At 43.2% G+C, this 71,856-nt stretch overlaps 2 protein-coding genes across 2 annotated transcripts; both read right to left on the bottom strand.

Annotated features, from left to right (window-relative positions):
- Window positions 1-30,611: 30,611 nt before the first annotated feature.
- Window positions 30,612-36,469, bottom strand: LOC144248327 (serine/threonine-protein kinase PAK 3-like). Its single transcript, XM_077790410.1, has 9 exons — window positions 36,448-36,469; window positions 36,169-36,281; window positions 33,102-33,149; window positions 32,824-32,936; window positions 32,517-32,634; window positions 31,671-31,770; window positions 31,190-31,386; window positions 30,956-31,093; window positions 30,612-30,713 (listed from the first exon to the last, which is right to left on the bottom strand). The coding sequence occupies exons 1-9, from the start codon at window positions 36,467-36,469 to the stop codon at window positions 30,612-30,614; spliced, it is 951 nt and encodes a 316-aa protein (XP_077646536.1).
- Window positions 36,470-38,857: 2,388 nt separating this feature from the next.
- LOC144248279 (3'-5' RNA helicase YTHDC2-like) lies at window positions 38,858-69,010 on the bottom strand. Its single transcript, XM_077790279.1, has 26 exons — window positions 68,836-69,010; window positions 68,117-68,207; window positions 67,550-67,743; window positions 65,751-65,950; window positions 64,978-65,144; window positions 56,074-56,176; window positions 54,747-54,903; window positions 52,465-52,572; window positions 51,233-51,381; window positions 50,708-50,843; window positions 50,227-50,353; window positions 49,202-49,267; window positions 48,231-48,415; window positions 47,984-48,080; window positions 47,820-47,907; window positions 47,640-47,720; window positions 47,115-47,197; window positions 46,076-46,181; window positions 45,819-45,938; window positions 45,193-45,465; window positions 44,573-44,699; window positions 43,924-44,129; window positions 42,494-42,689; window positions 41,277-41,386; window positions 39,555-39,844; window positions 38,858-39,156 (listed from the first exon to the last, which is right to left on the bottom strand). Exons 1-26 carry the CDS (start codon window positions 69,008-69,010, stop codon window positions 38,886-38,888), a joined length of 3,906 nt encoding a protein of 1,301 aa, XP_077646405.1. The 3' UTR covers window positions 38,858-38,885.
- Window positions 69,011-71,856: the final 2,846 nt, after the last annotated feature.

Here is a 71,856-nt window from a genome sequence, read left to right as displayed (position 1 = left end):
GTGTTCTTGGAGGTCTTTGGAGGCTGCCTGGTGAGATATCAACACATGCACCTCAAGTCAAACAGAATATAGCAGTCAGAGACAACAGCTTATCCCTCTCAGACAAGAGCAACTGACTGTGAGGAAAGGGAAAGAACAGATTAACAAGGAATACAGACAGCTTGGTAAAGAATGGGGCCTCACAGATTCCTGGAAAACACAATCACCTTCTTCCAGCTTAGCAAAAGCCAAAAGACACTGTACAAGTGAAGAAGTGCTCCAGAAAACTGCAGAACACTTCCACAAACCAAACGCACCTTTCCACAAAGGGAAAACAGACAAAAAAAGCCCTGCCATCTGCAGCACTGCCACGTGTGCCCTTGTCCACGACGCTGCAGAAGCCCAGAGATCGACCTTCCCTGAGCCGAGCAGCCAGAAGCTCAGCCAGAGTCCCCAGAACTTCAGTGCCTCAAAGTGACAGGTCAAAGGCCAATTTCTAGCTGGAGGCCACTGCCTGCAGGAAATGGCTACGTCCCACAGGATTGCAGCACTTGGCATCCTCAGCAAGCAACATGCAAGTGCTGGCTGGTCAGAAACTTGCAGCTCTGCCTTGCACTAAAGACAGCACCACCCACAACTGGCACTTACTGGCTCAGAAGATTCAGGCTCTGCTCTGACCACTGATGGAGACTCACAGTCATACTGCTCAATTTGCTCCCCTTCATCTTCTCCAGGAGCAGAGGGAGCTGGGGCAGATACCGATGCTGGTTTTGTGCTCTGGGACAAGAGAGAAGCATGTGCGACAAGCTATTACCTATCACGTATAACGTCCTTCCTTCTCACATCTACGACCGTATCTTCCAAGGAGAAATCATAAAATTCCAGAGTAAAAGGATAGTAAAAGCATTCTAAAGGTGCATTTAATCCCACTGTCCATATAACTCTTGGCATAGCTCAGTGCTTGAGCTTACAAAATGGAGAAATCATATGAAAACCACTGTGCATATAAAGAGTTTTTCATAAATACCTCCCTTCCAGTATCACTCCTTTACATGGTCTTTTTAATGACTGTTTCTTCCCAATGCTTTACTATCTTGATTTGTAATGATCTATAAATTCTGAAGAAAGAGCGTTTCAACAGTGTTGGTACATCCTTTTGAATCAACTGCCTTGCTTCCTCCCGCTCCCCATTTGACAATTTGTTTTCTGTTTTTTCTTTACTGAAGTGAAAATACCAGAGCTCAGGAGAGCACCACACAGCTCTCCAGATCTTGTGCCTGAGAGGAAGAGAACGATGCCCATGAACCCTGCAAAATACATCCGGAGACTTTTCAGTACTGTTTCTCAGCGACCCATCAGAGACAGGGTGGTTCATTTACTGGCTCTGAAGAATTACAAGAAGTCAGAGCTACTTGCCTGCTTAGAGAGAGAGGGAGTTGTGGAAAAGGACAAGGAATCCCTTGGAAAGATCCTTCATGAGGTGAGATCCTGGAGCTGCTGCCAGCAATGCTAACTCTTAGCAGCCTTACTTTAGGGTTTCAATTAGAAACCAATGACAGGCTTAGGAAATGCTCCTTGTTTATATTTTCCCATCAACTTTACCCAGTTTCCACTCAACTGCAAGTCCATGTGACAAAAAGAAAGAAATCTTCAAAACTTTGGAGGCCTTGTTGTTGTTTTTCTAGAATAGCTGGCAATGATAAATTCTTTGTAATGTTGTTGCTTCTCATGCCTTATTTTAATCCTCCCTCTTTTCCTTGCACTGTTACATTGCTTCATAAAGTAACTTCACAGGGTGAAACTCTCAGCTAGGCAAAACACTTAGCTGAGGTCCTTAAAATACCTGGGGCAAGTTTCAGAGGAGAGAATTTTGGTAGCTGTATAGGGCGGTATATCATTTGAACGGATTTGGTGGTCTCTCAATGGTATTTCCTTCTACTTGGATCTGTGGGGATTGCCTTCAAGGGAATGGTGTTCCAGGCAAATCCTACATGATAAAGGTGGTGGCCTAACTTTGAGCACAGAGTTTCTTTGCTGTTGTGTGGATTGAGTCTTCAGCTTCCTTGGCACCTGTTATTTCTCATAATATTCCATTTGTCATTTTAGTGCCTCTGGTATTTCTTTATTACAGCCATTCATATGATTGACTTGGACTGAAGGATGCACGGGCTGTTTCCTTCCTTTTTCAATATTCCCCTTTTTCAATATTCTCAATGTAGGCTGTTGCTGAATTATGCAAGCATTAATATATCAAGTAGCAATATTTCCTTGTTAGCTATGAAAAAAGTGTTGATAACATTTCAAAGCTCAGCTCCTTAGAGGGTAAGAGATGAAAAAAAATTCTCCTTTCTGTTTATTCTTGTTCATGTTTAAGGAGATTTTGAAGGAGTAGTTTCTTGTTTGCAGTGTGAACTGCCTGAAGATACTGGTTTGCATTCCGAAAGGGCTGTGTGAACAGCACTACATCCTGAAGAACTGTTATTGATGTTTTTCTTAGCTTCACAGGGAGGTGGTGTTGTTTTTTTCTATACATGAAAAACCAGTAGGGAGAACTTGCTGAGCTCTTATACTCACAGCCTTCCTTCTCTTCCAACACAGCCTTAGTTCTGCTTTTAAAAAGTGAATTCCTGATTCTGGGTATCTTTGTTACTGTTAAGCTGTTGAAGTGTAGCTCTAGGGTAGGTTATCTCCTATAAGCGTTCCATAGGAAGCTGTAGTTTCCTCTGAGCAGACACTTGAGGAAGAAAAGCAGTTCTGTTTGCAGAGACAAATGCCAACATCCTGTGGTGCTTCACAGGATGATGAAATCATGCCCCTTACAGGTCCAGGCTGTGTTCTGCCATGGCAATGTAGCTGGGTGAAAGAAGAGGGCAGCAGGTGTCCTCCTGAGGGTGGAAAAATATGGACTTGCTCATGGAGATGACGTTCCTCAGGTCCTACTCAAAAAAAGAAAATGAAAACAGAAAGGAAAAACCTGGTCTCTCCATGTATTTCAAATGGTGAAGACTGAGAGTTCTGGCATAGTGTACCTTGGTTCCCAAAGCTGTGTAAAAACCAAAAAACCTGGATCCCTGGTGCAGGGAGAGGTTTTCATAGCGTCCATTTCCTCCGTGCTTGCAGCAGTTTGGCATTTACTTACATCCAAATTTCTACAGCCCAAATGGACCACGTGTGTTTAATATTGTTCCTTCTTACATGACAGCTGCTTTGTTCTTAACGTCAAACAAAAATCCTGGAAAACCGGTGCATGATTTTCTTTTCAGCTTTGCTTTAGCTTTGTACTACCAGTTTTACATCTGTAGTCTGCCTTCAGGTGTAATGAATATTGATGTTTTAAATGTCTGCCTGTAGGTAGCCAACCTGGATGCAAATGAGAATTCTTTCAGTCTGAAGGAACGTTTCTTCAAAGAGATTCAGGTTGATTGGCCTGGCTACAGTGAAGGAGATAGAAAGACATTGGAGGTGACTCTTTTTCAGTAAGTTCAGTCAGGACAACAACCATTTCAAAAAAGCCCTCTGGGAAATGAAGGTCTGTTTTCGCTGTGAGGTAAAAATGATGACTGTTATTTTTGCCTTGTAACCTGAAATGTTGGACCATCCTTACAGAAAAACAGCTCCAGCTCCAAATGTCACCAGCACCAGCCAGTCACTGTCTCTGGGACCTTCTGAAAGAAATACTCCACCTAGAACTGCTCAGGTATTTTGTGAAGTTTTAAGCATTCTCTACCATAGATGATGTTTTCTCCCGCTTGCTCTTGGTGTCCAAGCAGTAGTGCTGTCTCTATAGTATATAAACTTTGAAGTGTATACTTCTACTGGGATTCCTGTATACTCTTCCTGATGGTTACAATGTCAAAGCCTGCAACAAGCTGCACACATGACTTGTTTGTCACAGTGGGTAGGAAACTCTGCTAAGGACAAGATGTGGACATATTTTTTGGTACCTAGCTGTGTCTGTGCAGGGTTGTTGATGATATGGCAGCTCTAGTACCTAAATCATGCACGGTAATGCCAGTGCTACTGTTTGAAGAGAAATCTTATTGAAGTCTAGCATAAAGACAAATTCCAGTACTGAGGCATTTGTAGGAAACTTGTTTTTCTGTCCTAAGCAGCATTTAGGCTCCCATTTTGGTTCAGGCTATCCCATGTGTGAGGAGGGGACTCTGAATCATCAGGGAATACCTTGGACTTGTCAGGCTTAAAATCAATACAAGAGGGCAAGGAAAAAGTTCAGAAAGAATCTTGGAAAACACTGAATGAAAGGTATATTTTCTATACCTTAAAGAATTGTCTTTAAACAGCTCTGGTTTTCCCTAGCTCTTTTCCCAGCCAGAGCAGGAAATACTGCAGGGCCCAGCATCCTCTTATGTCCTACCTCCATGCCTACAGAATTTCTGTCAGCAGGTGGGCACAGAGCTGTGTCTGGCAATGCTGCTCTGAGCTGCTGCTGTGCACAGGTGGGAGCAGCATGTGCTCGGTAGGGAAGAGGCTGTGATCCAGGGTTTCCTCTGGAGAACAGCAGGAATGGGACCTGCAGTCAGACTGGGGCTTCTCTCTGTTGTTATCATCTCTGCACTGAACACGCTGTGATCAGCACGGTACCGGCGGCTTCTTGGGGTTGCTTTGTGAATTGTGTGGGTGTGTGACAGCAGGAGTTGAGTGTGTTCCTGGGGTGTCTAAGCAGAAACAGGGAATGAGATTGATAGAGGTGCTGAAGGGAATGTCTCTCTCCCAAAGCCATTTAGCTACAGAGCTGGGGGATGACTTGCTGAATACTCAGGTGAGAAAGTAGGAATGAAATAGAGAACATATTTAGCTGCAGCACCTCCTTGTATGACAGGCCATTTTAGGTAAGAAAGGTGTGTGTTCAACCATTGCCAGGTCAGAAATGCTGCTTTTTCAGAGCAAAACTAATTGGGATCATCTTTGCAGAAACGGCCTCTGGCTTCTGCCTTTATCAATCCTGTGAGGACCAAGAAGCAGAGGATTGACCAAGAGCCCTGTGATATCGAGCCAGCAGCTGGTGGCCGCTGTCCTTCTTCCTTGGACCTGCCTTCCACATCCTGCTCAACTTTGAACCTCCCCCCAAGTGTCAGCTCCATTTCCACCTCCACGCATGAGCTACAAGAGAAAGATAAATTTCGGACACCATCTGGAATCCCAGTGCCTGTCAGGGTGCAGAGGAAGATTTCTAGCTCCAAAGGTGAGAAAACAGAGTTAGACAGGGTGAAAAAAATCCCATCCTTTGATTTTGATAAAATGCTTGCCATGAGCAAAGCCAAAGAGATGAGCAGAGAGTGCAGGAGCCAAGAACAGAAGGAGCCACACGATCCCAGCATGAAGGGTATTAAACTGATGGACCACTTTTAGATATGCTTCCATTACATTTTTTACTGGATATCTGTATGGTTTTTTAGTCATATCTAGCCTCCCATCTACCAGCACCTCCAAGTCCTCCCCACCTTCATCTCTAAGCCTCTCTTGGTGCCAGGGAATGTCCCAAACCCAAAGATGCAGCACTTTGCACTTGGCTTTGTTGAATCTGATGAGGTTCCAAAGGCCCCACTTCCTGGTCCTTCCAGATGGCATCCCATGCCTTTGGTTTTTGCAAACTTGCTGAGAGTGCACTTAATCCCACTGTCCATGTCATTCTAGACATAGCTCAATGCTTGAGCTTACGAACAGGGGAAATCACATAAAAGCTTCATGCATGAAATATTTTTCATAAAAACTTCCCATTCAGTATCACTCCTTTACCAGCTTTTAATGACTGTTTCTGTTTAATGCTTCACTGTGTAGATTCTTGGAGATCTGTAAATACTGAACAGAGGCTCAAAAGTCTTGGTACATCCTTTTGAATCAACTTCCTTTCCTTCTCCAAACCTCCAATTTGAACTATTTGTTTCTGGTTTTCCCTCACTTTAGGAGAAAAAGCAGAGGTTAGAGGAGCCCAACAAAGCAATTCAGCTCCTGTGCCTGAGAAGAGGAGGATGATGACTGTGAGACTTGCAGACATTGACTGGAGCGGTTGCACTGCTGTTTACGGCCGGCCCTACAGGGACAGGGTGATTCATTTACTTGCTCTGAGGGATTACAAGGAGTCAGAGTTACTTGCTCGGCTGCAGAGAGATGGAGTCCGGCAAAAGGACAAGGATTCCCTTGGAAAAATCCTTCAGGAGGTGAGATGGTGGAACTTGTGCCAGTGCTTCTTCCATCATGCTATTCTACTATTCATAATTTACTACTTCCTCACCGGTTGAAATTAGAATTAGAGACTTTGCCAATAGTCCTTCGAGTAAAGTTCCACTGGGATTTCTTTCTCATAGGCTTTCATAAAATGCACACCCATTGAAAGATGCAGGAGATCCTTCCTTCCTTCCTTCCTTTTTAAATATTCCCCATCTGCATAGCATTTTCCTGAATAATGCAAGCATTATTATATCAGATAGGAATATTTCCACTTTAGCTAGGAAAAAGCATTTTGGAACCTAGTCAAAGGACTCAAATTCAACATGGACACACTTTTAGTTGATCCTACAGTGACTTTAAGGAACTGATTCCCTGAAGCTGTGACGTTTGTTGCTGTGTTTGCCCAGGGCAGTGGCAGGGATTTTTCACCCTGAGGACATTCACAATACCAAGAGAGCCATGTCTTGCCATCCCAACTGAAGTAGCCCTTTTAGATTTCTGTAGTTTGCACATAGATGTAATGAACATTTGTTTTCTGAAATGTGTGCCTGTAGGTTGCTGAGCTGAATGCAAAGGATAATTCCTTCAGTCTGAAGGAACATCTGTTTCAAACCCTTCAGACTGATTGGGCTGGCTACAGTAAAAACGATAGAGCGAAGTTGAAGTTAATACTTTCTACGTAAGTTCAGTCTATTGGGGAAGGAAAAGAGCCTTTTTAGAAGAAAGCCCTGGGAAATGAAGCCTAGGTTCTTAGAATATGCTGAGGTAGCAGGGACCTGCCAGGATCCTGGCCCTGCACAGAATCACACCAGGTGCCCAAGAGTGCTGTCCAAACCCTTCCTGAAGCCTTGCTGCAGTGACCACTGGCCTGGGGAGCCTGCTGCAGTGCTCAAGCACCCTCTGGGGCACGCATGTTTTCCTGATATCCTGCCTAAAGCTCCTTCAACTCATCTTCATGCTGTTTCCTTGAGTCCTGGCACTGAAGCTCTGCAAGGAAAGGACTATGACAGTTGATATTTAGGCCTTGTAACTTGAAATATTGGACCATCCTTACAGAAAAACAGCTCCATCTCAGAGCCCCACCAGCAGCAGCCAAGCAACATCTCCAGGGCCTTCGGAGAGAAACGCTCCAGCAAGACCTGCTCAGGTATTTTGTGCATTTTTAATATTCTGTAGGCTGTGTAAAGTTTCAGCAGACTTGCTGGTGGTATAAAAGCTGTGATGTGAATGTGCAGGAGCAGGCCTAAGCATGTTTTGCCTCAGACATTCCAAGTGCTGTGACAGAAAGGCTGTGGTGAGAAGAGAGGATCCTGCAGGGGTGGAGCAGCACTGTCCTGAGCCAAATTTCTCCTCTGCCTGAAGACTTGAGCTCAGTCCCCACCTCAACTCATTCCCTGGAGGAGGCCTCAAAAGGCTGGCTCTGCAGGAAAAATCTCCTGTACATAAGAGGCTGCCCCAGGGCCGGGCAGATGGGGTCCTCTCGCCCTCTTGTCTCTCTGTCTCTCTGTCACCCTCATTGCTGACTCCAGCCCTGCATTATCCACATGGCTGCACCAACACAGGATCTACAGAATGGTGATATTCCCTCAGTCCCTCCTCTGTCTCTGTTTCGCTCCTCCCTCACTCTGCCTGGGCACACACGGCTGTCCTGTTCTACTCCATGCTCAGTTCAGAAGTTTGCAGTGGGTGTGGGGAGCTTGTGGCCATGTGCTGTGGCTTGTGGGTCAGCAGCTTTGAGAAGGTCCTTGGGAGGAGCTGAGAGATGATTGAAGGGCACTGAGCAGCAGTGAGGGCTTATTGGTAAGCACTTGTGAAACTCTCTTGTGCAAATTTAAGGGTTTGTTCGCCAACAGCTTTTGAGTCTGCGCAGCAGGTAGCCTGCTGGACTTTAGACTACTGTACCTAAAAGCACAAGAGTTTCCTGACATGTGGCTGCTGTCTTTGTTCATCCTGATGAGAATTCACAACCAGCCATAACACCCTGCACTCCTGTATTCTAATAGCGAAGCACTAATCTCATTTTTAACACATAAAACTCTATAACAGCCAGGTGCCTCTTCAATAAATCATGTGGGAGTTTGACAGCAAAAGCTGAGTATTTTCCTGGTGTGTGCAAGCAGAAATTGGGACCTAGATAAAACTTACAGGACATCCTCTTTGGGGGAGGCTTTGCTGGAGATGCTGAAGGGAGTGGGAGCTACCTCCCAAAGCCTTTTAAAAGTAGACCTGGAGAAGGACTTGCTAAGTCCTAAGATGAGAAACTAGGAATGCAATAGAGCAGATATTTACCTGGAGGTCTTCCAATATTTGACAACTATTTTTATTTAAAAAAAAAACAAACATGTGTTTTCAACCATTGCTAGTTCACAAATCCTGCTTTTTTAGAATGGAGCAAAACCTGATCTGGGTCAGAGAGTAATAAATTGTTTTGTTCTTGTTGTAGAAACGGGGTTCTGTCTTGACCAGACCTGTGATGAGCAAGAAGCAGAGGATTGAGCAGTAGCTCAGTTACCTCCAGCCAGCACCTGGTGGCCGCTCTTCTTCCTGGCTGCTGGCTTTGACATCCCATTCTACTTCTTACCTGTCTCCTAATGTCGTCTCCATTTCCCCTGCAGCTTTTGGGTTTAAGAAGTTCTACAATGACAGCAATCATGTGCTGAAGACTACCATGTGAAAAAAGATGTGAAGAGAATTTGGGAGGCTGAAGCAGTAGTGTCCCTTGGATCTCAGTGAAGGTATCAGTGTGCAGCTTTTCCTAACTCCAGTGTGGATAATGATGGAATAAAGATTTGATGATTAAGAGAAGCCTCTGCATGAATTAAGGTGCAAGAAAGACCCTATTCCAGAGTCACTAGTACAGACATTATTTAATAGTAAATGTGAACTAGAGGGATAGAAAGCTAAAGGAGGAGATGGGCCAGGCAGGGAGAAGTGCTGAGATGAACACCGAGGTGGGTTAGGCCCGCATAGGCCCTCCCTTCCTGCAGTGCAGTTGCACAGGCTCAGCTGCAGCAGTGGTGCTGCATCCCCTCATTGCATTTGCAGTGCAGGAGGGGAGGGAGAACTGTGTGTGTGTCTGTGTGTGTGTGTGTGTGTGTGTGTGTGTGTGTGTGTGTGTGTGGTATAAAACACTGGAAATTGCGCCCAGCTTGTCTCAGAGCAGTGATGTTGGCAAGGGCAGTCAGGCCCCTGCAGCTCTGGGGCTGTGGGGCAGCTGTGGCCTTTGGAGCAGGCAGGGCTCTGGCTCGCACTGGATGCAGCCAGGGATGCTCTGTGGAAGGCTGAGGGCAAGCCTGGCCCTGCAGGGGAGCAGTGCAGTGAGGCCCGTGCTAGAGCTCTTGCTAGCTAATGTCAATGGGCAGAGGCCAGTAGTCCAAGCTACTGCTTCTCAGGAACCTCTCAAAATGTTGAAAGGCATCTGTAGTTTTCTCTTCTAACATGTCCTGCCCACCAGTCAGGTGCATCTGGCCTGGGATGCATCCCTGGCATTTGTTGTTGTCTCTTCTTATACTGAATTTTAACCTGGTAAAGATTTATTGCTTGTAAATATTTATCTCAGGATGGTTTGAAGTGTTTATTCCCATGTGGAATGAGTTTTTGTCATTCCAAAGAGAACCAGATCTTCAGGCCCAGAAGAGCAGAAGCTTTGGTGTGACAGTATTATTCTCATTGCCACTTCATCTTGGATTTCTATCATGAGCTTGACCTCACACCTGTTGATTTGAGGGAGAAGGTTTGGATCCCTTCAGTGGCTTTAAGCATGAATGAGTTTTGCCCTCTTTAGCAGCTGCTGGGCTTTGGGTTGTTGTTGTGGTTTCAGACTTGTCTAGAGTTTGTTGTAAAAGAACAGCCTCAGTTTGCAAACTTCCCAGAAGGCTCCAAAGTCAGTCTGAGAGTGTTTTTACTGCTTTACATGAATAAAACCAGACTGGCCTGGCTTGGTAACCTCTGAGTCTGCCTCAAGGCTATTTTAAAGAAAAGGTCAGGAAATTCTAAACTCTGCAGAAATGTTGACATGCCTGAATCTTTTTTTTTTTTTTTATTTCTTCTTCCTAGGGTAGCCCCAGCTACTCTGAGATGAAGAGCAGATGCCAGTACCTCCACAAAAAGCTGTCCCACATTTAGCAATGAGTATCTGAATTTGGCAGGCAGCAAGTGGAGTCCTGGCACCAGTCGTCTGCTTCAGCAAGGAAACATCTATGAACTCAAGCTGTTTTATTTTAAAAGAAGATTACGTTTTTAGGATTCTTCAAGTTAGGATTGAGTAGATGATTATTTGTTAAAAACATAGGATTAGTTAGTCTAAGATTACAGAATTTAGTATTGAACTTTAACAATAAAGAAGTTGCACTATTGTTAACAAGAGTACTGAAGTCTGTCCAAGATGTATTTGGTTTATAGTTTCTTCATCCTACCCTAGGTCCCAGTTCCAGTAGCATGTTTTGGGGGTTTATTAGAAATGACACCCAGTTGATTAGAGGAAAAACAAGGGATGAAGCTTTCCAGCCTTTCCTTTCCTTCTCCTCTGAATCTGTTATGTCTCTTTTTGAAATTGGTCAGTTTTCCCTGAATGTTAAAGAAACCACTTTCCTCATATTTAATCTAGTAAGCTTCCTCTATACAGTCTACAGCTTCTCTAAACTGAGGGCTAAGATGTCCAGAGGAGCTGATGAGACTCCTAGTTCAGAAGTAGACCCAAATGGGGAGAATTCCGAGTAATGTAGAAAATAAGAGAGAATGAGCCAAAGCCCGAAAGAATTTTCTGATCCCCTGTGAGAAGCCCGGGTTTGGTTTGGGGTCTCGTGTTGTGGTAAAGTCTCTCCTCCAACCTGTGCTTCCAAAGAAAAATTCCGCAGGCTCTTGTTGTTCAGTCTCAAGGCAGTTTATTGCGAGTTATCTAACAGATTGTGCTCGCGGGCTGCGGCTGTTTGATCAGCGGCCCCGGCAGAGACACACACACACACTGACACCCTCACTGTCCAGTGTCTTCTTCTTCTCTCTCTCCCCCACCCAAGGCTGCTTCTATCTTTTATATTATGTATAACATGTTTACAATTATTCCCCAATACCTACTACCAATATTACCAAGTGCTTTTCTACTCTAAACCAATCTGTGAATGCCAACATCACCATGAACATGGAGGCAAGGAAGAAGAAGGAGGAAGGACAGGATGAGCCCACTTTCCTCCATCTTAGAATTTCTGACTCCCATGTACAAAGTAAAAACCCCCCTGGACAGGTGCTAAAACCACCTTGTACAATACTAAACAATTTTCCCCTCTGTTTTGTAACTACTTTTACTATACTATCTAACCCTTTGTGACTGCTTGTTCCACCTTCAAAGCTGGTAATTCATTCCATGGCTCAAACATGAAATCATAGTTGTTTCCAGCTGCCTGCTGGGGTCTGGAATGCTTCTGACCAAGGCCAGGAACCTCTAAAAATGTCTGAGAGACATTTTAAGTTCCCACAACAGAGATGTGAGTGTGAAACCACAAAAAGTTGTGTGACCTCATAGGGTCCAAGTTACATCACAGAGATGTCTGTGTGATATCACAGAGATGTCAGTGTGACCTCAAAGAGATGTCTATGTGACATCACAGACAGCTGTGTGACATCACAGTGATGTCATTGTGACATCCCAGAGATGTCTGTGTGACATCACAGAGAGCTGTGTGACGTCACAGAGATGTCATTGTGACATCACAGAGAGCTGTGTGATGTTAGAGAGATGTCTGTGTGATGTCAGAGAGATGTAAGCGTGACATCACAGAGATGTCCATGTGACACCACAAAAAGCTGTGTGACCTCATGGGGTCAAAGTGACATCAAAGAGATGTCTCTGAGACATCAGAGAGATGGCTGTGTGACATCACGGAGATGTCACTGTGACATCAGAGAGAGATGTGTGGCATCACACAGACGTCTGTGTGACATCGCAGGAGGTTGTGTGATGTCACATAGATATCCAGGTGACATCATGGAGAGTTCTGTGTCATTGCAGAGATATCAGTGTGAAATCACAGACAGCTGTATGCTATCACAGAGATGTAAGGGTGACATCAGGGAGATGTCTGTGTGACCTCACAGACAGCAGTGTGGCATCACACCGATGTCATTGTGACATCACAAAAATCTGTGTGACATCAGACAGATGTTAGTGTGACATCACAGACAGCTGTGTGACATCACAGAGATGTTATTGTGACACCACAGAGAGCTGTGTGATGTCAGAGAAATGTAAGCGTGACATCACAGAGATGTCCGTGTGACACCACAAAAAGCTGTGTGACCTCATGCGGTCGAAGTGACATCAGAGAGATGTCTATGAGACATCACAGAGATGTCTGTGTGACATCACAGAGATGTAAGGGTGACATCAGGGAGATGTCTGTGTGACCTCACAGACAGCAGTGTGATGCCACAGTGATGTCATTGTGACATCACAAAAATCTGTGTGACATCAGACAGATGTCAGTGTGACATCACAGACAGCTGTGTGACATCACAGGGATGTCATTGTGACATCACAAAAAGCTGGGTGGCCTCATGGGGTGGAAATGACATCACAATGATGTATGTGCGACATCACATGCAGCTGTGTGCCATCACAGTGATGTCATTGTGATGTCACAAAAATCGGTGTGACATCAGACATATGTCATTGTGACATCAAAGAGAGCTGTGTGACATCACAGAGATGTCAGTGTCACATCACAGAGAGCTGTGTGATGTCCCAGAAATGTCAGTACGTCATCACAGACAGCTGTGTGACATCAAAGTGTTGTCATTGTGACATGCCAGAGAGCTGCGTGGCATCACAGACAGCTGTGTGACATCACAGAGATGTCAGGGTGACTTCACAGAGAGCTGTGTGATGTCACAGAGATGTCAGGGTTACATCACAGACTGCTGTCTGACATCACAGATATGTCATCCTGACGTCACAGAAATGTGGATGTGACAGCGCTGAGAGCTGTGTGACATCACCAAGAGGTCAGTGTGACATCAGCTGTGTGAAATCACAGAGAAGTCAGTATGACATCAGAGGGATGTCCATGCAACATCGCAGGCAGCTCTGTGGCATCACAGTGATGTCATTGTGACATCACAAAAAGCTGTATGAGCTCATAGGACTGAAGTGACATCACAGAGATGTCTGTGACTGCACCACTTCTGCTTTGGTTCTGCCTGCATCTAGAAGTGCCACAGATGCGCCAAGTGGGACCAGTGGCCCATATGCCAAGGGCAGTGTAGTCTGGAGGGCATGAATGAAGAAGAACCATCCCCACTTTCAAACCGTACCAAAGACACCAAGAAATGTCACTTTGTAGCTTTAAGAGACAGCTGACAACTCAGAAGGAAATGCTGAGTGTATTCACAGGGTGAAAAAAAGGGACTCTTCCAGGCAAGTTAGTTTCAGAAGCTTTATTTTCAATCCTAAACTATAATCCTACTCTACAATCCTACTCTACAAAACTACTCTTCAGTCCTGTTCTTAGCTGGTTATGGAGTAAATGGTCCTGATGTGATTATCGCAGTTGGTAGATAGTTCTTGTTGGTAAGTAATGGAGGGAGGGAACAGCTTTGTGTGTCCTTTTGGGGGATTGCCCCAATTTTCTGGTGTCCTCCGTCCATTTTGGGATACCACACCTCCTTTTTGGGCATCTCCACCCAGCGATTTTGGCTTCCACTCCTTCCACTTTGGGGTCCCCCTTTAACTTTGTGCACCCCATCCCCATGTCCCACACATGCCCAGCGTCCCCAGTGTGCACTGAATGGCCAGCAAGGGACTGGGGAATGCTGGGACCCACAGTGATGTCAGTCTTCCCTCCTGGTTACACATAGGACTCCTCGGCCCTTTCTGGGGTGCCCTGGAGTGCCAGAGCCATGGTGAGGAAGTTTCTTTGCTGCCATCCTGTGCAGGATCATGCCTGGCCCATTATGGCCTCATGTCCCCATCTCTCATTGTCCTCTGACATTCCCTGTGTCCCTGCACCCCTCTCAAGAGCAGGACTTTGGTGCCAAGCCCAGCGCTCCAAATCCATGCGTTTCCTCTGTCCTTGTGGTACTTTATGGACAAGAATAGCCCTTAGTTAATCTAAGAATTGATACCTGGGTAACAAGATAGTGACCAATCACTCTCACTGGTTTGCCCCCTCCTCCCTACCTTCTTTTAGGTGCCGAGGCAATGAGATAATGCTTGAGCTAGGCTAAAAGCTGTGCAGAAAGAAGTAGTTACTTTGTACCCGGGGATGGGAATGAAGCACTTTCTAGAAATCAGCAAATTTAGCAGAAGCAGCTAACTGCAAAAGTCTCACCAGTGTCTATTTGAGCAGACAATCTTGTAGAGCATGTGCAGAAACAGAGGTAAAACAGCTGAAGCCCGAGGAAGCCTTCTGAGCCTTCAACCAAAACGACCACCAGAGACTGACGACGACCTCCTGTAGAAATTGCACATGGTCTACAAGGGCTTACAGAATCATGTAATTAGAAAATATGTTGCAATATGAAGGTTAGGAATGTATCATGTTCACATTAAGTTAAAAACGTTTAAAAGATTGTTCTGTACAAAGAATGGACAAGTGGTGATTACGCGGGCAGAGGGAAGACAAGCACAGTCAGTATGATTGATAAGCAAGCTTCTTTTATTCAAAAATCCTGTCAGTTTATATAGAGTTTGCTACAAGCAAAGTCAGCAACAGCTCTCATTGGTCAAGTTTACAAAGGTCTTTGTTTTACTTCTCCTACGGGTGGTTACAGCTGTAGCTAAGTTCTCCAAGCCAAGTTCTCATTGCTAAGTCATGCCTTCCAAGGACAGAGCATATCTTTGAGGCTATGCCTGTCCTTATTATCTCATTCCGAACTTGCTCTATTTCCCAGGCCTAGAGAGACCTTGTACAGTTTCCCAGGCCTAGACACAGAGCCTGTTTCCCAAGCTTTGTTCCCAGGCCAGACACAGGCTGATTCTGATTCTGGGGTCTTAAACAGTGGTATCAATGAATAACTGTTCCATTAATCCATGACCCCTCTCCTGCAACCATTCTCCAGCAAAAATTGCTAAGTTTCTCTATCAGTCTATTTGCAAAGTAACTGGTTATCCTAATAAATTTAGATACATTTTCCCTTTTGTGAGAACCCCGGGTTTGGCTGGGGTTCTCGTGTGGTGGTAGAGCTTCTCCTCCAACCCGTGTTCCCAAAGGAAAACTCCGCAGTCTCTTCTTGTTCTGTCTCAAGATGTTTTATTGCTAGTTATCTAACAGATTAAGTTCTCGGGCTGCAGCCCTTTGGTCAGCGGCCCAGGCAGAGAGGCACACACTCCTGACACCCTGACTGTCTGGTGTCTTCTTCTCCTCTCCCCCCGCCCAGGGCTGCTGCTATCTTTTATAAGATATATTACGTATAGCATGTTTACAATTATTCCCCAATACCTATTACCTACGTTGCCAAGTGTTTCTCTATTCTAAACCAATCTGTGATTGCCAACATCACCAAGAACATGGAGGTAAGGAAGAAGAAAGAAGAAGGATGTGTTCAGCCCACTTTCCTCCATCTTAGAACTTCTGACCCCCATGTACAAAGTAAAAACCCCCCTGTACATGCACTAAAACCCCCCTGTACACTACCAAAAAATATTTCCCTCTACTTTGTCACTACATTTACTATACTATCTAGCACTTTGTGACTGCTTGTTCCACCTTCAAAGTTCGTAATTCATTCCATGGTTCAAACTCGAAATCACAGCTAAATCCAGCTGCCTGCTGGGGTCCAGACTGTGTCTGACCACGGCCTGGAACCTCTAAAAATGTTTGAGAGACATTTTGAGTTCCCACATCTCCCCTCCCTGTTTGAACCAAAAACACCTGCTTTGCCACTTTGTTCAAGGCCCTTCAAATACACATGAAAATGCATGGCATGACAAGCAGAAGAACTACAAGCCCTATAAGAATATAAGATATTACTTTCAAAATTTCTTTCCACACTGGTGAGAGATCAAAAGTGAAGAGAGCCTGACAGAGGAATGGTTGAACAACAAGGGACATGATACTGTAAAATTAATCCGAATAGGGAGGGCTACGTGACTGCTGCAAAGTTCGCATGGCCCTGAAGAATAGATGATGTGCAGAAAGCAGGATATTGAAATTGCTTAGTATGTAGAAGTAGATAGAGAAGAACAAAGGGGGTACTAAGCTGTTCTAACTGCAAGGCCAGCTGGACAGGCATGTATCGATCATAAAGATACTTTTAAGATAATAGTACAAGTCACATAGCAACCAATCATGAGCTTGGCTTTTGCAATATGTATGAGCTAATTAACGAACATATATAAACTATGTAATCTGTTACAATAAACTGAGACTTGATGATCATGATATCATGAGTCTTGTCTCCCGCGGCATTTTCCTCTAACAACTGGCGCCCGAAAGCAGGGACCTGATCCGAGCCTAAGGCGAGAGGGGTGCTGCGTTGGAGTGCGGGTCCTGCAGCTGGAAGGACGGCGAAAATAAAGAGAAGAGGCGAAACGCTCTTCTCCGCGCCCTGAGTGACCGTAGAAGCGGGCTCAGCCGATACGTGCTGCCGAAGCCTGAAGGAGCCAGCAACGGTACCGACTTAACCATGGAAAGGCAAGCAGCATATGATTTATTTAGTGCTTCTCTTAGAAAAAGGCAGATTAGGGGGATTGACTTAGATAAGGATCTCCCTTCGCTATTGCATCATGCTGAGTCTTACGGCTTTTTCGTTAACCCTCATAGTGTTCATGAACTTTCCGAATGGAGGAAATATGGGGATAAGTTGGTGGAGTTAGTGTTAGATGAGGATAAAACGGGTAAGAAGATGGGTAAGCTTTGGCGGGTAGTTCATAGTGAATTGTTAATGTGTCAGGCAGAAAAGAGGGCGGTGGAAGTGATACGGACAGCTCTGGAGAAAAATAAGGAATGTAAACCCTCGCTTCTCTCCAGTGAGCCAAACCCTCCGGTTCTCACAAATTTTCCCATTCCCATCTCTGCTTCTGAAATGCCTGTACCTCCCATAGACACTAGTAGCATTGAGGTGCTGGAAATTGAGATCCAAATTGCTTTATGCAACGGGACTGGGATCCCAAATTCACTTTGTGTGAACGGGAATCAGGTAGAACGGAGCGGGCGCGGAGCCAGACAGAGCGGGGCCGGCCAGCACCGAGCCGGAGGCGAGCCCGGGGCGGAGCGGACATCAGCCGAGAAACGGAAGGCTCCTTGCTGCCGAGCAGCAGCGCAAGGGGGGAGAGGGGCGTTCCTGGGGCTCAGCCGCGCTGGAGCCGGAGCAGGCGGGGCGCGGCCGTGGCGGGGGTGTCTCTTCTCCCATCCACAAGGTGACACAACAAGGACGGGAGCGAGGCGGCGCCGCCCCTCATCGCCCCGCAGCGCCCAGCAATGGCGGCGGAGATGGCGGCACAGTCCTGGTTGCCATGGCAGCGACAACGCCGAGAGCAGCAGCGCCACCGGTGGCGGGATCGCAACACTACAGCAAAAATTTCAACAGCATCTTCCCAATTTCTTACAAGAGTCAGAGACGTAATGAAAAAGTACAGCAGGACCGAGTGTTTTCCAAGATAACAAGAAGGATGAACATTATGTGAATCAATATTATTTCAAATATGATATAGATAAAAATCACTGTATAAAGATAGAAATGTTAGTAATGATTTAATTACCAAAAATGTCTCTGCAAACAAAGAGTTGAGAAAATGTCACCTGATGGAATTTTAGTATTGAGTTTGTAATCTCTGTCTTTGGGTTTTTATAGATAATAATATAAGTAATAGTGATTTTTAAGTTTTATAGATAATACGATAAATAGTGATTGTTAAGTTTTTGTAAGTAATGATAAGTAGTGATTGTTACTAATGTTATATGAGTGCTTTAAAAGGATTTGCTTGAACTATTTTAAACATTTCTTATTAATAAGTTAATCATAAAATGTGAGTTGTCTGATTTTTGTGATAAGAATTATTATTAAGGTATTAAGGTATTAAGGTGTTGTTATAGTATTTACAGTCAGTTTTCATATGTTTTATTGTCTCTTTAGGTGATTGATTACAAAATGTTTTTTCAGGATCCTGTGTTTTTGATTTTTTAACTGCTCATGTGTTTTCTTTATCCAATCTTTTATGCAGCTGCAATTCATCTTCCTTTAAAAATTCATTATCCAAATTTTAGTTCAAGATTTCAGACTTCAAATTTTCAGATTTCTGAAGAAAGAGTTTGTTATATTTAGAGAATTTTTGTCTTGAAAGAGATTTTAAACAGGTTCAATTATTTAATAGTTTGATAAATTTTTAATAATAAGGTTTTTTACTTATAACTGTTATTTCTAAGACTTTTGTTTTATAATGTGTTAAAACATATCCTCCAATTAGAGTTTGAGCTCTGGCCAAGCTCTGGCTCTACGTGGATGGTGTGATTGACCCAGGTGTTTTCTGCATCAAAAAGTATTCAAGTCCTTTTGGCTTGACAATTTGACCATGTAAGGCAGCTGAGCCTCAAAGGGAGTTTTGGAGAGACATGATCCGGACATGTTTTATCCAAATCTCTGATGTTTTAAGGTTTATCAGCTGCTGCAGACTCTGGGATGACAATTTGATAGTGTAGCACTTGGTAACTGTGATTTTATATGTAATATTAATTGTGTATTATCTGATTGATTTTTATTTGTTATTAGTTTCTTTACTATATGCATTGTTTTATTCTTGATGTTTTTTCATGTTTATTATAAAGATGTTGATATTTCCATTTCTTCATGCAAATTTTAAGAAACAGAATTAAGAGAGGACCCTCCAGTCCCTGTGGGGAGTGTTGAGTTTGTTTGTGTTTTAGCAGGTACAGAATCTGGATAAATTTCAGTGAAGAATGTTAAACTTATCAATTTCAAGAAAACACTAATCTCTCCACAAGTAAATCAGAGGATGCACAGCAAAAGTGGATTGTGCAAAGATTTGTGTTTCACCCACAAAAGATTGTATATTTTTAATTATGTTACAGACTTTTTTACTAAGTTTTAATAAGTTTTAGTAATGCCTGTGATTTTTCTGTTTATTTTGCCATTGCTTTTCAATGGCAAAAGAAAAAGAGGGACAATCAATTAGATAATCAAAAGCATAACATTAAGTTTATCATAAATATAGTTTGTATTTAGAATTAAATTTGTTCCTTTCATGTTAAACAGAACAATCAAGAACATGAGAAATATGAAGTAGGGTGCACTTCTGTAATACTAACCTCATTTTCACCCCACGAGTTACTTCAGTGCAAGCTCTCACACAATTAAAAATCCTAGCCTACTGGACAGAAAAATAAATTAATATTTCATCTAAAATATTAAGTGAGCTTGCCACAAATATAGGTAGTATCTGTCATGCAGTTCTGCAAAACAGAGCAGCTGCCACTAATTTACTTCTTCTAGCCCAAGGTCATAGTTGTGAAGAATTTGAAGGAATGTGCTGTATGAACTTATCTGATCACGCTACATCTATCCATAAGCAAATACGAAAATTGACCAAGCTAACTCAACAGTTAAAGGTAGAGGATAGATTAGGTTTAAAAAGATAGCTAAAAGGATTGGGGATCGGACCATAGTTAAGAGACATTATCAAATACGGCATAATAGTTCTAAGCATAATTGTGATACTTCTGTTTGTTTTGCCCTGTGTGTTTACTTGCTTGCAAGGCTTGATGCAGCAGCCTTTGCAGAAAATGCTGAATGCACACCTTCTTGTACAAAAGGAAAACGGGGGAGATGAAGAGAGCCTGACAGAGGAATGGTTGAACAACAAGGGACATGATACTGTAAAATTAATCCGAATAGGGAGGGCTACGTGACTGCTGCAAAGTTCGCATGGCCCTGAAGAATAGATGATGTGCAGAAAGCAGGATATTGAAATTGCTTAGTATGTAGAAGTAGATAGAGAAGAACAAAGGGGGTACTAAGCTGTTCTAACTGCAAGGCCAGCTGGACAGGCATGTATCGATCATAAAGATACTTTTAAGATAATAGTACAAGTCACATAGCAACCAATCATGAGCTTGGCTTTTGCAATATGTATGAGCTAATTAACGAACATATATAAACTATGTAATCTGTTACAATAAACTGAGACTTGATGATCATGATATCATGAGTCTTGTCTCCCGCGGCATTTTCCTCTAACACAAAAGGGTTAAAGAAATCATCCCACCAGGACCCTGTTACTTTTTTCAGCTTGGTGATACTACTTTCTATTTGTTTTATATTTTCATGAATGGATTTTGAATGATCTGACAAGTTCATGCAGCACATCCCCTCAAATTCTTCACATCCGTGCCCATGTGACAGCAGCAAATAATCAATTGCCGCCCTGTTTTGAAGCACTGCCTGTCTTGCACTGCTGATGTCTGTTAACATGTCACTCAGTGCAGACGAAATGGCACGACTGTGTTTGCTCAACCAGCAAGCTATGTGGTCCAATTGTGTCAAGGCCACCCCCGATGCTGTTTGGGGCGAGAAAATTGCAACTGCAATTCTCCGAGCCTTGTCCCAGGTATAGACATCATCATCACAATTCGGACTATATTGATCAAGGGATCTTTTTTCCCTGCGTGTCTGTTCCTTTAAAGTTTTCAAATCAGGTGCTATCAATGAGAGCTCCCCAATGCTGCATGGACCGCCCTTGATTTTTGCAGGGATAGCAGGCCAAACTCTGTCCCCGCAAATCAAAAACACTCCCTTCGGTAAAGTGACTGGGTGTTGAAGGGATGCTTTGCTTGTCACCTTGGTGTAATTGCACCAAGATGATGCATTTTTATAAAAAGATTGATTTGGAGTGACATCTATTGTATGATTATCTGTCTTTGCCACTCCCACTGGATCAAATTTGATGCAATATTTCATTTTTGTTGACCCAAAAATATCTAGCTCTGGAGGTTCCAGGTGAGGCACAGGAAGGTATGGTGTCCAAACATGCCACCCTTCCATAGGATCTGAAAAGGTTTTTAAAACCTTTGGAGGGATATTTTTTGGAATTGGCCACTCCTTCACTGGCACACCTACCAAACATGTTGAAACTGGTTTCCCTGGCTTTGAATGAGTCAGACAAATACTGTCTAGACCCGCTGCCTTTGCCAAAGTTTCCCACACATTTTCCCTTGGTTGTTTCATGGGAAAGTCTGTCTCATTGTCCAAAGCAACGGACAAGAGAATGAGACACATGAACACTACCTGTCTGAACTCCATGTCCATGTCCCCAACCTTTGTGAAAAACCCTGCAATGCAGCAATGTTCAAATGACACTTAATTCCCCGAAAAACCCCAAGTCTCTGAATAATCAATTGTTGTCTGACGAGACGTCTGCAGCGTCCTTGTCTGCCTCCGTCTGCGTGCTCTCTTCTTTGCTCCTCGGGTCTGCATCCACCTGCGTCTGCACCCAGAAAGGTTTCACGTGCCTCGCCGACACCCACTTTGGTCCTCGCTCGGTGGAAACACAAGCGAAACCCTTGCCCCAAGTTATTAATGTAAATGGACCTTCAATTTGTCCTGATTCCGGATTTCTGATCAAAACCAAAGGATTTTCCCTTAACTTTGCTTGTGTACTGTTTGTAAAATGCCTAACAATTGGTGGTGTGGGCTCTGAGAAAGAACCATTTAAAAATTTCAATACATACAGAGCTTTGTTCAGCCGCATATAAGGTGTTGAGCCTGCCTCTCCCCTTTTCTGTTTATCCAAAAGGGATTTCAGGGTGTGATGTGTTCTTTCAATGATTGCTTGACCTGAGGGAGAATAAGGAATACCAAAAATGTGTTTCACTCCCCATTTTTTCAAAAATTTGTCAAGCATTTTGCCTGTATAAGTTGGACCATTATCTGTTTTTATTTCTTGTGGCACCCCGAGTGATGCAAAAGCTTGCAAAATGTGTCTGCAGGCATGTTCTGCGGTTTCCCCTGTATGTAATGATGCAAAAATCGCCCCTGAAAATGTGTCTACTGAAACATGGATATTTTTGAGCCTCCCAAAAGATGGGTATTTTGTGACATCAGCCTGCCAGAGCTGAAGACTCTGCAATCCCCTTGGATTGACAGCTCCTGTAGACGCAGGAGGCTGCACAAGCTGACAGTCTGGACAAGCATTGATGATCTCCCTCGCCTGACTTTTGGAGAGGCTAAAGGATTCCATCAATGCCTGTGCATTCTGATGGAAAAATGCATGGCTCAATTTTGCCTGCTCAAAAATATCCGGCAATGTCTGAGATATGGTCATTGTCAGTCTGTCTGCTTGAGCATTTCCCTCTGCTAAGAACCCTGGGAGTGATGAGTGTGCCCTGATATGTGTAACAAAATATTTGTGTTCTCTATTTTCCAAAATTGTCCTCATGAATGACAGATATGAATATAAAATTTCATTGTCAGTGTGTTTCAAAAGTGACCCCTCCAACCGTTTGACCACATTTGCAACATATGCTGAATCTGTGACCAGATTGAGAGGTTCCTGAAACAATTGAAAAACCCTGACAACTGCTGCCAATTCCACAATTTGTGGTGAACCCTGTACCATTTTTATGTCTGATTCCCACTCCCCTGTTTTTGAATTTTGCCATGTAACTACTGATTTGTGAGTTTTTCCTGAACCATCGGTGAACACTGTCACCCCATCCACTGGTTCCTGGCTTATTTTTGGCTTTTCTCTGAGACTTACTTTCGCATTCAGCATCCTGTGAGCTGGAAAATGAACAGTACAAATTCCTGGATAACCTAACAAAGCTATTGCAAAATCCTGTGATTTCTGCATCGCCCATTCAAAATATACTTTTTTCAAAGGAACATGAATAACTGAGAAATCTCTGCCTGACATTGTCAGCAACCTGGTTCTCGCCTTAATAATAATCTGTGCTACCATTTCTAAATCCGTGAGAATTGTTTTTGAGGGCCTGTAAGCTAAGAAAACCCACTCTATCAACAAAAGAGGGTCCACTTGAGACAAATCCCATTGAAAAATCAACCCATATAACTGTGCTGTTTCCCCCAACACTGCTAAATGAAAAGGCAATGATTCTACAAAGCGATGTGCTTGTTTCTGCTGAATCATGTCTGTGATCTTTTCAAGATCCCTTTTTGCTTCAGGCGTCAGAGTTCTGGGAGATTTGATGTTATTGTCCCCTCTCAAAAGATCGAGCAACGACGAGATGTCATCATTGGTAATTCCCAGGATCGGTGTCATCCAGTTGATCTCTCCCAAAAGCTGTTGCAAATCCTGGAGATTGGTGACCTTTGTGTTGATTTCCAGTTTCTGTGGCCTTATTGTTTGTTTCGTGATCTTCCACCCTAGGTATTTCCAAGGTGCAATTTCCTGTATTTTTGGTGTACTAATTTCCAGTCCTGCTTTTTGCACCTGCGCAATCACACAGTCACGAACTTCTTGCACCTCCTGTTTTGTTGGTGCTGCAATGAGCAAATCATCCATATAATGGATAATTTTTGGTTTTGGATGTTTCTCTCGTGCTGGATGCAAAGCTTGGGCCACGTACCATTGGCAAATGCTTGGAGAGTTTTTGAGTCCCTGAGGAAGAACCGTCCAGTGGTATCTCTGCAAAGGTTCTTCTCTGTTGATGCTTGGGACAGAAAATGCAAAGCGTGGAGCATCATCTGGATGAAGTGGAATGCTGAAAAAACAGTCTTTGAGATTAATGATCACAAGCGACCAGTCCCTCGGGATCATCGAGAGAGATGGAAGCCCAAGCTGCAGTGGCCCCATGTCCTCGATGACCTCGTTGATTTTCCTGAGATCATGAAGCAGTCTCCAAGACCCTGAAGTTTTCTTGTGAATGACAAACACTGGGGAATTCCATGGGCTGTTTGTTGGTTTGATGTGTCCCTTCTGCAGCTGTTCTTGGACCAACTTTTTCAATGCACTCAATTTTTTCTGCTCCAGGGGCCACTGATCCACCCAAACAGGATCATTTGTTTTCCAGGTCAGTTTCAAAGTGGCGAGTGCCACAGTGACCCCTGTCAAAAATCCAATTCTAATTTCAGTCCCCATTGTGCCAAAAGGTCCCTTCCCCATACTGTGATGGGCTTTTGCACGATGAAAGGACGGACAACTGCTGTCTTTTTTCCCGGACCTGTGACAACAATTGCGTTCTCACTTTGCATGCACAGGGAACTCCCCCCTATGCCTGTGAGAGAACCCAAAGGTGCAACCAAGTCCCATTCCTGAGGCCAAAAAATGTATGAAATAACTGTAACATCCGCTCCTGTGTCAAGCATCCCTGTAATAGCAATTGTCTTCTCGCTACAAGTCAACTGACAAATAACAATGGGACGATCCCGGCTCAAATGTTTCACCCAAGATGCATGCACTTCTGCTTGATCACCAGGAAAAGAGTCCCGTTTGTTGAACACCGGCATGGCTTGCCTTTCTGGATGAGATGGCAAAGCCATAGCTCGAGCAATCGGTGTGTTTTGTGGAATTGTCAGAGGTGGTCGCAAGGCTTTTGCCGTGACCATCAACTCCTCATTATGGTTTGCTGAAATCAAAGATGGATAAACAACAAGTCCAAGGATACTGCTCCTGTCCCTGGCCATTATTAAAAAATCCTGCCTTTTCCAAGAAGTCCCTGTGACACCTGTAGGTATCACTGCATGGCTATTGTCCAAAAGACACGTCAATTTGGAGGTTGCCAGGACGCATTGGAATCCGGGTGGTACCAAGTCTGGGTCGCTGGGGATTTTGGAGATTGCTCTGCTGAGGGGTTGTGTTTGTTGCTCCCTGAGGATTGTCCCTGCTGGTTTTGTGTCACTGCCAGGATTTGTGTCTGAGCGCGCTGGCGTTGATTCACGCTCTTTTTCCCGTTTCCCGGAATACGAAGAAGTTTCCCATCCACATCTGTCTGTGAGTGACACTCACTTGCGAGATGTTTCCCTCTCCTGCACCGAGGGCAAAGGTCTGGTGGCTTGTTGGGCTTTGAAAGTTGTGGGCAGTTCCTTTTAATATGTCCTTGTGCCCCACCCCCAAAGCACCGTCTCTCTGCATTAGGGTTGCTCTTTGTATAATTTGCAAGAACTTCCCTAACACGTTTTTCAATTTGATCCCCCAAGTGTTCCTCCATGATGGAAGCAACATGTTGTGGTGTCCCCACCTTGCTGCACGACTCGATCATGTCTGCCAAGGTGGCCTGGTGCGGCATCATGCTGATGATCCGTCTGCACTCCGGATTGGCATTGGAGAATGCGAGGCTTTTGATCAGGTGTGGTTTTGCTCCCTCCTCGCTCACCTGCCGCTCCACCGCCTGAGAAAGACGATCCACGAATGAAGAAAATGGCTCTGCAGGACCTTGTTTGATCTCGGTGTATATTGTGTCCTGGACCCCCGCTGGAGCAATTTGAAGAATTGCCCTCCATGCTGCCTCTTTGATGTCACTGAGCACGTGACCTGGGAGCCTCACCGCCTGTGGAGTTGGATCGTCCTCAGGAGGATCACCAGCAAGCTGCACCACGGTGAGTTTCGCATTCAGCCTGCCCTGGTATCTGGCTCTCAGCTCCTCCAGGGATCTCCTCCACGCCTTCTGCCACATGAGAGCTTGGGTGTCTGTAAGAACTGATGTCGCAAGATATTTAAGATCATACGGTGTTAAGTCATACATTCCAAAAATACTTTTTAACATTTGCTTGAAATATGGTGATGACAACCCATTGTCCCGAATGGCCTTAGCTAAATCTTTGATTGCTCCACGGTCCAGGCGTTCCCATCTCGGGTTTTGGCCCTGAGCGTCATAGTTCACTGGCATCATTATATTTCCCGAGCCCTGCAATAAACCTTTCTCTTTCTCCAACTCTGCTCGAATGTCCTGCCAGTCCACTTTTGCGCTCTGCAAAGCTGTAAATTCAGTGGGTACTTGCCTGTAGAGTGGAGTCATCTGCTGTGGCTGCAGTTCTGGTGCAGCAGCACTCACCGATACCAATGGCGTCTGCAGCATCTGCGAAGATGAAGGGTGGAAGCCTCTGGAGAAAAGTGAAGCATCTGCTGTGGAGGAGAACACACTACTGCCTTGCATTATTTGGAAAATTTTTGGAAGATGAACCAACAGTTCTGGCTGTGACTCCAAGGCTGTGCTTAAATATCGTAAAAGAAATTCAACAACCCCCTTTGATATTAGAATTGACTCTCCCTGCCCCGAAAGTTTGGCAGACCTTGATTTTGGAATTGTCCAAGCTGGGACACCCTCCGAAGCGGTGATGCGTGTCGTTTCCTCCCGTTGCTGCGCCTCAGCAGAAGTGTCCTGAGTCCCGCACTGTTCCGGTGTCAGTGGAGGTTCCTGCTGCTGTGCAGATGTGACTTTTTTCACCCTGGATTTTTTCTTATAAGAGACTGGAAAAAAGTCCTGCAATGTCACAGTCCCACCACTGGGTGGCGCAGTGCCTCGACCCGACAAGTTCTGCGAAGCCTGTTGCAATGTTGTGGTTCCGCCGCTAGATGGCGCTGCCGCCTGACCAGCTGAGGTCGGAACCGCACTCTGCTCTTCAATCTGCACTTTTGACAAACATTTTAACACCTCTTCTGTCAACTGATTTACATTTGCAAATCCCGCACTAATTCCCGATAAACCTTTGAGCATTTCTCCTAATAACTGATTCACGTTTGCAATCCCTGCAGTTGATGAAACTGACTCTTGTTGTAACAACTGTTCTAATTTGGTCATGTCAGAAGCAGACAGGGATTGGCCGTGAGCTTGGGCCGTCTGTTGCCATGGGAACTGTGATGGAACGGTGCCCTGAGGAATGTTTACCTCCTGGCCACGCCCCATCCCTGCCTGCCTCATCTCAGGGGAGTGAACACTCCTTCTCCAACCCAGGCTATGCTTTGGCCACGCTCCGCCCCGCACCGCCTCCGAATCAGAGCCACTGCCATCTCCCCCAAGGCTGACGTATCCACCCTCCTGTTCCCATTCCAGCCCCGATGTCTCCGTCTCACTTTGCCCATCTCCTGGCTCCATGCCAGCACCCACAGCCCGCGCGCGTCGGCTCCGCCCCCTGTGTGCCTGTTCCACGCGTTTGAAATGTGAGAAATCCCCTTCACCCGTGGCTGTCGGGTTCTGCTCGACCTTCACGCGTATGCCCGCCGCCTGAGCTGCAGCGAGGAACGCCTCCCGCTGTCCCTCTGCCGCTTCCTCGGCAGCCCTGGCTGCCGCGGTCAGGGAGCGAAGTTCCCGCGCCCTTTGGGCGGCCGCTTCTGCGGCCTCACGGATTCTCGACATTGAACGCGTCACCGGGCGCTCCGAGCGTACCACCGTCGCACTCGCACCCCCCGCTTTCGCCCCGATCCGTCCCGCCCCCGCCGCTCTCCCCGGCCTCGCTTTCTGCGCGGGCTGTTTTGAACTCCCAGCCTGCGCAGATATGGAGGCACTTTCCTCTCCCTCCTCCCCCTGCTCTGCGCTCACGTTCGCACCCTCCTCCACTGGGGCTGCTGCCGCCGCCGCTGCCCCCACCGTGGGTTTGGACTCGGGCAATGCCTTCCCCCCACTGAGGGTCGCGGCTGTGCCTGGCTCGCCCACCTCCGTCTCGGGAATTTCTGCGTCGGAGGAGCTTAGGGACTCTTGGGAAACTGAGGAACAGTGAGAACCCTGGGACACGGGATGCAATGGGGTATAATCTCCCTGATTTTCCACAGGAAGCAATCCTGCCTGCCCTCTGTCTGTGTTGAGAGGGGCTGTCCCAAGCTGCTGGCCAGACTGTCCCCCCCCCCCGTTTTTCACCAGGAGCCGTAGCTGCCTGGCTTGAGCTGCCGCGTTGTGAGAGTGTCTCTAAAACTGTTTTTGCTGATGATAAAAGTTTTGCGGCAAGCTAATTATTTTTATAGCCTGATAATATAATTTCTTATTAATTTCCTGCCAAAAATTTGGCTCATACAATAAATCTGGATCTGAGTGTTGGAAGTTACACCTCACCCATAATAATAAATCTTTCAGCTCCTTTTGAGCAATCTCCACCGGATGGGCAGAGATGATGCCCTGGAAGGCAGATACTATTTCTTTTTCCTCTTGGGAGAATTCCCCCCCCCATGTTCTTAATTTTGACCGTTCTCACCAAAAGCTGTGTTGGCCCGAGGTCAGTCCGGAGATGGCACTGATTACCGTCCAGCAGGTCACAGGTGAGAGATCCCAGGCACGCTTCTGGGTCGTCTCCTCCCTGGAAAGTCCCCGTGGCGAGTTGTTTCGGTGAAGGTCAGGTTCTTATCTCGAGCTGTCCGCTCCCTCTCTTCTTGGAATTTACGGCGAGTGTGTGCTCTGCCCTTCTTTTTATTTTTCTTCTCCGCTGATGCAGGCTGGATGTTGTTTGATGTTTCTTTTCAGTCTTCTTGCTGGTTCCCACCCAGGGAAGCCAGATGTGAGAACCCCAGATTTGGTCTGGGGTCTCGTGTGGTGGTAAAGCTTCTCCTCCAACCCGTGTTCCCAAAGAAAAACTCTGCAGCCTCTTCTTGTTCGTTCTCAAGATGATTTATTGCTAGTTATCTAACAGATGAGGTCCTCGAGCTGCGGCCCTTTGGTCAGCGGCCCAGGCAGAGAGGCACACACTCCTGACACCCTCACTGTCTGGTGTCTTCTTCTCTTCTCCCCCCGCCCAGGGCTGCTGCTATCTTTTATAAGACATATTACGTATAACATGTTTACAATTATTCCCCAATACCTATTACCTACGTTGCCAAGTGTTTCTCTATTCTAAACCAATCTGTGAGTGCCAACATCACCAAGAACATGGAGGTAAGGAAGAAGAAAGAAGAAGGATGGGTTCAGCCCACTTTCCTCCATCTTAGAACTTCTGACTCCCATGTACAAAGAAAAAACCCCCCTGTACATACACTACAACCCCCCTGTACACTACCAAAAAATTTTTCTCTCTACTTTGTGACTGCATTTACTATACTATCTAGCATTTTGTGACTGCTTGTTCCACCTTCAAAGTTCGTAATTTATTCCATGGTTCAAACTCGAAATCACAGCTAAATCCAGCTGCCTGCCGGGGTCCAGACTGCATCTGACCATGGCCTAGAATCTCTAAAAATGTCTGAGAGATATTATGAGTTCCCACACTCTGCCAGTCAGGTGGGGCGGTGTGGGACAGCTGTCGGGGAAGGTGTGTGGGGCAGGCCAGGGCCACTCTGGCAAGGGGGAGAGCCTTGGGCCGCTCGGAAGCAGCGCAAAGCCGTGAACGGGAGAGCCCGTCCGCAGCGCACAGCTTGGAAGGCACTGACCAGCTTAGGCACAGCGTGACACGCAAGGGAACACTCCAGGGCTCTGGGGGGTTTAGAGGTTTTATTGCCAGTCATGCTGAAAGCAAGCGCTGGAACAAGCATCTCCTGGTTACTTCACCATCTTCATCTACCTCAATCTGTCCTCCAGGTGGCCTCCTCCAGGTGGCCAGTTCAGGCAGACAACTCGTGGGACATGCCTGCTCCAGATCTGCTCAATCCCACATTCTTCTTGGATAGCTCAATTCTTCTGATGACAATTCATTCATTTCTCCTTAAGGGATAATTCTGAGCTTCCCTACATCAACACTACTCTACTCTTTTCTAAACAATGCTTCATGAATGAAGCCTTCTATGGTCTCTAGTCCTAACTAAAGACAGCTAAGCTCAGAAAACCTCAAAACATTACATTTCCTATCTACAGCAGAGCTCCTCGTAAAACTCAGGGGATGGCTGAAGCTCTGCCTATGCACGATCCATCCCCGTTTCCCTCCCCTGAGCTGGCAGGGCACGAGGGCCTCCTCAGGCGCAGGCGTCTGCACGCCAGTTTTCCTGCACTTGCTTTCCCCACTTACGGTAAGCAAAGCTGCTTACCTCAGCGTGATCTCTGGGCCTCTGCAAGGGACTGTCCAGCTTAGCTAGAGCATGGCAAGGAAGGGAGTCTTCCAACGCTCGGCCTATGTCAGAGTTTTATTGCCACTCTGGCTGAAACAAAGTGTCCCCTCACTACTTCTGCATCTTTATCATTCTGCCCGGCAGCTGGCCTGATCAGGCTGACAGCTTGTAGCGCCTGCACAGTGCACTTCTGCTGCATCACAGCTTTTCCTCTCACAGCTTAATTCTGATTATGACAATTCCTTCTTTTCTACTTAAAAGAGAGCTCAGAACTTACCTAAATTAACAAGACTATATTCTAAGCTAAACTATCCTCTACTATCTAAGCTATCTAGATTCTACAGTCCTTTGAATTCTCTGCCTGAATTTCCTTAAGTTTTAAAAGTTAATCTTTTCATGAAAAAAAAACCCCAACAACGGTTTAAGTTGAACCTAGCTAAACTAAGAAAATTCCGGAACCATTACATTTCCTATCTACAGCACAGCCCCTTATTAAAAAGTCAGGGGATGGCTGAATCTCTGCCCAAACACAACACATCCCCTTGCCCCTGCTCGGAGCTGGCACGGCACAAGGGCCTCCTCAGGCGCAAGCGTCTCCTCTCCAGTCTTCCAGCACTTGCTTGGCTGAGGTGACCAGAGCAGCCAGGCTGGAGGCTGGCTCGCCTGAGGTCACAAACGGATGCTGCCCGGAAGAAAAACCAAAAAGAAGGGAACCCCCGTTACTTTCCACGAGCACATCCTCACGGGCCCAAGCAGGACTCCTTGGCTGCCCAAAAGACACACCAAGAGGACCGAGGGCAGCACATTCCCCGTGGGCCTTCCTCTCCTGGAAGCTGCCTCACCCACGCAGCCCACACTCCTCTTGATCCCTGGATGCAGGTGTCCTCAGCTGGCAGGGCTTTTTGCCCCTTTGCTTTTTCTCACCTGCAGGAGTTCCTGGGCAGACCAGCGCCTGTCCTCGTCTGCCTGCAGGCAGCAGCGCAGAAAGTCGCGCAGGAGAGCCGAGTGGTGCCTGGGGTTCTGCAGTTTCGGGGGCCCGTTCGTTTCTATCAGTTCAAAAACCTACAACACATGGATGGAAGAGGACACTCTAGCTGCTCCTTTCCTAGCCACAACAGCTCTCTCCACACAGAGCCCCTTTTCTAAGCTGCACCTTACCCTGACACGGGCCATCCTCTCGTAAGGAGCTTCCCCTTCCACCATTTCCAGCCCCATGATCCCCAGGGACCAGATGTCCACTTTGGGGCCGTAGGCTTCTCCTCTCACCACTTCCGGGGCCATCCAGCTGGGAGTGCCCACTCTGGAGCTGCGCTTGCTGCGCTCAGGGCTGAGCTGAGCGCAGAGGCCAAAGTCAGCTGAGGAGAAAAACAAAGCCTGTCAAAGCCAGCCACCGCTGGCAAACCGGCCTAAAGGATGGCCCACTCCAAGCCTGCCAAGGCCATGCCCAGTCTAGCTGAAAAGGCAGCTGAGCTCGCCTTCCCCGTGGCTGGAGCCAGGGAAATAGGGCATTGGCCATTTCAGAAACACCCTCACGATTCACGCGCTGGCTGAGCAGCGCTTCTGGGGAAGTGGCAGTCACCAAAAAGCAGCCCCACAGCACACGCGGGGAAGGCTGCCCCTGAGCAGGGGCGATACTCACCCAGCTTGACAGATCCGTCCATGCCCACGAGAACGTTGCCGCTTTTGATGTCCCTGTGGATGACTTGGCGGGAATGAAGGAAATGCAGTCCTTGCAGGCACTGAGAGAGAAAGGAGGGAAGGAAAGTTAACATTCAGCATCTGATTTAATCCCAGAAGAAAGGAAAGGGCTCCAAGAGGTTGACTGCTTTCTCAGGGAATTGTGAAGGAGGGAGCACTAGTACGGCGCTGTCAAGAGCAAGAGCTTGCTGCTTCAACACTCTTAGAAGTGCTTTGGATATTTCAAAGCGAAGGCATCTGAGCTTGCACGAGTCCATCCTGCCATTGGTACCAAGCACGTGACCTTTGGCTGGCAAGCAGCATGGCAACGATTTCATTGGAAGCCCTGTGGCAGCAGAGGAGGAAGCAGCACATTAGACCTGTTTCAGAATCCCTCGCCATCTGGGCTGCAATGCCGTGCTTTGAAGCTGAGGACATCTCCTTCGCCCTCGGCTTGAAATTCTGCCACCCGCATGCGGGCTTAGAATGTCAAGGAATGTCGGACAGACGGACAGGCTCCAGACAAACATTCAGAGGCAAAGCTGAGAGGAGCAAGCCAGGAAATGAAACAAGTGAGTGTGCACGAGCGCCAGAGGACGGACAGCATGGAAGAGTGCAAGAACAGAGCCTAAGGCGTGCGGGGACTCCAGCAGGCAGTTCCCTTCAGATTAATGCTCTTTCTTCTGCTCTGTGTCGTGAGAGCAGCGCCAAAAGAAAGCCGGGGCCAAGAAATCTCTGCTCTCCTTAACCACCAGCTGACAAGAACCATCCTGGGCAGGCCAGGGGAAGCACAAGCGGGACGCCTCACCTCCCGACAGACGGCGCCTATCTGTCCTTCCTCCAGGTACACTGCCCTGAGCACATCGAACAACGTGCCGCCGTCCATGAACTCCATCACCAGCCAGAGCTCCGCATCCACCAGGTAGCTGAAAGAAGGAAACCACAGCATGGAGAGAGAGGAATGGGCACGGCTCAGGCACCCGAGGGCCTGACCCAGGCTTTTGCAACTGCTCTCCAAGCTACACATGCCAGAAGAGATTACTGAAAGCCAGCTGCAAACTCCTCCCGTGCACATGCAGATGTCTAAAGCTACATAGACATGAGAATACCCCAACCTGTCTAAGTAGCTGACAATATTGGGATTCCTGCTGTCCCTCATCACCAAGATTTCATTGACAGCCAGCTCCTCAGACATCTTCTCCTGAAGAGACATTATCTTGATGGCCACCTACAAAGACATTGGCCACCATTAACTTGAGAAGTCGCTCCCTGCACGAGACCTCAGGGAACACGGAGCGAGCGTCCGTGCCATGACACAGCGAGCTGTGCCAAACTGCCCTGTTGCCAGACAGCAGAGCTTAGGGAGAAACTGCCGCGGGTATTGACACTTTACCTGTTGTCCTGTGCTGGTGTCGAGGGCTTTATAAACAGCTCCAAAGCCCTTAGAAAGAAAAGGGCAGCAGAAAAAGCCCTTTATAGCCCTGGCAGTGAAAGCAAGCCTAGGCAGGAGATCTCCCTAGGCTGCCTGGACTCCTTAGAAAACGCCTGGCTGCGGCGTCTCTTCAGCCGGCAGCACGGCAGCCCACCAGCCCTCTGCCATGCCGGACAGGGAACACGGAGCTTCCACATGAAGATCAAGGACCCCTGCAAATCTCCAAGGCACATGCCCACTTGATTCCAAGTGGCTGGGCAGGGCACGGCGCTGTAGACTCTTGCTCCTGTCAGAGCTGGGCACACCTGGGAACAAGGCATGGCAACTTGTGGGGAAACCAAGGACTTCGTGGGGGCTGCATTTCTCAGCACACACCCAGGCCATCTGTGACCCAGAGTTTTGGCGCCAAAAAGATAAAGCAGACGGAAATACCTGGGAAAGGTTTCATTTTGACCTTTCTTACCTGTTCACAGAAGTGGCCAAAATGAAAGTTACAGAGCAGGGCCCGATCCCTTCTCCTGCAGGAGGGGCCCTGTACTGGCCCCTGCCCAGGGCTGGTGCCCATGTGCTAACATTCAGCTGACTGGGAGCAGAGCTCCTGGGGCTCTACAGTGATACACCAAGCCCAGCCCAGTTACCTGGTACACATGCAAAGCTTCAGAAAAAGATTAGAATGGAAAAATGTAACTGTCATGATCATTGTATTTTACTATGTTCACATGCTGTATAGGACTGCAATTTTATGTATTTGTGGTATTTTCATACATTTTAATCTCTGAAATACTGTCAGATACACTTTGATTCTTAATGGAAAGTCTTAAACTATTAATTTAGCTTATAAAATGAAGTTACTGACATTAAATAATATGTACTTTGTAGCGTAGAAGAACACAGTAATAGTGTGAGTAATTATTATTGCTTAAGCACAATTGGCTTGGGTCTGTACAGGAATGTGAAATTTTGCAAGAAAATAATATTTTCACTAGGTTTTGTAAAATATTTGAGAAACACTTCTTGTTTGAAATAATATGTTTCAAACAACCTTTTACTTAGGAGTTTGAGGAAGGTTCTTACTTTTGACAGCAGTACAATTTTACATTTTAAGAATAATGTAAGCAGCTGATGAACTTTAGAATTATTGCAGACCATATTTAGTCTTTCAGAAAGTATTAGTGATATATATCTGATTCAATGTATCTTTTAGCCAGGTTTTGTCAGTGTAGGAAAGTCTGGTTGTAAAGCTCCCATTGTTGCCATTACAGCATTTATGTGCTGTAAATCATGTAAAAGTCTCCATTTTCCTGATTTCTTTTTTATTACAAAAACAGGGGTATTCAAGGGTCTGAATGATTCTTCAATATGGCCCACTTGCAATTGTTCTGTGACTAATTCTTGCAGGGCAGTAAGCGTTTCAGTAGTAAGGGGCCACTGATCAACCCAGACAGGTTTATCTGTTAACCATGTCAAGGCTACAATTGGACATTCACCACCCTGCATCACAGCGGCTCCTATTAAAAATCCATACTAATTCTGTAATAATAGTAATTAAAAATCCCAGTAATTCTGAGGGTCTGATGTTAGCTTGTTGGCCATCGGGATGTTTCACATGAATTACAATGGCTGACAAGCCACCTGTTGTAGAACCACCCAACCCCATAAGTCCAAAACTTGCACGAGTGAGAGGCCACGATTGAGGTCAACGCAGTCATGAGAGTATTGTAACATCTGCTCCAGTGTCAATCAAACCTGTTACCGATACAGTCCCTGGATGATATCCACTGGCTGTGAGGATGCATGTCTTTTCTGGATGGGTCTCCGTTACTTTCTCAGTCCGGAACACTTGAGGTACTTACTGTATTGGGAACAAAACTCACAAAGGCTACAAGATGAGTGATGCAAGTTCCTTCCTGAATAGTAATAGGGCAGTCATCAATTCATATCATAGCATGACTCTGTCCTAAATAATCAACATCAATAAGTCCTAAATGCATATGAATACCTTTAAGTGTAGTACTTGATATCCCTATCAGAAATGCACTCAATCCACGTCCTATTGGGCCATAGGTGTCATGGGGCACTTTGCAGATTTCTTTTGTCAAAATAGTTACTGTGTCGGTGGTGGGTACATCAATCCCTGTGGACCCACTTGTTGCTCCTGAATACTGTTTGCAAATGGGTAGCTTTGCAGTGCTGGGAAGGCCCATAATTGCTGTTAATGGTTGTCAGGTTATTTGTGTCCCCACACACCCCTTCGTGTTCTTCTTCTCATTTCCCTGCAACAGCTGACCATTTGCATGATACTTACTCGTGCACAGTGCCCAAATTTAGCACAATGATTGCACATAACATTGCTGCTTGCATTTGACTTAGATGTTATTTTCTGGGTATTACACTGTGCCCTTACATGCCCTTGCTGTCCACAATTACAGCATTTCGGTGGTGGTCTTAGAACTGCAGCAAGAGCTGCCATTTTATGCTCTACTGAACCAACTTTTGAGCAAGCAGTAACCATTTCAGGCAATGTGGGCTCCCCAGGTAAGGTGTCAATAATCGTTCTGCAGTCTGGGTTTGCACTTTCTTTCACCAATTCTATACACAATCTATGTCACAAAGATTCATTATCTACCTGTTTTTCAATAGCTGCAGCAAGCTTTTCCACAAACTGCAAAAATGGTTCTCTCATCCCTTGTTGTATAGTAACATATCTCTGTTTTGGAGCTGCCATTTCCATTGTTTTAATTAAAGCACTCATGCCTATTTGCCGAGCTTGTGTCAAAATTGAAGGATCCCACCTTGCCTGTAAATCTGGGTTAGCAAAAGGCCCAGTGCCCAATAAGGCATCAACACCCACAGCATGACGAGTCGTGTTGAGGCAGCTGCATATTTGTTAAAGCTGTGTGCTCAGCCACTCACCTCTGAGTTTCTTGAAACACACCATACTGTACTGGTTGGAATAAAACTGTAGCAAGATGCATGATGTCATAAGGTACAAGCATACTGCATTAATTACATGTATTAATTGCATTACCTCTGAGGAATTAATACCAAACTGAGCCACTTTCAATTGGAGATCTTGCACAACCTTCCAGGCAAAGACATGATGACTGTCATCCTGCCCTATTCCAAGAACTGCATTAAAAACTGGAAAAGCCATAGGATTATCACAGGCAACATTTGCCTTAACACTCTCCTCCTGAGGTACTTTTGGGGCACCAAATCTTTCTATTACGTCCCAATTTTTTTATTCAGCTGCTTTCTTCCTAAGAAGTTCCCAAAACTTCTGAGGCTGTCATGGAAGCACAGTTACTTGACACGGAGGCAAAGTCCATGGGGCAGTAGGGCTAGATCACTTAAAAGCTGAACTGCCAACAGTTCCCTGCCCCACCTCAGGTGTTACTGCGGGTGACTCTTCACTTGATTTGCTGTCACTGTCTGGCAGTGGAGGATACGACCTTGCAAACTGTTCATGCAGCTCAGAGGGGGGCGGGGGGCAAATGGCTGGGCTAGAGTGGAGGGGTGTAGGTCTTAGATTCAAAGAAAAACCATAAATTTCTAACCAGGTAGAAGCTTGAGAAAGTGTTGAGAAAGAATGTAAGTTCTTTATCTCTCTTGTTCAAATTGTTTATAATTAGGTTTTACTACTGTATGTCATCCACTGCACACCAATACGTTGAGATGTTTTCACTTCAGGACCAATAGAGTTGGTCTGCACAAAGCTCTGTATAAAAGAGTGATGTATTTTGAAATAAATCAGTTATAGTCTCAGCCTTCTGAACAAAGTCTATTCATTCCCATCCTGCCTCAACAGCGTCAGAGGGGAGCAGGGGGCAGACAGCTGGGTTTGTCTCTCTGCCAAAGACATTTCCGCTAACTGGCACAGTGGTGTAGTGTATAGAGGCACCACTGAAAGCTGCTGTGCAGGTGAGATAAAGAGGCTTAGGAGTCTGAGAAGGAGATACTCTGTCAGTCTGCCCGGAATCCTTAGCAGCTTTCCCAAAAGCTTCAGCATCCAGCCCAGAAGCTCTGGCAACTTTCCTGGAAGCTTTGGTAGCCTGCCTGGTAACTTCCATGGGCACCTGCACTTTCTTCAAGGATGTATGCAACAAGTTCCCCATCAGAGGCCCCATCTGACTCATCCCTCCCATCAGACTCCTTTATCAACCCCAAATCTTCATCCACCTTGTACTCTGCTTGTTCCCGCTGTTTTCCATTCTTTTAATGCCTCAAAAGGCAATCTCCAAGTAACAACTAGATTGACAATAGTTTTATCTCCCGCTCAGGTGACTTCCCACAGCTTGTCCCTGACTTTTTTTCCAACCTTTAACACTAAATGCTGTGTCAGGATCAGTAGCAAAATCCTATGATCTAGTCCACAGCAATATACTACAAAGGCCATAGTCTGAAGTAGTAATTCCCTTATTTCTTAACACAGCTTTCTATGTAGCCAAAATAGTCTCTTCCTCTTTAGATTTATTTCCCATTATCACTAGTTGGTGCCTCACCTGCTTCCAGGTGTGTTGATAGGAGAAAATCAGGTCAGGACTTGCCTGTGGCTTCCACCCGCCACTCTCAGCTGCACCAGCGCCGCCTCCCCTGCTACTCCCCAGCGGGTCAGGGCTGCCAGTCGCTGGGACCCCGCGTGGCTCCAGACCGACCACGCTGCTCAGGCTGTGGCTCCACGTGGTGGGCACCAGCTATCACTGGTATATACACTGCATCATGAGGCGGTCGCCACACAAAGCACAGACCACAGGCGGTCTCAGATGGCAACTCTTTATTATCGAACATGACCTTTTATAAACTTTCTAATTGTTTATACTTCTTCTACCCCAACTGTTGGCCACAAAAAATCAACATAACACCACTGGTGAACAGTAATAGTGACTTTAGTTAACTTTCTGAAAATGCTTTATCCAGCTGCAGTTCCCTCCTTATCTTTCTCCAGTTCTTCTCTCAGCCTCCTTGGTAGCAGCCTTGGAGAGAGCTCTTTATCAGCTTCTTGCCCCTCAGCTTCTTTTTGCTCCTTTAGCTAACAGGCCTGCTGTTAGCCCCTTCCACAGTAATTCATCCATGAGGGGCAGGAAACAAGTAGAGCAGAATAGGATTAAAAAGCCTAGTGATTAATTAGAATTGGTTAAAGTCTGACAGACCTTGAGATGACACCAAAATTCATCATCCTAGAGTGTAGCCTACAGCACACTACTCGCATTTCTATATTCGGGAAAAATGTTTTCTTCCTTTTACGCTGTCTTAATTTAAAAGCTGAAAGATTCAAGAGGAATTACTACATCCTCCAATGAGTCCATGAAGTTTCCTCTGAATGATCTCCTTCATGTTACTGCAGTCTACTATTCAAGTATATAGGGACAACTGTCACAGTAATCTCATTAAAAATGTGTGCTTTGTTAAAATAACCATCACAAAAATCAGTCATAGTAAGGCAGGTAAGACAGAATCAGTATTGATACTGAAAATCTATTATGAATGCAGAAAAAGGCAGAATCCAAAAACTTCAGAAGTATGTATATAATATACTCATTTAGTTGAAAAAAACTTACACGTTTATTAGAACAAGTTTGGGGTTTTTTTAAATCTCATTTTTTCTACTTTGGATAGCTTTACCTCAGCAGTCCATAAATTATTTTTGCTGTATTAAACTAGTGAAACAAGGATATTTAGTCTAGATTTTTAAATTCCAGAAGGAAGTATTATGCAGTGTTACAAATGAAAAGCTACGTTAGATTCCTAATTTATCAGTAAAATACCTAACTGCAGAATGATATCAGCAAGAAATTCTATTATTTTGGAAGAGCAGGGTAGTATGTTAGAGAACTCTACCTTTCCAGACACTGGAGAAGAAGGAGTAGCACAGGGGCTGGAATAGCTACTGCTGTCTGCAGGTTTCACTGAGGACTGAGCTGATCTGTCATCTGAGCATTGTCCGGAGAGCAAAATGTCTTTTTCTTTGTACTTCTTTGGCTGGTGGAGTGCAGGAGAAGAAGATTTCACTGAAATCCTACAAAGGACATACCTTGAGTTTCACAAGCAGTCACTGAACAATTTACATCGACCTGTCCACCTACAGCATGACCACATGTATTACAGCAACTACAACATCTATTAAACCTAACTAAAAACTCATACTGACCATTCATTGCTTTTTAATGCTACTGTTAAACTTCTTCTGCTACTTCTCAAACATCACAATTCATGGACAATATTCCTGACTGCTCTCTCAAACAGCAGCCCCAGGTATGAAATACTTCTCTTTGGGATTACAATGCAGCATACAACAGTATAACACCTTCCAAATGTACTTCCACTGTTTTCACCTCCTATTACTAGCAGAAACTTAAGTGATACTCGTATACATAAACTGCAACCTACAGTAAGCAGAAGACCTCAGCATCTTACTTTTCAGCATGAGAGGAGTCAGATAATTCTGTTTCTGTTGAGCTTTTTCTGCTGCTGGTTGACTTCCATGTAGATGCCAAAGGAAGTTCTTCACAAGTCACAGGCCTTGGTCTCTGGCCAATTCCTGAAGGCTGCTGCAGATCTGCAGACTGTTCTTCAGCACTCAGAACAGCTGTAATTGCTCTTACAGTTGTTTCATCAACCTGAGACCACAGCTTAGAAGGAGCTCGCATACGACGCAGAAACAAGCTGTGCCACTTCTGCCTGAGCTGCAGCAGCATACCAGCAGCCTGCAATGAATTCCAATTCTGTTAAATACTGATGAAAATTAGATCACACAGGTAAGAGAACCCTGTCTTTTCCCTATCAAGCAACACCTGGCATTCCAATATAAACAGAGCCCAGAATTGAAGGCAAGACTAAGGTCTTGGGGAAGGGGAATAATCCATATTTAAACTATGATGTTAATTTGCTTTCTTTTCCTTGGGTACAAGGTCATTTTGGAAACATTTCATTTAGCTCTGTACTAAACTTAGCTTTGTATTGTAATTCCACAGACTTTTTTTTTCCTTCTTATCTTTCAAGAAAACTCAATCCTTTCATGCTTTATGCCCTTCCTCTCAAATCAGTCTCTACTCATGCATTCTTCAGTATCGTTGATGGAAAAGAGCTCTAAGTGATATTTTTCTTACATAGACACCTGGTCAAATGTGATGACTAAATTCAGAAGACTATTGTCTAATTCTGCTACTAGAAACGCTTCCATTACAATAAATTTTTAAAAATCACTCTTCCGGACATGACTAGGAGAGAGAGTATTATTATTAGAGTTGGTAAAGTTGTGTGTTTCATGACCCATAAACTGCAGCCACAGCTCCTCAATGACATAAAGACTTCTATTTCAAAGAGGATTTGAAATGTATCCTTCCAAAATCTGACAGCAACTTTCTCTCAGCAACTTCAGCTTCAAGTGCTCCTTTTTTGATCTGATTTTGGTTATCCTCTCAGAGAAAGAAGAACACAATATGCCAATGTGACTGTTCTCTCAGCTCCTGTCCAGATTTTAGCTTATCCCAGCTTGTGCTATGGCCTGATGGAGCACCATGCAGGCAGGACAGGAGGCCAGAAGGAGCAGAAGGGCCCTTATGCTGTCACTGTCACCTGCAGCTTGCTGTCCCTTGCAGTCATCATTTTTTGTCTGCCAGTTTCTTCAGAATCTGCTGACTTGTGGAAAGGGACAAAACTGCCAAGCTCAGATATAAAACATCATATTGCCCAGAAAGTTTTTGAAACAGACCCAACAGAATCTGGATTGCTGAGGCTTTCCTGCTCCCTTTTGTGAGAGACAGGACACCCACACCAATATGGAGGAAGAGGGATGAGCACTCTCACTGTTGACTTAGGTGACTATTCTCTTTCTTTCTGCTGACAGGTAAAAGAAGAGAAAGGTATGGGTGATAGGTGATCAAACACTGCAACTTGGATTTTGAATACACAAATTTATGCAACAGACAACTCTGTGCCAAAGGGGATTGAAGCCGTTTAATTCTTAATGAACTTGTGAAGTAAAGGTTAAATCACAGAGTACCTAGTTGGAGAGACCCAAATGGACCATGATATTCTTGGAGAAAATTCTTGGCTACTCAAATGTTACAAAAACCTTTTCACATCTTTTTACAATTCCTCTACATGAAGCAAACCCAGGAGTAATTTCTTACTTACTTCAGGGTCCAGTTTAAGATGGAGCCATTCATCCAGCTTCAGCAGTGCCAGATCAGCAGACGTCCTGTCCTCCATCTCACTGTCGCTGCTATCATTAGACACCCCTCCCCCTGAATTAAAGACAAAAGGTTCATCAGAATTTCCATATTTTTTCTACTATTATTTCTATACAAAAACCCGCATACTACTGTATTACCAGCAATATTTTTCCTTCTAAAATTGACTTTAAATGTAAACATTTGTAAAACTACCTCTTCTTTTCTGCAAATACACTGCAAAGTCTTTGCTCCAGATAGCAGCAATCAAGTAGCCAGGCCTGCTGAAGGTCCTACTATGTAAAAATGTGGATTGATATGATGTGACCCAACTCATGTACCTTCACCACTTTTCACAGGCCACTATACAACTTTTGCCTAAAGCTGTTGGCAAAATCACACATGCCTCTATTTCCTAGTAAAACAGCAGATTTAAAGACCTAGTAAGAAAAAAAAAATATGTATGACTACTAATTAGGATTCTTTATTTTTCTTAAGTGCAATTCAGTCAGCATGAGCACTACTCTAAGGTTCACAGTTTAAAAGCAAGACAGGAAAGCTTTAGAAATAAGTTGGACTTTTAGTTTGATTCAAACTATGACAACTAGAAGCAGTTATTTTTGCTTCCATTCCAACAGGACTCAATTTAAATGAGAAAAAAAGAAGGAAATGTAAATATATTCTCTATTACTTATAGTTAATAGTACAGTTAACTGAAATTAAAAATTATCAGTAGAACATATCTTGAAAATGTATGTGTTAGCTAGAAGCAACATAACTTGTTTGCCATACTGATTGTTTCTAAATTATTCTGTTTGAATAATCTGGTTCAATGTATCAAATAAAGTAGTCTGCAGAAAGAGAACATGCATACTACACTTCTCAGTACCAGTACTACAGTTCTCATTAGATATTGTGGCTGCATTCTTTCCTTACAAACTATACTGCAGTTTCTGAGACCCTACGACTGTGTAATTTATGGACTTGAATAGGTAAGGAATCCCAAAATGGAGAGATTTGTTACAGAACCAACAAACTCTTCCTGAATAGCTACAGGAATTATAACAGCGCTGTTTCCAGAATCAGCCAATATATTTATTAAATATTACTGAAAAATAAGCTCTGCATGTCACACGCTGATGTATACCAACGGAAACATCCCAAATCCAGACTCCAGTGTACCTTGAAAGGATGAAGATGCCTGCAAGGCATTACTTTGCAGTCTGGCTGGTCCACAGAAGAGGGCCACGGTGACAGGTGTCACAACAGAGCAGCACCTGATGTTTGCTGTCTTGTGAGCTCTCGTCATTTCATCATATATAAGCCAGTCTGTAGGGAGGGCCTGGATGGCTGCAGCTTGTCCATTTGCTGGGGCAATCTGTGGAAGAGCAGGTAAAACCAGGCTATTGTACTCTCTACCTGTAATTAATGTAAATTTGAACGTATTTCTCATTTTATCCAGAGACACTGTGGGTGCCTCAACCTGGCAGTGCCCAAGGCCAGGCTGGATGGAGCTCTGAGCAACCTGGACTAGTGGAAGGTGTCCCTGCCCATGGCAGGGGCTGGAATGAGATAAGCTTTAAGGTCCCTTCCAACACAAACCATTCTATGATTCTGTATTTTGAGAATTAAATACATGTACAATTATATACATATAAAAATATACATGCATGTTGCTATCATGCTGGCATGGTAGTGTGGAGGATTTGTTTTAGAAAGGCCTTGGAAATGAGAAACTGAGGGAAAAGATACATTTATGTATGCTCCATTGTTTCAGGAAAGTCCCGCTTCAGCATTCCTCTGTAAACCCCCTTTCTCCCCACCCCTGAGCAGTTCCTATTGGACCTGGCCCTTGGGGTGGTTCTGATGTGCCTAAGCTGGACACTGTCTCTATTGTTTAGACCTTAACTCTTAATTTTGCTGTATAAAACTGTATCTGGGCAATAGCCCGGGGCCTTTGGTCCCTGCAATGCTTCAGGCAATACAATCTCTCTGGACAAGCATACCATTGGTCTCTCTTGGTCTCTTTATCTCGAATCCTAGTGGCGACCGAGGCAGCGCCGCAGCTCGGACCGTGCTAACCCAGACGCTGCCCTGGTGAGCCCAGGGCAGTGGGACCGCGGAAAACCCCGGCCCCGAGAGGGGACAGCTAGCCAGAGGGTCCCGGGGCCGGGGAGGGACGGGGGACAGCGGCGAGAAACCCCCGAAAGCCGCACATGCACATAAAAAAGTGTGAGAGAATTCAACCAGATTCATCAATTATCCTACCATGGTAAAACAAAATATGTTGCTTTAAAAAGAAATGTTAAAAATAAGTTTCAGAGAAAAACTTGCTTTTAAGAATAGGGATCATTATATCTTTAAAACAATTTTATAGCAGGGCAGTTTTTTTGCCTTTTTGCCTTTTCCATCTAGAGAAAGGACTAATTGAAACGATAGAAAAATGAATCAACTCCAATTCTATCAGCTGGGTAGAACAGTATTTTCTAAAGCTGTAGTGTTAAATGCCTATACTGCTTTTGAAGTACTGACAAATAGGAAAAGACATTTCTAAAACACTAGACAGATTTTAGTACCCTTTTTTTTGAACTATGAATTCAAAGTGTCTTTACCTTTTTATACTGAGACTGACCAAGAACAGAGGTAGGATGAAATCGCACTTTCTTCTCTTTTGGTTCCGTCAACACCAGGCTGTCTCTGTCTACATGCACAAGATTGGGATACATCCCAGCCACTAAGGCACCTTTAATTACAGCCCAGTTCTCAGAGTTAGCATTAACATCTCTAATATCAGCTCCTCCTCTGGCTCTCACAAAACCTGACAAATGAAAGAGACAAAACAGTGCCATGTTACCTTGTGTTTGGCTCTCAAAAGGAGTCAGAAACTAAAGGTGAAATAAATTACTTCTTTGTTGCATTTTTCACCACTGCCAACCTTAACAGCACCAAGAAGAAACCATTACACTGAAATCCTTCCTGATAAGGGGTTTCATACTGACACAGGATACCACTATTTTCTGCAATATAAAGACATTTCCTATGGGAATAATTCATTAAAACATGAAATGCAGTGGCATGTGGAGATGAGGGTGCTTTCAGTTTGATCAGCCACAATTCCTCATCTGCACCATACCCTGCATGAATGTGTGCATGACAGTGTATTTCAAATTAAGGAAAATTACACCAGTGAACATGATTTTTGTTACAATTTCTATATGCTTGACTTTAAAACAACGTTAAAATTGTTTCCAACTTCTCTACCTGAGGCTCTAAGCTGGCCAAGCACCTGTGTTCTCATTCCTGTAATGATTTCCATTGTGGCTCGGGATAGGAAGTTCTTTTCACAGAAGGCTCTCTCCCAGCCGTCACTGCGTGCCTTCTGCCATGCCTGAAAATGTTTTTACATTTGCCTATTAATTTGAAGGACTTAAACTAAAAACTGCAGGTGTTTTTTTAAAGATTACATTTATGTCAATAAAATGAATGCAAAACCCACTCTAAAAGTTAATGTATCAAACCAGATTATTTTTTCTGTTCAACAATTAGATTCTCTTTATGTGCTCACTCCAGTGATGATTATGTCAAATTAAAACAATAAATAAAGATCATTACATTAAGATCATGATTCAAAGTTCAGTGTAGTAGGATGCAAAGAGGCACATTGTTGAAACATTCAAAATTTTCTAGGGTTTGAAACAAAACATACTACAAAAAGGGCTCCCTCACAAATTTATGAGTCCAATACACAGGAAAGGCACTAGGCAAAAAGAAAGTCTTCTCTGAGGACTTAATCACAGTCCGCCACTCTACATCCAACTGGTACATCTGCATTTTGCTTGGGTGATGTGCTGTGATTAGTACTTTCTGAAATGAAAGACTACCTGGAAAGCCCTGAGCAGGGCCATGTGGTCACTGAATGTCCCGGCAGCAAAGCGCTTCCTGCACAGCACGGCTGCACGCTTTTGGGAGGCCAGCGTGGGCAGCACAAAAGGGTCTTGGCAGGCAAGAGCACAGGCAATGGTCAGAACAGGATCCAGGCACTTCAGAACTACAGCATACAACACCATTTTACCGAGGTGTGGCTCTACAGGTAATTCAGTCAGCTGATAACCAAGCTCAGTGAGATCTTCCCAAGGGTCCATGGCATCTATGGTCTGTTCATAAACAAGCAAACAAACAAATAAAGGAGAGGAGGATGGGTACAGTGGACAAAATCAATTTACAGTGAAAGCAAAAAGGATGTGAATAATGGACATTAACTAGACTTGTTTCCAAACACTGAAGAAGCAAGTCAGACTATTAACAGAGACAAGACTTTGAAGCACTCTCTTCCCTTGACATGGAAAAACACATCCCCACACACAAAATGAAAACAGACAACAAGCAAAACTTCAAAACATCCTTAAGTAATTAAAAACAGCTTCAGTACAAACTGAAGTCAGTAAACTGCTACACCACAAATTTGGGATCAAACACAATTACCATCTAAACCTGTTCCTTTTCTGACCTTAAGCATATGCACAGCATTTCTCACAGTTACAGCAGGCGGAGGATCAGGAGCTTTCATAAGAAAGTCTACAATTGGACAATTAATTGGAGCCAGAAGTTTTGTGTACAAACAGATCTCCTGCAAGGTAAAAGGCAGAACAAAAAAAGATTACCAAGATTTGGAAGCAGCTGCCAAACACATGATTTGTTGCAATTAGTAGTATGGTTTGAGGACATTGTATTTTTTAAAGTTATCGTTTCTAACTGAACATGCACCTGAAGCGGCAGTCTTAGAAGTTCTGGAGATTGAAATTCCAACATATTCTGAAATCGGAGCCTGCTGAAGAGACGAAAGCAGACCCCAGGCTTACAGCGCCCAGCCCTTGAAAATAAAATATGGGAAGTTGTGAAAATGAGGATTTCTTTCTAAAAACAAAACCAAAAGCCAACAAACAGACACAGAAACTCAGAATGGAAAAGAAGAGGCACTACCATGAAGAAAGTGTTGTTAGGTCACATGCAACATGAGAATTTCCTAATCATTAATTATTTTTGAGAGTGTGGCAATTTTTTACTGTAATTTTAACCCAACACTGAGAAATCTGGAGAAAGAAAAACAAGGCTTTTCTAATGTAAAGTGCTGTGGGTTTTTTGCTAACCTAAGACCAGTCCAAATCTCAATCATCCATTGTTGTAAGGAACCAGTTGCAAACTTTCTTGCTTCCCCTCACATCCCCTAAACAGAAGTGATGCTTGGAGTAAAAGGTAGAATAAAGATGAAGTAACTTGTGAGTGAATGAGGGAGGAATGAGCAAATTCTCTCAGTCATATACATCTATGTGCATACATGCAGCTTAATGCCAATATGATTGATTAAACAGGCATTTGTTGCTACATAAACTTCTGAGCCCTCCCCCACAGTGCTGGGAAGAATATAATCATGGCCTGTTAAGTCATGGATAGCTTGGAGAAAGTGAAATAGGCAGTCCTCTGCCCATAGACATGATGTGAAAACATCCCACTGGACATTGTGACTGCGGGTGCTACGTGGGAGAAAGAGGAAGGAGAACAAATTAATGGGGGGAAAACAACCCAGACCTTTGGGAAATGCCTGAGCATCACTTTTCTACAACTTGGGAGATTATTCCAAGGAAATACATGCTGACGCCTACTCGTCTGCAGAGAACCAGTGTTGGCCTCTATGCAACACAACACCAGAATAGGCCAGAAACAATTACTGTGTTGTGTGGTTTATTCTAAACATAAAGGACTGTGCATATCTGCAAAATGGGAACCGCTATGAGGCATTTATTACCTGCCTTTTCTCTGGATAGCACTGGCTTTTGAAATCCACCCCATTTTTAGCACTGTAGCACAACTCAGTGCATCAAAAGACTTCTAGAAAAACAAAGAAAGGAATACAAACTGAAAACTTAATAGGGTACATGAAATACAAGTTACTAGTTAGTTAGATTACCAACAGGAGTTTTCTAAAAAGTATGAAATAGTAATATATACAGCAGCTTCTGAGACAAAGCTACCTTCTCAATTTCAAGTGAATTAATGAGGGTATCTCCTTTCTAGTATCTCAATGCTCCGCAATTTTTGAAATTCAAGATTTTCAAGGTTTTTTAGACGGATAGTTTACAGTATTTGTCTTAAAACAAATGCATGTTGAAGCCTTTCAGAAAGGACTGTTGCCTGACAGGCACTAGGTCTCAGCTAGTAAAAGCTTTTTCTCACTTTACTGTAAAGTAATAAAAAAAAAAAAAAAAAGTTCTCCAAAATTTATACACTGTGTGTTTTAGAATCACACTAGGAAAATTTAAGGCAGTCCTACCTCTTTCACCTTGCCTGAGTCAATGACAAACACCACATCATTGACTGTTATGCTGGTTTCTGCAATATTAGTAGAAAGAATCTGCAAAGAAAAAACCCAAAACCACCAAAACTATAATAACTGCAAAAGCAATGGCAAAATAGGTCATTGTGGCATTGGAAAAAGTCCTCTAATACTTGCAATTTTGCGGATGCCAAAAGGTGGACTTTCAAGCACTTTCTTCTGGTCCAAAGTCTGCATACTTGAATGAAGCACGAAAACTTGGTATCTAATGCAAGACAAAAGGAACATTTTAAGGATCCTTAAAAGAAGCAATGAAAAGCCACAGTAACTAAAGGTTTTACCTGTGAGCATTATCAGAAAATCTCTTGTCATCCAAAACAATGCGGTCCCTCAGGCTCACTATCTCATCATACCCAGGAAGAAATATTAAAATTGCTCCTAAAAAAGGAAGTGGGTTTGCAAAGTTAAACAGAAAATTCAAATACATGCCGAATAGCACTCAGAAGGTTTTAACGTCTGTGGATTGCTGAAAAAAGAGCATGATTATCAGAAGTCAAATCCACAACCACTGGTTAGGTATTTACCTACCTGCATCAGAACTATGACAGATGCTGTGAAGTAAGTGCATTATCAGATCCAGATCCACTTTTTCATCATCAAAACTGTGATGGTAAGCTTTCAGTAGCTCTCTGTCCTCTGCACTAAGGTCACTAGCACTCTTTTGGACCAGGGAACTGGAACTTTCATCCATGTTTCCAAATCCGAATGAAGCGCTGTAACAGGAAAATACACCAGAATCAAGGCTGCCCCTTCGGGTTTGCATTGAGCCATCAACTCAAACTTAGATCAAGACCAACATGACTATTGGTCTTGAATTCTGATGTTTAAGTGTAGCAGAAGGGAATCACCATACTATTACTGTTTACTGATTCCAATGTTAACCCAATGAAGGATGCCACTTTATTTATTAGTGGTAACTTTAGTTTTCTTCAACTTCATTGAAACACAACCATAAGCAAAGGAAAGTATAAAGATACTTCTCGTTTATCTGTTCAAGTAAAAATATTTGAGAGATACGTCTTCTCCAAAAATTTCCCACTAGCAGAAACTACACTAAAAGAAATTATAGTAGAGATAATCTTTACAAAACACTACCACAAGTATAATAACTGTAAGTTAATCAGAAAATCATTCTTGAATGGCCTAGTGTACACATTACTTCTGCAAATTTTCTTTAATATGCCTATTGCATATAAAAAATATAGATAAAAACACATTACAGATTTGTTTCCAAAATAAGCATGTGAAAAGAAAATGGTACATAGTATAGAATTAGCAAGTTGTGCAAGCATAAACAATATGCTATTGAGTATAAACTTTTTTGCTGTTTATTTTTTGAAATACTCCTATTCTTAAAAAAAGGTATTGCTATTAAGTCCAGATTTTAGAGCATGAAAAGCTAAAACCTGTTCTGATTAGAAGAACACAAATCTCAAATTTCCCATCACAACTCTATGTATATCATATACAACTCATTCTGCAAAACAGTTACAGCTTACCTGTAGGATTCCAACAGATGAACAACCTCTGTCTGTCCAAAGTGCCTAGCCCAGTCCACAGCCATCCTGAAATAGTTGCACAAGTATTTTTATTAGACTTTTCACTTCAAAAGATGCATATGAAGAGCACATCAGGAGAGGCAATTGACATCAGACTTTTGTACCCATTTCTGTATTGACATCAGTACTGTTATTGCTGGATCTGCAACTTCCCATTTGAAAGTGCTTCATAGGTGTTAACAGCTGACTTTTAGGTGACTACAGTTCTTTACCACAACAGAATGTCAGTTTTACACAGGAGCAAACATGCACAAGGAAGTGAGGAGGAAGAAGGTGCCATTCCTTTAAAAATGGTGCAGAGATCAGACCTGCCTGTTTGCAGTATCCTTGAAGTCATCTCAAAAAGTCACACCCCAGGCATAACATCTGGCTATTTCATGTCTTTCAGAAGCTGTCCTTCTCACTATGCAGTTCACTCTTTTATCTTTAAATTGCATTTCTTCCCCAAGTTATTCAAATGTTAGTACCAAATATCAGACCCCTGGAATCCTAATTCTTATCATTCCATACTACAATTATTTACTGTACTTCCCTGTTTATATGAAGACATACTCCATGACCACAAAACCTGAGTTTCTACAGATTCACAAATATTTTTACATGCTACAATATATTTAGAAACATAACAGAAAGATCTTCTGATATGTGTAACTCCATGAAAATAGCAATTGCCAAATATTTTGGTCCAATTCAGTAGATTACAGTTGTTCTACTAACCAGTATCTTAAATAAGACCTACTGAAGCAAAGTTTATAGCTCACAATCAAGACCATGTAATTAAGAATTCAATTTAGAATTTACAGAAAACAATGTGATTATCAGGAGTTAGAAATTGTTGAGGCTGTCAAAATCTATAGTTCTTACAGCAGTGTGATAAGTTAGCAAATTAATTTAGATGATAAAAAATTTTCTTCCTCTCTCCTATATTGACAAATAAATCTATCTTTTGGTTTCTCTGTTTTTACCAGCCATTAGATGATTTGCAGTGGATACTTGCTCCCATGCTGATCAACTGTTCTACTTGACTCAAAAAGCCTCTCCCTGAAGAAATCATCAGAGCAGTCGCACCAGTTTCACTGTGCCGATAATCAACTGAGAAATAAAAAAAAAAAAAAAATCCAGCAAACCCAGTAGAAATGTTATTTTTTCATCTAAATATAGTACAAATATTGCTTTCAAATTCCAGCCCAAAGAGAATTTGTTTCCTCACTTTATCTCTGAAGTTAGTTCATATGAATTCTACACTGTTTTAGAAACACACTTCTGTCAATACTTCAAAACAACAACTAACTAAACAACTCATTATTTCTGCTAGCCCTATCATTTTTTCAGTCAGCATCAGAATGCAAAGGTTAACACCATTTGAAACTGGAGATAAAAGTAGCCATAAAAATCTAAGTACATCTGAGGTTGCTTTTTTCTTATGTAATAACACATGAAACTTACCACTGACATTTTCAGTTAAAATAAGATTTAACAGCTGAGCAAACGAATCAATATCTTTATGCAACCAGATGTCAGAAAGACAGGAATCCATTTCTTTTACTATCCACGGTTCAAGGCAATTCACATCTTTTTCAGTCTGAAGATAAAAAACAATATTGAAAGTTTAATCTTTTCCAAGAGTTGTCTTTATTCTCATACATTACCCACAAAGAATTGCAATGGTTATTTTTCCCAGCAGCAACAGAAACCCAGCACTCAGGTATCAGTTCATGCATTGATTTTGTCATACGCAAGTACGAACACAATGGCAGTCGAGCCATTTGATCTGAGGAAAAGCTGTGTGCAACCACCCTAACTGAAGAGCACACTTCAGCTAGAGCCGTTCATCCTCATCAAGTAATCTTTAAAATACGTTAATGTCCTGAAAGACTCGACAGAACTTTAGAAAACAGATTTTAAATGGCTAGTAATACAACACAAATATAAACACCTGTAACATCTCTTCCGACTAAAGAAAAAACTTACCAGTTGATTAAATACTGTGTCACCGCCATCATCCAACCGTTTGTACTCCTCATTTGTCCTTGGAACCGATTTTTGTCTCCGAGATGTCCCTTTGTTAGTGTTATCTTGAGCTGAACACCACTCAGCAAGAGTGTTCTTCTGTTTCTCTTCTAGAATGCAAAGTATTCCCCAAGAAAGTTTTAGAGTCATATTTATTATCCATTGTCTTCTACTAAAAAAGTTAGTCACAGCAGGTTTTACCAAGTTTTACCCATTCAACATCTTTTTTTAGTCTAGAATGCTCCTACCAGTCCAACATAAATGACATGTTTAAGGGTACCCACTGCACCCGGGCTATAAAAACAAGGTAAAACCCAACACTTTGCTGTTTAACCCCCCAAACCTCCATTATTCCAAACTACTGCATTCAAAGTATCTTCCTTAAGTAATCACCTTCTACACAATCTCAGGCCAGATCTTTTTCCACAAATGGAATTCTGAAGACAAGTGATATAGTCCCTGCATGTAACAACTTACTTTTCTACACTAGTGGAAGAAACATCAGAAAACACCAGTGTCCTAACTGAACTTTTCTGACCCCAGTGATCAGAGATGAGCACTGTGATCAATATCCAGTTAGGACTGAATATTGAATGTTATAGCTTTGGGGTTTGCATTTTCTACTTTTTCTTTAAATAATCACTGGGATCATTACTTTCAGTTGCCAGGAAAACTTCTGAAGCAGTATCTACTTAATTTAAAACCAATGATGTTTAGCTCAAGAGTGTTAACACTTAAAAAAATGCATCCATGCCTGAAGAAAGCAGTGAAAAATGTTACTGAAGGGAATACCTTGTCCATTTAGTGCAAGATGTACAAAATCATGCCTGCTTTAATAGCTGCACTTTAATTTGCACCCAAAGGTACAGAGCATCCTATGCTTCTTTAGTATTCATGTGGGCAGAGCCCCCAGTTATATATAACTCTACAGCATAATAATTAGAAAAAAGATGACATTTATCAACTGAGTGAAAACAGAATGCAACCACTGAATCAAAGTGATTTTTTTTTTCTTTAATTGCATAAACTATTTCCATAATGTAAATATTGAGAGCTTAAAGATACTTGCTGTCATCTAAATTACACTCATTTAATCTCCTGACTCTGGAATTTCAACAGAAAATAATCCTGTTAATTGTTTGTTCAATCAATGATTCTCATTGCCAACCCTTAGAATTAACAAGTCCGCTGACCTTGCTGCTTCTTTTCTTTGTACTTCACCATCTCTTTGTTTGTATACCCAGTGCTTCGTAAAATGTCCTCCAGAAACATCTCTTTAACTTCAAAAGGTCTCCCTTGGACTAAAATAGAAAAAATCCGTAAAAGATCATATATTCACCAGCTTCACTTACAGAATTAATTTTTTAAAAAACTACCTTCACTGGAGTTTATTTTTCTCAAAACTGTACAAAACAAAACATTTCCAAAATCAAATGCCACCTTGTTTCTCCATAACCTCTTCAATTTTATGAAGTGTTCCAGCAGGAGATGTTCGGAAGATTGACAGTTATTAACTACAATTTTTTTTTAAACGAGAAAAAGAAAACAGCTGTTTTTGTTTAGGCTTACAAACAAGAACTTGCCATGTAAATCTGCCATCTGGATTAAAAATGTAATTAATTAATAAGCAATTAATACAGCTTTTTGCAAGGTTCCACACAGAGACAGTACATCTTTGTACTGAACTACTTTCTTTTCATGAGAATCATGTGAGAAGGCAGCCTTATATCCATGTCCTCTACTAATTCAGCAAAGCTGAGCTTTCTTTACTGAATACTTCTTGACAGATGAGACATCCCAGTGGCCTTTACCTTCTGATAATTTATCCTGATTTCTTTTTCAACAGGACTGTTTTTTAGACCTTATCTGTCAACATTGCAGGATGCTTTTTGCATGAAGATTAAAATCTCTACATTTTGATTTCTTGTTCCTTAACCTCACTCAGGAACACTCAGGATTTTCCTTCAGAAAGAACAATCCACAATTCACATACTTTTAGGAGCTGGTCACAGAGGAAGCCTTCCAACACTGATCACAAACTCTGTGTACTACAGCGATCCACAGCTACAAGATGTGGTTTCTGTGGTCAGGATTTTGTCAGCTGTATTGCTGAAGGAGACTCAAACCTTGTATATTACATTAACAGAAAAAGCTACTTCTTTTAATTCTTAAATTAACAAAAAAAAAAAAAAAACAACGGGAAAAAAACATCTTTTGAATTGTTATTGGCCTGTTACATAACCAGCACAAACACTGTGGTAAACTGGAAAGATTGGGAGAGATTGCCAGCAGATTTTCCAACACAAATTGACCGATCTGAAAGAACAGGAAGCTGCAAAAAGACTAAACTGGAAAGTCATACAACAATCACAACTGAGGCACTCCCTTGCAAAAAAAATTCAGAGAACATGAAATCACGTGTAATTTCCAGATTCCTGTCTCCAACAAGCTGCAAACCTTATTCAACTGGGCAAAAATTCAAAACTGAGAACTAAACAGTTCCATCTGCAAAAAAAGGAAGGAAAAAAAGGTTTCCTCCTCACAAACATTTGCTAAAATAAACCAGTAAGCAATCCCATTTCCTAAAACCATTGAGATTTTTTTTTAAAAAGGCTGACATGCAGAGAGTCTACCTGATTGCCAGATAAAGCATTTCTCTTAAAAGCTACCTTTCAAAACACATTAAAGTTGGACATTACTGTTGAAAAAGTAAGAGGATTGCAAGGTGCCAGAGGAGGTCACCCATGCAGAAAACCTGCAAGCCAAGAGGGTGGGGCAAAAACCGCAAACCCACAAAAACCCCCCATCTCCCACGCATTTACATTTTGCCTTTACTTAAGATCAGTCAAATGAAATTAAACCAGCAAATAATGGTAACTTTTCTTTGCATTTGAATGTAGTCTAACTGCAGGTAACTGAGTCTGCAAACAAACTAAGCAAAACTGGATGTCTTTTCTGAATATTTACCTAGATGAACAACTACTAATTTTCCTTAAATCAGAGAATCATGTGATTCTTTTTTCATGTGAAACCCAATCTGCCTAAGCCTGTATTTCTGAACTGAACTGGTACAGTTATTTGCGTTTTATCCAGTAACCAGTAACAACCTTCAAAAAGCCTGAACAGTAAGATCCTACTGGAATGCACTGATATATATCACACTCATGTAGCTCCTAAGTCCTGTATCAGCATGAAGACAGAACTTCAATGACCTCTTCCTCCTTCTTCAATTAAGAGTGGAGGGGGGCAGGATGTACCTGCATTTACAGAACTCCCAGTGACTAAAACACTTCACTTTGAATGAGGTGCAAACAGTCAAGAAACAAGAAACCTGCATACAGAAAGAACAAGGATTCCTGGAATTCTCAGTGTATTAATCATGTGCCTTTACTCAGAATAATTTGCTACAGTTTAGTAAGATCTGTGAGTCTCAGGGCAGGTATACTCAGACTTAAGAGTTAAGATCAAGACTTACTATGTATTACTGGGCAGCTTCCAAAATACCTAATAAAGAGATTTGCATCTAGAGCAGCACTAGAGAGAATTAGTTTTAAATTATTCTGGTTTTGCAGCACATCTCTCAGTTTTATTAGCAAGAAGTCGCTGAACCTATCCCTCTCATGTACTTCATCCTGTAACAAAAGGGGAAAAAAAGAGATAAAAAACCATCACAGATTCACAACTTCTAACAAAAACAAACTTCTCTAAAAAAAAATACATGTTTTGGTGGCACATTACAGAGGCCTTAATATGTGTGAGTCTAGTTTAAGTAATAGGTTTTTTTAAAAAAACTATCCATAAAGAAACAAAAATGCCTCAAAAAGTTTTTATCAGCGCTGAGTGCATTACAATGCTGAAGCTGTAAGCACCTTAACTTTAGAGGCTAAAGTGAGTATCTGAAACCTCTCTGATTTTGTATTTGAAGCCAAATTTCAAGAAAACACCACAAACTACAAATCTTATTTTAATAAATTCTCACTTCACCACTGATAAGCATTTAAAAAAATGTATGACACCACATAATCAGAAAAACAGACAAATTGCTTAGACAAGTCATACACAAAGCCTGTAAGTTAAGGCACATAACTGATTAATCATCTTTTTCATTCTTCTGTTTTGATTTATATTATGAATGAAGGAAACAAGGACTCAAAATACAAAGTTTGTAGGCTGACATCAAGAATGTATAAATCATTCTCATGCTTTTTTAACTCTGATAAACAGGCAGGCACCTAAACTTACCTTTTCATCTTCAGTACTTAAGTCTTGCCAAAAACATTCTAGTTCCCTTTACTTATTCAATTCCATCATAGGAATATTGACATAATCACAAATGAACAATCTGAATACTTTGCTAGCAATTAGACTCCACATTATCTAGAAAACTCTGGGCAAACAAATGGACTGAAAACCTGTATTGCTAAAACAAATGGTAAGAGAAAATCTGACACAATCACATTGAACCACATCAAGGTAAGCCTCCCTAAGGATTTTCTGCTGACCATGGAAGTTCAGAAATATTTACACTTCTGTCCCTCTCCACTCCTCCTGATTCCACACTTAACCATTGGCATGAAAATAAGATATTTTCACAGGAAAAACGCAAACACACAGAAAAACACCAAACTGCACAAAACATGCATTCTACTCTGAGGACTCAGAAAGTCTTTGAAGTTGATTCAGATTCTACCAAACAAAAACACCTAAAGTGCTCAGCAAATTTAAGTAAAACAAATGAAGACCTCATTTTCCAAAGCAATACATATTGCTCCACCCCACATGAAAGACCACAGGATGCTCACCACAATAACATGGGTCACGGTGGAGAGAGTGCTGTCTCCTGCCATCAGCGTGCCAAGGAGCATGTCATTAGTGCAGAATGTTACCAGCGTCTTTGGAGAAACCCTATGGATCACATCACAGAGACAACTCAGGGGTTTGCACCATTTAAAGCTTTCCATGGATCAAAAATTAATGCAGCTGCTGACCAGAAGAGAAATTACAGTTCCCTCCTCAAAAGATTAATGCACACCACTTGTTTTTAAACTATGCCTTTTCCCAGACATTTCCTAACAATTTGTAGTGCTTGCATCTCAAAACTCTGGACAATATATTAAATGAAAGAATAAGATTCAATTTTAATAAATAAGGAAGTAAAAGAAAACTGTGAAGAAACCCTGCATGTCATTCATTTTACTAGAAAATTCCATGTGGAAAACCAGGTTCCAATTCCTCAGCCTGTGCTTGGATATAGCCTTTGTACTTGTCTACATGTGGTGGGATGAGCCAGGTGCCTACCCAAGCCACTCTATCTGTCCTCTCCACAGGCAAGGGAGAGGAAACATAAAAAAAAGACTCCCAGGCCCCAGAGAAAGATAAGGAGAATGTGGGTCTCTCCCACGGGAAAGTGGGCTCTCCACGAGTTTCTCCAATATGGGTCCTTCCCATCGGCTGCAGTTCTCCAGGAACTGCTGCAGCACAGGTCCTTTTCCACAGGGTGCAGTACTTCAGGAACAGTTTGCTCCAGTGTGAGACCCCACAGGGTCACAATCCTGACAGCAAACCTGCTTCTGTGTGGCTCCCTCCCTGGGGCCACAGCTTCTGCCAGGAGCCTGTTTCAGCACAGACTTCCCAGAGGATCACAATCTCCTTCAAGCATCTACCTGCTCCAACACAGAATCCTTCACAGGAGGATCCCTGCTGCACCACGGACCTCCACGGCCTGCTGGGCCACAGCTGCCTCACCATGGGCTGCACCATGGGCTGCTCTGGCACCTGGAGAATCTCCTCCCCTCCTGCACTGACCTTCCTGTGTGCAGAGCTGCTTCTCTCACATGCTTTCACTGCTCTTCCGGAACCGCTGCCTCTGTTGTGCAGGTTTTCCTCCCCCATTCCCCACTGTCCCAGAGGCACTATCACCATCGCAGATAGGCTCAGCCTTGGCCAGAGGCAGGTCTGCCTTGGCTGGCACCGGCTCTGTCACACACGGGAGAGGCTTCTGGCACCTCCTCACAGAAGCCTCCCCACAGCCTTGCCTTGAAGACACAATTCATTACAGCTGACTAAATCACAGAGGCATCTGCTTGATCCTCTGGTTTTTCAGGAGGTGAAAATACTGAAATGTTACAATTCTATACCTGGGGCACAGTTAGCTGTCCCAATAACAACAGCAATTCTCACTACTCCCTCTGCTACTGCCATCCTAAAAGAGCTGAAAAGTTCCTCTGTACTGTACTCTACAGCTTTTCTCTGGAGGACAGTTAAGAAAACCTTAAAAATTACGTTTCTGTGTTACTAGAAACACCTCTCAACATCTCCACTCCAAATTTCTTTTGTCCACAGCTCAAAATATTGTTATCTCCCCCTTTCAGTGTTTCCCTGGAGTAATTGTATTGATTTTTCTCAAGCTGGATTTTCTGCACTGCTTCCAGTAATTCTACCATTTTCACCTGACTTTGCTCTTCTTCTGCCAGCATAGTACTTCCATATATTAATCATCCAGCTTATTTGTGACACATCTTCACCAGCTCTTCTAATCTCCTAATATCTATGGAGAGTTTTGTGGATGAATGGCTTCGTGAGAAAGGACATGACTACATGCAGTTAGTGAAGCAGTAGCTGAAAATTGCACAGTGCAGCAATAGCAGATGTAGCAATAATATCTTATGTCCTTGGCTAAGCTGGTTCCCAACAGTAGAATGTTCAGCAAAAGATAAATGTAAGGGAAAACAAAGCAAGCTTAGAAAGCTCCAAAGGCGGGATTGACCTGTTTTTCATACACCAATGATGAGCTTAAATTTTGCAATATGCATAAGCTTCATTATAACGGGTATAACTGTACATGTGTGCTTGAAATAAACTGAGACTTGTTGACATTATAGAATGGACTTGTCTCCCATCATTTTTTCCACAAAATGGTGACCCGATCGACGTGATAGGCACCACGGTGGAGTGACGAAAAAGGGTTCGGGTCCCGATGCAGCCAGGACGGCAAAAGTGCTGAATTGAAATAGAGTGCACCGTGTCCCAGGTGACTGCAGAGGCAAGCCTGGCCGATATGTGCTGCCGACGACCTCGGAGGGCTGCAACAGCGCTGATAATATAGGTATGGAGAGGCAAGCAGCATATGATTTATTTACTGCATTCTTGCAGAGAAGGCAGATTAAAGGCATTGATTTGCAAAAAGATCTGCCAGGGTTATTAACATATGGGTATTCTAAGGGGTTCTTTGTAAATCCTCATACAGTACATGAGTTGTCTGAGTGGCGTAAGTTCAGGGATAAACTGTGGGAGGAAGTTTTAGATGATGATAAGACAGCTAAAAAGTTGGGAAAGTGGTGGAAGGTAGTTCACAATGAGTTATTATAACATCAGGCAGAAAAGAAAGCTGCCGGGCAGAGAACTTCAGCACTAGAGAAAAATAGAGGTTTTAGCGGGGAGGATTGGTTGCCTGGTGTTTCCATGCCACCTGCTGTGTCTACAGTGGAGTTAGCTCCATTGCGACCTGTGCCTGAGGACACGGAAACAGAGTCACGTTGTGAGCCCACGGCTCCTCCAGCCCCCTCAGAACAGAAATCGACAGTTTGTCAAAGTTTGTCTGTCAGTAAGCCGACCCCTAGGGCAGAGTCTGACCTAACGGAGGCTCTGGCCAGGGAACGGAGGGAAGTTTGGGCGACTTTGGCAAGAGAGGAGCTGGACAAAGGAGATGGGCAGGCTTTGGAACTAGCAGCAGAACTGGCTTGTCCTGTAATTTTTCAGCAGCAGGCAGGCGGAGGGTTAACAGCTCAGATTACACCGTTTAGATTGGAAGTTGTTGTCACAGTTGCGAGCTACAGTGAGTCAATTTGGAGTTACTAGTGAACCGGCTAGGCAGATATTGGATTATGTTTGGAGTACTAATATATTGCTACCAGGAGATTGTAGAAGTCTTGCTAAGCTGATTTTCTCGACACATCAGAGGCTTTTGTTTGGTGCACACTGGCAGGCAGAAGTTAATGAAGCTGTAGCTATACAAAGACAGCCTGGAGATCCCCTTCATGGAGTAACTGTAGATGAATTAATGGGCTTAGGACCATATTTTCACACTGAGGCACAAGCTATGCTAGGACCTGAGAAGTGTCGAGAGGCAATGTGACTAGCTCGAAGGGCTATAGATAAGGTGAAAGACCCAGGAGGTTTGCCAGCGTATATGGGAATTAAACAAGGAAGGGATGAGACTTTTGGAGCGTTTATTGATAAGGCAGCGGCAGCAATAGAGAGAGCTGGAGTGCCTGAGTTTATGCATGGATCATTGTTGAAGCAGTGTGCTTTGCAAAATTGTAATGCTTCTACAAGAAGTGTGTTAAACACATTAGGAGCTAATTGGACTATAGAAGATGCACTAGAGAGGATGGCTACTATACCAACGGGGCAGCAGGCATTTTTAGTTGAGGCTATTAAAGAGCTGGGGGAGGGATTAAAAGAGCAGGCAAAAGCTTCACAGACACAAGTGTTAGCTGCTCTTGCACCCCTCCAAGCGTCAGTAGCAACCCAGGGAAATGTTTACAGCAGCCGTATGAGATGTTTCCGATGTGGAGGGACAGGACACGTTCGGCGAGAATGCTCTGCTGCTGGAGTATGGTGTCCTAAGTGCAAATCGGATACTCATAACATTGCTGCCTGTAAGAGGAGACCGGGAAACGCCCGAAACAGCGCGAACAAGAGCAGCCGCGCTCCGACACAAATAGCTGCTCCAGCCTTTCCAACAGCGACACCTTGCGTCCAGCCACAAGAGGGAGCCTCGGGATGGACTTGGCAGCCGCAGTAGAAGTGACTTTAATGACACCACAGCCGCAGAAGGTCCCCACTGGAGTTAATGGACCTATTATAATAGAGGGCAGGACAATGGGAGCTTTGTTATTGGGAAGATCATCGGCCTCTATGCTTGGATTATTTGTGCTGCCTGGTGCATTGATGCAGACTATACTGGTGAAATTATAATTATGGTTCACACTCCATTTCCTCCTATTCGGATTAATAAAGGACAAAGGATCGCTCAATTGGTTCCTCTGGAGCAAGTTACTAAGGCTGTATCCTCACGGAAAAGCCGTGGAGGAGATGGATTTGGATCTACAGGAGGCTTGACTCTATTAACTTTGGATCTGAATGACAGACCAAGAAAAGAGGTTTTGTTGGAGTATAAGGGACAAAATGCATGCTTACAGGTTTGCTGGACACGGGTGCTGATTCAAGTATTATTGCACCACAGTGTTGGCCTGCACATTGGCCCTTACAGCCAGCTGCTACAGCAGTAACAGGAGTTGGAGGTTTAACTCTTGCAAGTCGCTCGCCACCTCTTACTGTCTCAATAGATGGTAAAGTCATAAAGGCAATATTTTCTGTTGTTCAGTTACCACCTACGGTGCAATGCCTAGTTGGGCGAGACATTTTAACACAGTTAGGGGTTGTCCTGACAAAGGAGCACCCTTTGGGATAATAGCCATTGCTTGGACTTTCCCAATTCCCATAATTTGGAAAAGTGATGAGCCTATATGGGTAAAGCAATGGCCTTTAAAAAGGGAAAGTCTGCAACATGCTCATGCCTTGGTCACTGAACAATATCAACAAGGGCATCTGAAATTGTCTACAAGTCCTTGGAATACCCCTATCTTTGTAATCAAGAAAAAGTCAGGGAAATACCGCTTGTTACATGACTTGCGGGAGGTTAATAAACAGATGGAGCCAATGGGTGCACTACAGCCAGGTCTGCCTAATCCAGCAATGCTACCTGAAGGATGGCCTCTATTGATAATAGACCTCAAAGATTGCTTTTTTACAATAGCTTTGCATGACAGGGATACAAAGCGCTTTGCATTTACTTTGCCAGCTCTGAACAGAGAAGGTCCAGATCAAAGATTTGAATGGACGGTTTTGCCTCAGGGTATGCGTAACAGCCCTACTTTATGTCAACTTTACGTAGATTCTGCATTACAACCATTGAGGCAACAGTGGCCACAAGCTATCATTTATCACTATATGGATGATATTTTGATTGCTCAGCCTAAATCATTTACGAGTCAACAGGTTAAACATGTACAAAACTTGCTGGGACGTTTTAAGCTTGTTGTGGCCCCAGAGAAAATACAGTTATCTCCTCCTTGGAAATACTTGGGATGGATATTGTCTCAAAGCTTGGTAACGCCTCAGAAATTAGAACTGAAAACTCAGATTGTTACTTTAAATGATGCTCAGAAATTACTAGGTGATTTACAATGGCTTAAACCTATAGTGGGCCTTCCAAATGAACTGTTAGATTCTCTTAGACCCTTAGTGAAGGGCACAGACCCAACAGCACCAGTGACCCTTAATCCTCAGCAGAAAAGAACTCTTCAGCAAATTACAGACTGTGTGGTTCAGGGTCTAGTACATCGGCGAATACTGGGAATCCCGCTTAATCTCACTATATGGTGTGGTGAAAAACATTTGCTGGAAGCTTTAACCCAGCTAGAAACAAAAACGGGGGAGATAAGGGTGTTGGAATGGCTATCCCCTCCACTTCAGCAAACAAAGACTTTAATTCAAAAAATTGAACTGTTAGCAGCTTTGATAAAACGAGGTCGTGAGAGAATTTTGCAGGTTGATGGGCGAGAGCTTGAACTAATACAGATTCCTATGAAAAAGGACTCTTTACAATGGTATTTGGTTAATAGTGAAGAACTGCAGGAAGCTCTGCTAGGAATAGGAGGTGCTGTCATAACTGAAAGTATTAAAAATCCTCCATTACAGTGGATTGGAAAATTGAGTTGGATGGTTCGGCCACAGAGAGAAAAGGAGCCGATTCCTGGTGCAATAACAGCATACACAGATGCAGGGAAGAGGTCAAGAACAGCAGCAATTACATGGCAGGAGCAGGGAGTCTGGAATCATGAAATTCTTACTGCAAATGACTCAGATACCCTTCAGACCTTGGAGTTAGCAGCTGTGGTTTGGGCTCTAACAGTCCTGAAGGGGCCTTTGAATATTGTTACAGATTCCTTGTATGTAGTTGGTGTTGTGGAAAGAATAGAGGATGCTGCTATCAAGGAAGTACAAAATCAGAGACTATTTGAACTGTTCATACAACTTCAAAAAGCAGTAAAAATCCGAGAACATCCTTATGCTATCATTCATATAAGAAGTCACAAATGGGAAATTGGCTTAGGAGAGGGTAATGCCCGGGCAGATAAGCTCGTCACAGTGACTCAAACTTCTCCTTTATCAGGGCAAATGCTTGCCAGGGAGGCACATTCTATGTTTCATCAGAACGCAAAAGGGTTACAACGGGAGTTTGGAATATCCCATGCAGATGCCACTGCTATAGTGAGAGCTTGTCCTATCTGTAGTCATCATAATGGGGGTCATGGCATGGGATGGGGAGTTAACCCACGAGGTCTTTCATCTAATGAACTCTGGCAGATGGATGTTACTCATGTAAATAGTTTTGGTCGCTTGAAATATGTTCACGTTACTATAGATACATATAGTAAATACATCTGGGCAACAGCTCAAGCTGGAGACAAAGCATTACATGTTATAAGGCATTTGTGTAGTTGTTTTGCAGTAATGGGAGTGCCAAAGCAGATTAAGACAGACAATGGTCCTGCATACATTGGTGGCAACGTGAATAGATTTTTAAAATCATGGGGAATTAAGCACATTACAGGAATAGCACCTTCTCCCACTGGACAAGCAATTGTAGAAAGGCAAATGGAACTTTGAAGAGATATCTGGAAAAACATAGAGAGATTGGAGATGTTCAGGAAAGATTAATGAAAGTGCTCTTTGTTCTTAATCATTTGTGTGTATTTGGGGATTCAGAGGCACCACCTGCAATGAGACATTATGGACAAAAAGAAATAAGCAAAAAGGGCAAAGAAGTATGGGTCAGGTATAGGGACCCTAAAACAGGTAATAGTGGCAACCCTGTTACCAGGAGAAGCTGCCAGAAAGGCTATGGTGTTAGCTGAACAATTGGGATGCTGGACTAAAGATGAACTTAACAAAACATCAGAGGTTTTAGCTATGCTTGCTATGGATGTACAAAGTGTAAATCATGCTGTACTACAGAACAGAGCAGCAATTGATTTTTTGTTGTTAGCCCAGGGACATGGATGTGAGGAATTTGAAGGAATGTGTTGCATGAATCTCTCTGATCATTCTGTATCAATACATGCTAAGATTAAAGAACTACAACAGGGCCTTCATCAATTAAAAGAAGAAGATGGTCTGGGGATAGAAGAATGGCTTAAAAGCTTAGGGATCGGTCCTTGGCTAAGAACTTTTATCATGTATGTAGTAGGAATCTTGATTGTTGTTTTACTACTCTTGCTGATTTTGCCCTGCCTGTTTAACTGTCTTCAGAAGCTGGTAGAACGCATGGTTCAAAAGATGTGGACAACTAACTTAATGGTCCAAAACAAAAACGGAGGAAATATGGAGAGTTTTGTGGATGAATGGCTTAGTGAGAAAGGACATGACTACATGCAGTTAGTGAAGCAGTAGCTGAAAATTGCACAGTGCAGCAATAGCAGATGTAGCAATAATATCTTATGTCCTTGGCTAAGCTGGTTCCCAACAGTAGAATGTTCAGCAAAAGATAAATGTAAGGGAAAACAAAGCAAGCTTAGAAAGCTCCAAAGGCGGGATTGACCTGTTTTTCATACACCAATGATGAGCTTAAATTTTGCAATATGCATAAGCTTCATTATAACAGGTATAACTATACATGTGTGCTTGAAATAAACTGAGACTTGTTGACATTATAGAATGGACTTGTCTCCCGTCATTTTTTCTGGATTTTCTGCACTGCTTCCAGTAATTCTACCATTTTCACCTGACTTTGCTCTTCTTCTGCCAGCATAGTACTTCCATATATTAATCATCCAGCTTACTTGTGACACATCTTCACCAGCTCTTCTAATCTCTTAATATCCTTGTGAGCTTTCATACACATATTTGAATTCTTATTGTGGCTTCATTGTTCAAGTGCATTCATTTTCACCAGCTATGTGTTATCTTTGTTCACTCAAGCAACACAACCTTTAGCCATCTTCTGGTCACTCATTATCTCAACTGCTGGCCTTTCCCTTAAATGTCATTTCGCTACACGGTGCAAAGATGTAAAAACCCCAAACAATCCATTCATGCTCTGCTTTACAGACAAATTCATCAAGTGATACTGAAATCTCTACTTTTACATCACTTCATGTTTTAAACACAGCAGCTGAAGAAGAATACATTTAATCCAGACTAGACTGATAAATAATGCTCAGCTTCATCAGTCACATTCCAATTTTTTTGTTTTCCCTTTTATGGCCCCTATCAACTCTCACTACATAACATTTGTTACAGCATGCTGGTTTTCACACCTACCTTCAAAGCTTGCAGACCTTTTGAATCCACACATGTTAAAAGCAGAGGGGGGGGGGAAAGAAGAAAGTGTAGACTTGATCTGAAAATCAGACAAGGATTTCCATGCAGAAGAAATCAACAGAAAATACCTGAGATTCAGTTCTGTAAGACAGCCTTCTACATCAAACTGCAAAACACAGGAAGAAAGCCATCCTTTTCACCCTTACGTATTCCTTACCTGCAGTAACATATCCCACCTGTGAGGCTGCAGTTTCAATGTACACAAGATTCATAAGACCAATACAAGATCAACCGACACTTAGAAATATCATTGGTACCTGCTCTCTAACCGGATCTGGTAACCAATTGTCTGGCCAATCTTCTCTCTTCTTTCTGCTGCCACTCTTTCAGCCACTGCAACAGCTGCTAAACGTCTTGGCTGAGTACAAAACACACGACAGGGAGTTCCATTCTTGTAGCAGTCATCAAGGATAAATTGAGGGATCTGTAAAGAAGTGGTTCAAATTTGCTTTTTGAGAAAGTCACAGCTTTGTTAGCACAGGGAAACCATTAACTGCATATCAATATTGCACATTGCAAAAGACTTTTCATTACAATTATCATAGCAAGCATATCTGAATCAGCAGAAAGTAAATTTCTAAGTATAACCTATTTAGGTTTTTTTTAAAGAAAAACCTTACAGTTCCTCCCTCCTTCTTCAGAGAAATCTAAAAAAAAAACCAAAGCCCTGCAGATAATCTCACATTTTAACACAAAAAATAGATTACTCTGGATACTAAGAACAGAACTAGCCTTAGAAGAAAAAGGGTTATACAAACATCACAGCTACTTTCCCTTCAATATTTTGTATTATTTTAATGAAAAAATGGTATCTACCAGAAAATTGTAAGGAATCATTTTTGCTTCTAGTACCTATCTAGAGGCTTAGTGTTTCAAAAGCAAGAAAATAAATTGGAACAACATTTTCAATCACACAGGAAAAGGAAAGCCTTGAAATAGCATCAAAGTACCCCATATCACAAATGTTACACAATTGGCATTAGTTTAGAATAAATACTGTTATAGTTTTTATTTCATTGAAGCAACATACCTGCGTCGTTTTTCCTGATCCAGTCTCTCCTATAATCAAAACAATTTTATTGTCCTTTATGGTTTGGACAATTTCTTCCTGTTTTTCAAGAACTGGTAGTGACTGCCTGAAGGAATCAAACTCTGATTCCCCTCTTTTCCCTGGGACCTGGGGGATACCATCATTAAGTCGACCACTTGTCTTGTTTACTTCTTTCTTTTCTGTGAAGACAAGTTAAAAGGTCATTTATGCAGACACAGAGGAAGGTCACAAAAACACTGCTCAAAAATTGTACTTAAAAATTAACATTGCTGGCTTTTTATGCATCCCTGTGGGTAAAGTGACAAACCCATCACACATTTAGACGTCATATTTATAGCATGTCCTGCAGTGCTTGCAATAGATATTTTTCAAAACAGATATTACTTTCATAGGTATTTTGAAGAAAACCAGACTCTTCCAGAGCATTGCTCCAAGTCAAAAAAGCCTACAAAGAGCAAAAGGAGAAACAAACTAAACCAGAGAATATCAGCCTGGCGTATTTTGGTGGCCTTTGTATCTGCGCCCACATTTCACACCTGCAGTTCCCCCTAGAAATACACACTGACAGAGTTAAACCTTTAAGCTATTCCACACATTTGCCTGAAATCATACCAATGCAAGCATGCTGTATCAAGAGCCCTGGCCCCCACGCAGCAGTGCGATGTGTTAGAAAGCAGTGCATAAGTAGCCAAAAAACAGGCACATCTTCTGAGGGAGCTACTTCACATCCATCATTGCAAGTGCTACTCTATAATTCCTTGAGAATTATTCTCTGGCAGAATGAAAAGTTTGCTGTAAACTCAGTTATACATATGTAATGCCATTAACAGATTCATATTCTAAATTTCAAGCTCTGTTGTACCAAGACAAACAGACTAAAAGATCAGGAGAACTAAAAATACATTCTTGAGATGCAGAGAAAGGCAAATATTAGACTGTTCATTAACTTATCCCTTACATTCCTAAGACATTGCATTTCAGTACTTTTATTACAGATTCCCTCTGGTTCATATAACAATCCTATTAAACAACTAAAACAATTGGAAATAACAGCAAAGAAAGCGCTTCAAGAAGAGACACCACGTATCAAAAACATGCAATTAAACAAGGCATACCGGTACAAATGTTTTCTGTTCACTACACCCATCTCTGCACACAGAAACACAGTGCAACTCTTCCACTTGTAGCTGCTAAAGCAATAATCTAGATGAAAACCTTGCTTTTAAAAAAAACCCCAACATTTCGACAGAAGTTTGTCTTTCCGTGAACTCTTCCATATTCAAGAAATCAAGAAGTCTGGACAGTAGTCTCTTAAGGACCAAATCTATTTTGTAGAGATGAAGAAGTAAAAACTGAAATTTTTGATTTATCAAGGACATTAATTTCTATAAGCAGAACAGACAACCTCATTTTCTAATATAGGCATTCTTATGGCATCACAGTAACACTGACTCTTCAACCCCACCTCATAGTTACTTCTGTGAAGCCACATTTCAAAATGTGCTTCCAAAAAGATTTGGCTGGAACTGGCTCAAAGATTCTAAATTAACACAACACAAGGTGGACATCTCAATGTGCATGATATGACTTCCCAAGTTCCTCACAGCACCAGTTATAAAAGACCTTAAAAGTAAGGAAAATTAATGCATTTGTTTGAAGGTGTCTGTTAGGACACCAGAGCGGACAGAGCAGGAAGAGGTTTGTTTTGTCACTGGGTTGCAGGTAGTTTCGAGTGGTGTCGATGGACAAGTCCAAATCAGAACACATGCTGAACGTACCAGATTCAACAGCACAGGCACTTCCTCGCTCTGTCCTTGGCAGGAGCTCCGCGCGTTCCTTATTTGTGACGGGAAAGCGCTGAATTAGGCTCCGAACGGCGTGTTTCGTACAGAGAGCCAAGTCACAAGTCATGACTGCGTGTGCCTCTGACACATCCTTCTTCCTTACAGTCAGGTATCGATTGGCTCCTTTTCTGTCGGGGGGAGGGGAAACTTATTTTAGGAAAAAGGAACCTACTCTAGGTTAACTTTTATCTGTCAGGGTATGAGATGCTAAGCAAAATCTTTGGAAAAAAAAACAGAAATCACAGTGAGAACCTTTTTTAACGGAGCCATTAAATCCACAGAGTATAAAATCAAGCTGTCCCAAAATGCATGTCACAAGCTTTTTCAAGCATGCATACAGCAATGAACAAAGATGCTCATATGTGTAGCTACTTTTACACTTTTTTCTCTAACACTATTCCTTGTAGCAAGTTGAGGATGTTGAAAACATCAATCAGGTTATCATTAGTCTTGAAATTCTATCATCTGCACCAAAGAACTGAAAACTGTACCCCGACTCACCCTTTGCTTTTAGATACCAGTCCAAGAGACTGACAGAGCCGGTGAACAAATGCTCTTTCAGTACTAGTGAAACTAGAAGGAAATTCCATCTCTAGAATGATAAATAATAATGAAAAGACAGTAACAATGCAACAGGCAGTAATCTTGACAACTCAATGTTACAGAACCACAGAATTCTTAGGATTGGAAGGGAGACCACCCAGTGTAACCCCCCTGCAGGGTCACCTGGAGCAGGTGACAGAGGAACACATCTAGGGTTTGGGATGTTTCCAGAGGGGGAAATTCAATGCTTTCTCTGGGCAGCAGTTTCAGTGCTCTGCCACTCTCAAAGGAAAGAAGCTCTCCCTCATGTTCAGGTGGAACTTCTCTTTGAATTTATGGCCATTGCTCCTTGTCCTGTCACCAAAAAGCCTGCACCGCCTTCCTGGGACTCATCTTGGAGATATTCATATGCATTAGTGAGATCCCCTCTCAGTCCTCTCTGGGCCAAACAGGACCAACTCCCACAGCTCTCCTGATGAGAGACCTCTCATCTCAGTGGTCTCTGCCAGACCCGCTCTATCAGCTCCCTGTCTCCGTGCTGGGAAGCCCAGAGATGGACACAGCACCCCAGCCGTGCCTCACCAGGGCCGGGCAGAGGGGCAGGATCCCCTCCCTGACCCGCTGCCAGCGCCCTCCCCACACCCGCAGCTGCCCCCGGGCCGGGCCGTGCCGCGCACCCGCCTCGTCCCCGCTCCGGAACCGCTCCAGGGCCAGCTGCGCCGCTATTGCCACCACCTCGTCCACGCCGGCGGCCCCGAGGGGCTCGGCCCGGGCGCGCACCGCGGCGGCGGCAGCCCCGTCCCCCGCAGCCCCGCCGGGCTGCCGCCGCGGGACCCGCCTGTGTCGCGACATGGCCCCGACACGGCCCCGACACCGCCCGGACCCGGGGCCGCAGCCGCTCGGCCCGAGGGGCGCCGCCGGGGCGGGGCGGGGCCGGCTGGAGCCGCCCGCAGCCGAGCCGGCCCCGGCGGGAGGAAATTGGCGCTTTTCCCGCCGCTCGGGGGGCACGGCTGCCCGAGCACCGCGCTGCGCGTGTGGCTACGGGCAGAACGCGGCCCTGCTCCCTGTCCCGTCATAAATTACCTGCTTTCATGGCATGGTGTGAAACGTAGCTGCGGCGAGGGTCATCTCGGGCCTCAGCCTCCTCGCTCGGTAAAGTGTTACTTGCCCTGCTTTTCCTGCTGTCCTTTGACTCCACGCTGAAGACACGAGCTAGAAACTTAACCAAATCCACTTGGGCCTGACACAGGCCTCGGTACTGAAGGCTGCTGCTTCGGAAACATCATTAGGTCAGAAGGAGAGTACTTGGAAGAAGAATAAGCTACTACTCCTCAGTTGAAATGGGCAATTAAATAAATAGAAAATAAACACTGTCTGATGTAGCTAGCTGAAAAATAGCTCTTAAGCGACCTCCAGCAAGGCTTTTACAAAGCTAACTTCAGCATAATTCTGCACTGAGAGATTACACTGGAGCGGAACAATTGATCTGTTCTAAGGTTACTTTAATTTTTTTTTTCAGTTTTTCAGTTCAGGTATCTGACTATGTATCTTCAATCAAAGTACAAAATGCTAGTTCCTCATAGCTGTTCCTGAGACATTCAGTACTGCCACCTCAAAGCACATCACAGGGAAAATTAAACACGTCAGCTGAATAAGATGAGCATTCCTCTTATCATCCTTGGTATCAACAAGGAAAAATGAGAGTTCATAACTAATTTGAAAGAGTCACATCTTTACTTAAGAACCCAGATCTCTTAACAGTTTCTACCTCTTAACAGCATCAGCTTGCCTTCCTACAGACAAAAAGCCCCATGATTCTGAAAAAAGATTCCTCGGCTCAATTCTGCTCTCAGTTTGCAATCCTGTAAATACAGCAGTGCACAGAGATAACTGTTGGGTTAGGGCTCATCTGTATGGCTAAATGGTGTGAAGCCTGAGTGCATCCTGCATAACAACTTCCTTAATACATGCCCTTCTCTTTTCATTGCTTTTTTGACTCTCCAATGCTATTAGAAGGGTGAAAAAATAGGAGAGTGTGGTCAGGCATGCACTGCCTGCTGCAGCCCTGCTGAATACTGAGTCGCAGTCTGCACTCAGCATATGAATGAGCAAAGAATTGTGCCTGACCAAGCTCTTAGACATGGAGATTGTATTCTTTATACGTATTCTCCTAGTAAAAATTACTAGCTGTGGATTTTCGTATTAGAAATAACAACCTGTAAGTATTTAAAAATTCTGCTTTCATGATTGGCCTCAGAAATACCTTCTGGCTAATGTTTACTCAAAACAAATAACCCCTGGAATAAGAATTATTTTCTTGTATTAACATACGTCAAATGCCCATGTATTTTTTATAAGAAGAATTAAGAGGCAGCACAGTTTTACGCAAAAAATACATCTGCATGTTTAAATACAATTAGGCATTCTTATTTTACCTTCCCTAGAGTCACTTTTGCTGACTTCTTTTCAGTTTGCAGAACATTTTATCTCTTGTAAACACTCTTATGTTCCACAAAATATGCCAGTTCTAAGAGAAAAAGAACTGCAAAGGATGTTGGTGAAAAAGTAGTATCTATTATGCACTGTGTTAGACTGTGTCAGGTTTGACTGTAAAATAATTAGTCTTTCTGGTTTTTGTTTGTTTGGGATTTTTAAAATATTTTAAGTGGTGTAAGACTTGCTAGCTGTTGAAATATGATGCAAGGATCACTGGTAAGCCAATTCTTCAAGATCAAGTTAATGAAAGAGCACAAGATATATTTATCTTTTCAGTTCCTTGAATAATAAAAAAAAAACCCAAAAAACAAAAAGAAGCAGAAAACCCATAAAAAACCCAAAACAAACAAACAAACAAAACCCCCAAACAACCCAAACAAAAAAGGAATTCCAGTATGCAGGTGTTATGAGTGAGCACAAGAGGCCATCTGATCTGATTAATAGAATTTATTTAATTCATTTAATAGAGTATATGAGAGTAAAGTAAAAAGCAGCGCTGCGGCGACAGAGGGGAGCAACCGCTCTGCCAAACTGCCGCGCCTGTGATCCCCTAGTTCGCTCTTTTTATCTTCCTCCTTAGTTCACTCGTTTTCTTCTGTGCAGTCGCATTCTGTTGCTAGGTGGTCGTTTTCTGCCTTTTAGTGGTCGTGGGATGAAGGCTGGTTGTCTTCCTCACAGGTGTCTTTTGATCTGGGAATTCTCACAGTCTTAAGTATACGTGTTATCTTAGAAATGCGTGTTATCAGTTAAGCAATGCAAAGCCTATTGCTTACTACCGCTGTAAAAGCTTAGGAATGCGTGTTATCAGCAATTTACAGCTTGTTGCCTATTACCGCTGTAAAAAACAAACTTCCTTGAAACAAATTACTATCTGCAGCTGCATCGAACAAAAAGGTCACCCTTCTCTTACAATTTCCCCCCTTTTCTTTTATCCTTCTTTTTGTTCATTGAACTGCATTAATTCTTTTCTATTAAGTTTTAGATAGTTTTCGGCTTTTACTTGAGTGAGTGATTCATATTTTGATTTTACTATCATTAAATGAGCGGCCTCTAACTTACTTTTTACTATAGCAATAAGCTTATTAAAGATGCAGGGTCCGAAAGTTAGCACTAAGATGAGCAGAATTGCTGGTCTTGCAATGGTAGACAAAAGAGTTGTTAACTAAGGGGAATGAGTAAACTATGATTCATACCAGTTTTGC

This window comes from Lonchura striata, chromosome Z, assembly GCF_046129695.1.
Source record: "Lonchura striata isolate bLonStr1 chromosome Z, bLonStr1.mat, whole genome shotgun sequence".
In the NCBI taxonomy this organism is placed as follows: Eukaryota; Metazoa; Chordata; class Aves; order Passeriformes; family Estrildidae; genus Lonchura; species Lonchura striata.
Note: the sequence above shows the minus strand (reverse complement) of the source record. Positions and strands in the feature narration are given on the sequence as shown.

Bases quoted from the DNA above. Each gene is read 5' to 3' on its own strand.
- LOC144248327 (XM_077790410.1), bottom strand. From the start codon at position 36,469: ATGGACTTTGCCTCCGTGTCAA. The intron at 32,937-33,101 runs GTAAAGTGTCAA...ATGTCTTTGTAG, and splicing joins ACACCAGCACAGGACAACAG to GTGGCCATCAAGATAATGTC. The intron at 31,387-31,670 runs GTGAGTATCGCC...TTTTCTCCTCAG, and splicing joins GGACGGATCTGTCAAGCTGG to CTGACTTTGGCCTCTGCGCT.
- LOC144248279 (XM_077790279.1), bottom strand. From the start codon at position 69,010: ATGTCGCGACACAGGCGGGTCCCGCGGCGGCAGCCCGGCGGGGCTGCG. The intron at 52,573-54,746 runs GTAAGTCTTGAT...TTTCTATTTTAG, and splicing joins AAGCTGCCCAGTAATACATA to TCCAAGGGAGACCTTTTGAA. The intron at 41,387-42,493 runs GTACACTGGAGT...TCTTTAATTCAG, and splicing joins GGCATCTTCATCCTTTCAAG to GGGGAGGGGTGTCTAATGAT.